The 71230-nt window shown below is 41.8% G+C and overlaps 3 protein-coding genes across 4 annotated transcripts; 2 read left to right on the top strand and 1 right to left on the bottom strand.

The window, feature by feature from the left end:
• The first annotated feature begins 27680 nt into the window (after positions 1–27680).
• On the top strand, positions 27681–29973 carry LOC113037627 (uncharacterized). The gene is made up of 3 exons (XM_026194897.2): positions 27681–28567; positions 29089–29187; positions 29286–29973. The coding sequence occupies exons 1-3, from the start codon at positions 27802–27804 to the stop codon at positions 29381–29383; spliced, it is 963 nt and encodes a 320-aa protein (XP_026050682.1). The 5' UTR covers positions 27681–27801; the 3' UTR covers positions 29384–29973.
• A 990-nt stretch (positions 29974–30963) lies between these two features.
• psmd1 (proteasome 26S subunit, non-ATPase 1) lies at positions 30964–67758 on the top strand. Its single transcript, XM_026194258.2, has 25 exons — positions 30964–31150; positions 31719–31762; positions 32021–32094; positions 32399–32568; positions 32725–32933; positions 33080–33223; positions 34207–34433; positions 34749–34809; positions 35448–35576; positions 35720–35808; positions 35915–35993; positions 36148–36321; positions 36474–36585; positions 37273–37469; positions 37863–37958; positions 38406–38470; positions 51920–52034; positions 54907–55023; positions 55908–56010; positions 59562–59731; positions 60946–61038; positions 61421–61507; positions 63695–63850; positions 65376–65541; positions 67562–67758. The coding sequence occupies exons 1-24, from the start codon at positions 31135–31137 to the stop codon at positions 65520–65522; spliced, it is 2874 nt and encodes a 957-aa protein (XP_026050043.1). The 5' UTR covers positions 30964–31134; the 3' UTR covers positions 65523–65541; positions 67562–67758.
• Positions 41536–47770, bottom strand: htr2b (5-hydroxytryptamine (serotonin) receptor 2B, G protein-coupled). Of its 2 annotated transcripts, XM_026194257.2 has the most exons (4): positions 47345–47770; positions 43074–43274; positions 42086–42546; positions 41695–41858 (listed from the first exon to the last, which is right to left on the bottom strand). In XM_026194257.2, the coding sequence occupies exons 1-4, from the start codon at positions 47619–47621 to the stop codon at positions 41844–41846; spliced, it is 954 nt and encodes a 317-aa protein (XP_026050042.1). In that variant the 5' UTR covers positions 47622–47770; the 3' UTR covers positions 41695–41843. The 2 variants fall into 2 exon arrangements, with proteins under 2 accessions (XP_026050041.1, XP_026050042.1); XM_026194256.2 differs by having other exon boundaries at positions 41536–42546.
• Positions 67759–71230: the final 3472 nt, after the last annotated feature.

The following is a 71230-nucleotide window of genomic DNA, read 5'->3' as shown; positions in this document are numbered from 1 at the left end:
TTTTGTGCCTCCAAAGATTTTTATGGCCAAATTTTCCTTTTTGAAAAGTTTTACTACACGATAACTACATGCATACTTATGGTACAATTTTTGTTGCTCCTCAGACTGCGACTTTCCCCTTTAGTATTCTCTCTCTTCATCCGCAGGTTTGTGGATCTAATTGGTTAAATTTAGCCCATAGTAGACGAATGATTTATTCATTCACCTGCCAAGTATATATATTTTTTTAAATGCTAGCCTTTTTCCAAAGAGTACAAGGACAACTGCACAGATGGTTCTATGTAACAAACCATCTGATGTATCAGGTTCAGGTTGTTGGCAAAATGTACAGCTCGTGCAAAAAAAAAGAAAAAAAAGAGCAAATTTATGTTCCCTGACGTTTTTTTGTTTTTTGTCTCTCTCTCGCTCCAGATTTTCTCCATTTTATTTCACCTTGTGGCTATAAAATGCCCCCAAAACGATCCCTTATTTTCAGTGAGCGAGATCTCCGAGTTGGATGAGTGTAGGGACGTAAGTAGTGGTGAATGAGTCAAATAATGCGTTCATGGGATTGGGAAACAGGCAACCACTCACCCAGGCAGCCAGCAAAGGCCAAGAAGGATCAGTGCGGTCCTCCATGTGTAGCGGATGTTTTCCACAAGCCGAGCAGCCAGCTTGGCCGCAGCTGTCCAAACCGCAGGCCCTGGGAGAAGACAGGCAGGAGGAGGAGGAGGGAGGACTGGGGAAAGAGGAAGGAGGCACAGGGGGGCAGTGGGGAGGGTGGCGGGCTTGGCAAAGGTCAGACAGGCTGAGGCAGCCGAGAGTGTGGGAACTGTCCGGGAAGGCATGTGCGAAATGCTCAGAGACGAAGTATCATCTTACAGCCAGACCGCCTGAGGGAGTGGAGTGCAGCGTGCCTGCATGTGTATGTGTGTGTGCGCGCGTGTGTGTGTGTGTGGGTGCATTATGTCCTCTGCATGCCTCCCAGTATCTGAATGTGTGCAAGTGTACATTTGGGAGGCTACCATGAGTCTTGGGAAAAGAGGGTAAGCATTTTGATATGAAAAGATAGTGAGAAAAGAGGGGGAGAATTGCACTGAAGCATGGAGAGAGAAGGAAATAACCCCTATTGCAAACACACACACACACACACACACAGCTGTGAACATTCCTGATGCTGAATAGGGTTGTCTTTGAGTGCGAGTCATGTCAGCACTAAAGACCGTGTGCAGGAGTATGTAGCACATCTGTGTAACATGATTTCATGTCAAAGGAGCACTGACTTTCCTAACCGCCCCGTCATAGAGGAATTAGCCTGCTGCACCATTAATATTGTTGTGGTTTGAAGTAATGCATGGCGTGTGCTCCTTAAATGTGTGTACATTATAAATTGCTGCGGAGAATCTCAACGAGCTGCTCAAAGCTGCAGCAGTCAGATTCCCTCACGTTTTCGGGGAAACTGGCTTCATAATTGTCCATGTTTGTCTGCAGCTGATGGTTTTAATGGAACACAGACATCCTTTGTTGAACTTTGGTTGCACTCAAAGATGGGATAATAAGTTTCCACACACAAATGCACATGTACAAACACCCTGGCAGTGGTAGTCTGGCAAGCCTGGCTTGGCTCTGCTTAACGAAAGACTCACACACCAAGCAGGTGAAGTGAAGCTTGATCCTGCTGTAGATGCCTCAACATGCATTCCTCCCTCTGCCCCCATCATACCCTCCAGTACCTTGTTTTTTTCTTACACACACCCAGCCATCTTCTTCTTCTTAATGTCCCTGATCCACCATCTTAGAAAAACTCTAAAACAGTCAAACAAACCCTCACCTCTGTTGGATTTGTTTTCAGACGCAATCTCAAATTTCTGCGTGTGTGTGTGTGCCTTACTGTCATAACAGTAAGTGTGTGTGTATTTATACCACTAACTCCCACCTTTGTCTGCTCCTCCTACTCCCATTTTTCACAGGGCCAGGGCTTTGAAGAAGCCTAATCCTGGTTATTTGCTTTCCCATGCTTGTGTCAGGTCCCACTCTGAATTGACTGTGGAGAATCCACTCTAGTCTGCTGGCCGCTCCTTCTGTCCCTGATTTATCCGAATAGGATGTGGTCGATGGGCGTATATAAAGCAGGTTGAATGGTGGGTAAATATGATCTCACCGCTGCTCTTTTTATCCACAAGGCAACACTCTCACTGTTGCTCAAAAACTTTTATGTAGCCTGACATCCATTCAAGGCTTGTTGCATTCAGCACGGCTCAATGAGAGGTCCCCAAAGAGCGCCACGCTCACAATGGGGCCCGGTTCATTACAGTAAATAACAGTGGCAGCCGTCGTATTGTTTCCACAATGCAAGTTGATTTAGCCCACTTAAATGAGTAATTGTTTTAAGCCCAGTGGAGCTTCCTCACTGGGTAGGAAACCGAACACGGGCCCTGGTGAGCATTGGGGAGTCTTTTTTTGGGGGGGGGGGACAACATGTCATGTCAACATGATCCTTTGGAATAAAATTCTAAGAAGTAAATGTGTAAAATTACAGAAATCTGTTACATAATTACTTTGATGTCGAATGAGGGAGGTCTTTATAGGAAAGGAAAGCTTTAAACAGTATAAAAGTGCAATTAAAAGTCCAAAATTTCTGTTCTCCTTAACATTTTTCAAAGTCATCCAGAGGGCCTGATTGGAGTTTTTGCCGGGTCAATTTTCAGCCCCCAGGCTTATGTTTTGACACCCCTGTTTTACGCTGTTTATTGAGGAGAAAGTTAAGGCCTGATGTGGGTTAATAGGACAGAAAGTGAGTTGTGTCGGCTAACAGGAGGTTAAGTGGTTTGATAAGAAAGTCTGTGGGGCTAGATGTTTCCTAAATATGGAAATTTATCCAGAATGCATGTACAACATGCCTAGATTATTTGTGTCATCATGCTGTAGTCACATACCTGCTCATTTCTATTTACATCCTGCATTATTGCACAAGACATCGAAATTGTTTGTGTATCCCAGACAGCCAATCTCTCACAGCATAGCTCTGCTGTGTTACGCACAAGTCATCCCTCTCCCACAGTCACGCAATGGCCGTGCCTGCCAAGGCCTCTGCGGCCTCCACAGAGCCGTTCCCAGGGGCCCTCTGAGCTCCAGCCTGTCCTGCTCCAGGCCGGCCGCAGCGCACCACGTTTATATCCTGTGTAATTGCAGATGTCAGTCTTAAAAGGAGGCCAGCGTCTGTCAAAATAGTTGTGTGTTCTCTTGAAGCGAGGCCTAAATCACATCAGCTCCTGCAGTTAGACCGTGTTTCCCATAACCCCCTGCATGTCTAGGCTGGAGGGAGGGCACCCTCCAGCCTAGACATTTGAAAATGACATGGATGTTCCACTATGAAACACTCAGCCACTACTTACCCAAAAACTGCAGCTAAAGTATAGAAACCAAGTGATGCAGGATTTGGGGGGGCAGAAATATATATTTACTGATATTTATAAATATATTTGTGCTCATATTTCAAATGAGCAAGAGAGCAGTACTTGAAAAAGAAAGATTAATTGTTAGAATTGTTAGGGAACTTTGATAGCAGTGTACTACACAAACTGGTTAGCAGTCTACTGTAAAAACACCACTTGACCGTGCACCACCCTGTGCTGCAGACAGTGAGTAATGCAACAAATAGAATCGTTCTGTTTCTAAAATCTCCCGTGCATCATTTTTCCTCATTAATACCTTTTAAAAAAGTATTAATACTGGCACATAGTTCTGTGCTAATAGTTCTGTGATAGGCTAATGTCAGCCAGCAATGACCCATATATCCATCAAGATCTTCTGGTGAGCACACATTATTCCTCTTGCATACCCCCAACCAAGCACGGGGCCTCCACTTGGTCCCACACCTTGTTCAGGCAGCCGTGAAATGGGGCCCTGTCTGGAAACTGTTGGCAGGCCTGGTGGAAATAGCAAAAGTGTGGTGCTTGTTAGCCCTGATGACGCTAGCTAGCTCTGCTGTCTCCGGGGAGCATGCTTGGCTGCTGCTGCTACTGCCAGGAGGCTGGGAAAGTAACAGTGAAATATAAACAGGTCTGAGGCCAAGGACTGAAACAAACACGGTATGCTTAACCTATTACATCACCATGACCTCATTATTTAAGAACAAGCTGATAAGTTGATCTGATTCCATATTGTTACAGTATCAGCAAGTATGACAACGTGGCCTAACTACAAGGTTACCCAACCCACTGACCTGCTCTGACCAGCGAAGCATAAATCACTTGACCTCCAGCGGGTCCCTCTGCTCCTACCCTTTTTCTCATCCCCTGTTGGGAAGCAGAGGCAGATCAAGGGGTGGGTGGGGTGATGGGTGGGATGGTGACAGGGGAGCATAAGGAAAGGGGAAAATTCCTGAGTGCTTAAATCCCTTCACATCCACCCTGAATTCAGAGAATCCAACTCATATTCTGCCCACACAAACTCACCCCTTGTGACACTCCCGGAATGCTAGAGCCTTTTTTTTCCACCAATTTAGATAATTACCGCAGCGGTCACGGTGCTCAGAACAGAGACCGTGACCCTGGGCGGTGCAAAGTGACAGGCTGTGTAGCCGAGGCGGCGCTCCGCTTTGTGCTGCCGAAACCAGACCTGCCGACAAATTCATCACTGACTTCTCTGCGGCAGCCCCTATCTTGTGGGTATAATGCCTGCTGACTGGTGTATTATGTCGCATTGGGAATACCTAACATTCCCATGGAATGCTGGGTGGATGTGCATTGTGTTAAATGTGAAATATTTTGGCCAGCTTTTTATTCACTGTCTTCTGCTTGGTGTATATTTCGATGACGGGAAGTTTGGAACATTTAATCCTTGATTTGCTCTTTTTGGTTGCTGGGTGGTTCTGATGTTTGTCACACGGTGTCTGACACAGTGAAACGTGTTGTGCGTGATTCACAAAGCTGTGAGGACAGCAGCAATGACGTCAAACTTGGAAAACCACATATTTATAAAAATATAGGCCAATATATCATTATTTTCTTTGTGAAAACCAAAAAATATGAGGTAATTTCAAAATAAAAGCACTGTGCATTGCAATACCACATTTTTCTTTCCACAACTTTCTGTCAAAATCTCTGAAAATGACTTAATACTCACATGCTAGCAAATACTGTCTTGTGAGTCCCTCAGAAACAGTTTGTCTATTCAGTCAGTTGTGTGCGGCCCTTGTATTATTCCTACACTGTACTGTATGTGGTTGAACAGTTCTGTTTGGTTTTTCCTCCAGCTATAAACCCCCATAGTAGTTAGATGTATCTCTCACATCTTTGCTGGCTCATCAAGTTCTAAATAAGACAAGTCTGTTATTTGTTTGTACTTTTTGCAGACAGCTGATGTCTTGCTTTTTTGCCCACTGAAACCAGTTTTAATAAAGGTTATATAAAATGGAGCAGACTTCATTGACTCCAAGGTGAATGTAGTCTGAATTTGGAGCTTGGACACTACAACAGAAAGAGAAAATTGATTAATATTGTGTGTTTTATAGAACCCTCCATGGATTACCACGGTGCTCACTCTCACAGACACTTTGATCAGACTCTAGACAGAGAGGCAGATAAAATGCAGGATAGATCTAAACCCAGATCAAGGCTGCGGTACACAGGAGGGCCGTGCGCTGTGTCAGTGATATCACCCCTACATACAGTGGCACTGACGTTAACCTTATATTAGTCTTGACAACAGCCACCTGTAATAATCTTCAAAGCCAGTGGTGCTGGTATGTCTGGCGTCCAACCGACAGTCTTGCCTCCGACTCCGCGGCGGGACCATCTGTGTGAGGTTCAGGTTGCAGTCTGTCCAGTAAAGATCCCATTTCACTGCAGGTGTTCCTTCAAAGTGCTGGCTGGTGCACTTCTGGACTCAGACCCTGGCTCCTTCAAATGCCTGACTGGCTGCAAAGAGCCAGCCAGTGATTAAACTGCACGCGTGTGCCAGGGCATGATGGCGGGGCCTTTTCTGAAGCACATCTGAGCCTCGTGGCCAGAGGTGTCATCTAGGGGATTCACCGAAACTTCCCCGAGGGGCCTCCTCCTTCCTCTCCTCCTCCTACTCTTCCTTTTTTTTGTTCCCCACTGCTTGTAATTGAAAATGTATTTATTGCAGGGCCAGAGGCTGGACTGGGGAGAGGGAGGCGCTGCAGCTTATGAAGATGTGGCTGAGGTGAGGGCCGCAGGGTTTGGCTCCTCTTCAGCACCACCAACTCACTCACACAGTCAATTTTTTCTTTTCCCTTTCTCTTTTTCGGGCCGCTCTCTTTGTTTACTGCTCTCTCACGTACTTCTCCCCTCTCTGTTTGCTCGTCTTTTCTTTCAGCATTATGCCTTTCATTTTTGCCCTCCTGCCTCTTTTATCTTTTGTCTCTTTTTATCCTGTCCTTGATTGGGCATGTATGAGGTCCATTTCAAATGCAAATGGTGCCGCTTGGATTGATACAAGTTTTGTGCTGCCAGTAGCAATTTGTTCAAAGGAACGTTGGGTTTTTTTTCCGTTTTAAATCGCATTCTGTCTTGCTGCTGAATGTCTGTGAAGTTTTTCCTTACTGAAATACACAAACTCCAATAAAAATGAGAGTTAGGTGATTAGGAAGAAACTGAAACCTATTTCATATTATGCACTGCTTTATAGTTGATATGAGGATTTCTAGGTTTAATTTCTGTTTATTTGTACTTCTGATTTTGCCTGATTAACCTTATTTTTGTATAAACATGAAATAAACCAGAGGCAGGACTTTGGATGCTACCTAGTTTTTATCTTGATTCCAAGAAACCTGCTTATTAAGAGCTCAACAACCCAACACAGAAGCCAGGAGAAATGATTTGGGGGGTTTTAAGTGTAGGAATTAATGTCATCTGTAAAAACTTTACTCAACATCTATCAGTATTTTCTGGGGAAAACAATATAAAAGCTGCAAATTCAAATCTCTTAATTTGCCGTCTTGTCACTTGGCTCGTGCCTTTGCGTCTCGTATGATATGATATGATACAAAATACTTTATTTATCCATAATCCTTTTATCACAGCGTTATGTGGATTGGGATTGTTTAAAACACCTTATGGACTGCTGCACGGCTGAAATAAATAAATATCCAAGATGTTTATATGAAAGACTTTGTCCCTGGTGGCTTGTGTGCAGCAATACTGTGATCTTTGGTAGCCTGAGCACTCCAGTCTCCTGCTCCAAATTACACCAGAGAATAGCTGCAAGACAGAAATGACCTTTCCCTAAGCAGACCACTTGAGGGGCCCTCATAAAGCGTGATTATGTTTTACGAGTTCCTCTCTCATTCCCAGGTCTGGTTCAGTGGGGAGAAAGCAGTGCAGCCACTGGGCCTCCCTGCTTTATCAGAGCTGTGGACGGGGAAGAAGGAGGGGAGTGAGAAGTAAATGAGGTGCTGGGAACTTTCTCTCCCAAATCCTTTTGGTATTTGGGCTCTAGGTAAAAAAAACATAATCTGAAGCATATGTCATATGGGCTCTGGTTTAGTGTGTGTCTTATAGATTATGCCCACAGCAGTGTTTCCTTCCTGAATTTGATATTTGCCAAGCTGGAAAACAGCATTTTACATTTGCAGCTCCTTCACTGTGTTTCCACCTCCTCCTGTTCAATAGCACAGTAAACTCTGACTCATAGATATCCGCTTTTTTATATTAAACTGATTTTGAGTGCTGTGTTTCTGTGAGTGTTATCATATTGTGTGTAAAGAGTGAAACAAGCAGCGGGTGGGCAGGCTGCTGCGGCATCATCGGTAATGTAAGCTGACGTGGTCAAGACGGAGCTGAGCTGGAAGGTGAAGTGTCTGATTTGCCAGTCGATCTACGTTCTAACCCACACCTGTGGTCATGAGAGCTGGGTAATGGCTGAGAGGGTGAGGTGGCGAATATATGTGGCATATATAATATATGTTTCCTCCAGTGGGTGAAGAGTCAGTTGAGGTGGTACAGACTTTTGCTTCTGGAGGCACATCCACCAAGGGGGAGTCCAAGTATTCACTGGTGAGATTATATATCTCATCTTGCCTAAGAGCTCCTTGGGATCTTCAAGCAGGAACTGGAAAGCGTTGCTGAAGAGAAGGATATTTGTAGCGATTGTTGAGTATGCTGCCACTGTGATGCCATAAGCTTCAGATGGATGGATGGGTGAAAAGTCATTTTGTTCTTACTCTACAGATTCCAGATATAGATTTTAAAATGTACCCTCCTCTGGCTGAAGATATCCTCAAGGTTTTTTACTTGTGTGGTTGCTACTGGGCCTCATTTTCTCTCCTTCCCTACATCTTTCTATTCTTCCACGCTATCAACAAAACACTGACCAGTTTTTTTCTAAACAAAATTATAGCAAGGTTTTGGGGAGAGGGACTTGGAGGGCTAATGTTGCGTGATGGCCAGAGCGTAACTTGAAATCACCCACACAGCGTTTCAGTAGCCCTTGGCTGTGAACAGCTATCACTGCCTCCAAGATACAAAGGCTTAAGAAAGAGCACTGCTGAAATGAGCAGTCTGGCCCTTGATACGCTGATGAAATTACATTTTAGTGCAGCACCTTGAAAGCACAATGGCCACCTAAAAAAAAATAAAAATAAAAAAAATCCCCCCTGCAGGCACGTGATTGGTAGCTCGCCGCAGCATGACCGTGGCGTTTCTAAAATAAGATAGAGAGCCAGCACCACGATGAAATGATGGCCACTAACATTGTCTGCATAGCAATTCTTTGACTTCCCTATGACGAATCCCAGTAACACAGACACTTGGCAGACCAAAGTGGGACGCTTTGCGCTATAGAGGGCTCCTGCACATGAGAAGCCAAAGGGAACCTTTAAAACGAAGCAAGATGTAATGCAGCTTTTTTATGCTCATTCTGGGCCTGTGATAGCTGCAGCGGCATGGATTTGTATCCCAGCTACACTGAAAGGACCGCTGAACTGGATGGAGCTTTAAAGTGAAGCAAGAAAGCTCTGGAAAATCGGCCCTCAAAGGCACATTTCAACTGGAAAGCATTTCTTTTAAGCTGTCACTCCTTGGTAGTTGACAATCCTATTATGGCACCAACTTATTGTAATTAAGAAGGAGAGGAGATATATGGGCACAAACACATTCATCGCACCATCTAAGATACAAAGAACCTTGTTGTTGCGCCGTGTTTGGGGGGCAAACGAAGTGCTAAGCGGCCAGATCACCTTATTTGCATTGACATTTGAGTGATGTAAACAGTATCCAGAAGCCAAATTTCTTTTCTCTCTCTCATGCGCCGTCCTCCATCCCTTCACTCACGGGCACCACTTTAAAGAGACGTAATGGAAAATAGGTTTTATGGCTTTTCTTCTCTCCATTTTCAAAGGTCAGAGAAATGGGAGCTTCAAAAGAAAAATCCTGAGGTGGTAACTATCCCTCACCTCATCAACCCCTCTGCTGAAGTCTAAACACATTTTGCAATGAATTGATGGCCAAAGCTCAATATAAAGCTGCTAGGAAAGGATTGTGAGTGGCAAGTCCTTATGCTGCTATTTATTTGTGTGATAATAAGAGGATTGTGTTCCTTTCTTCTCTGCTCGCTCCACAAAGAGCAGCTTTTGAAGCAGGGACAGATGATAGCCGGAGCCATCTAGGGAGTGCCGTTGGCTGCCCTTGTGGTAACTGAGAGATACCCAAAAATTTATGACTGATGACAGAAATACAAAGTCCCATGTGCCCTGTGGGTAAAAACAAAAACCAAACGTGCACATGTGGTTATTGTGCAAATGTTCTCTGTGGGTGCAATGAAGCCTGATCTTTGAACTCGCCACTTCTGTGCTTCTTTAAAACAATAAGAATATTTTTTGAATGAGAATGAAATAAACCAACTTTCAAAACGGGTGTTACAGAGTTTATCTTTTTATTTAATGTGTAAAAATAAGGGCTCGAGTCACGATCTTCTAACATGCGTATCTTTGAGCATGATCTCTGTAACTTCTCTGATCTCCATCAGCAGCCCCTCCTGTCTTGTGTTACAAATGGAGGTGCTGAGAGGGTCATCGTATCAAGGGCCAGACCGCTGACATACAAATACATATAGTCCTTCAGTGATTCTCCACAGGTCCATCCGCTGTGCGTCAGGGTTTTCAATCATCATCCGAGAGCCTCTCTGCACAGCTGTGTCGCAAAACCTCCCTAACATCATCATTTGTCAGCGATGGACTGTCTGTGCTATCTTTATTCATTCATACAAATATAAATCACTTTTCTGTGATTTTGTTTCTTTCTTTTTTGGCAATTACACCCAAAGGCTTGTTGGACCTGGTTGTTGTTGTTTTTTTACCTCATTCATTGTCCTGTTGACATCATTATATGATGTGTGTTGATGTGTATTTTTATTTGGCCAGTCTCACATTTCACAGCGAAAAGTGATCTCGGACAAGATTTGAGAGGCAGCACAGTTTAAACTTTAAATATTTACAATAATTTATCAGTTTTTCTTATAGGAACCCCAAATTTTTGTTAATCATCAAAAGCTTGACACGTTTATTTCATTAGACTAGCTTTGCATGACTTAGTGTTCAAAATAATCCATATTTGTCTAATACAGTGTCTTGTGCCGGATTTGGTTTAGTGTTTAGCTGCGCGGAGTGAAGGATTCTGGGTGAGTAACATACACAGACCTGCTTGCGTGCAGTCCTCTGAAAAACCATTAGCTCGTGGATGATGGTGGATGATTCGGTCTCGGAAGTCGGATGTTGTAAAAACTAAATTTTGGAAGAAAATTATTACTTGTGTCATTAGAAATACAGAATAATAATCTTGTTTTTCACACCACTCCAGCATTTGTATCAATAGAGCCTGAATACACAAATACACAACAGTAGCAACACAGATAAAAAGTTTTACAGTTTTACTCCTGTTTACGTCCTGATGCATGGGCAATCAACAAGGTAAGTAAATCCCAAAGGTTGATTCTGTTCATCTGGACATTTTCAGTGGGAGAAAGTTTGATCAGTGTTTTGATCAATGGTCATGACAATTTGCATATAAATGACCAAGGATCTGACCTCACAGTCCATTGTTCAATCAATTCAATCTCCTGTTTATGCTCACTGCAGCCATCTTGAATTGTTAACTCAAGATTAGTGGGGCTGCTCCGACTTTCGAAGTGGGAAATCTGAGTTGATGGGGTGTTCCAGATGAAAATTTCAACAAGGAACTCGGAAATTCCAGCTTGCGACTTTCTGTGGAATGCACCATAAGCAAAGGTCGAATGCTGAACAGAAATGGGGGCCACAGTATAGGTCACCACAAAGTGTGAATTACTAAAAAACAACAGAAAAACAACCAACACTTTTGTTTTCAATATTCAGTTTCACTTCAGCTCTTTTTATGTTACACCTTTGCATATTCTCACTGCTAAACGGTGGGCTCAAGATGACCATGATAGCATCCGAGACCCAAGCTCCCGGGAGGGATTCTTCATTTTGTTTTGCTACTTGATTAGATGGACCCGATAAGCATAAAAAGCATCACTTTTGAACAGAAAGGAATATAAGGACAGTGTGTTTATTTTACAGCATCATAGAATAAAGTCAAAGAAGCTGAATGAAGTATACAGTGCAGAAAAGCCAAAATGCAATGTCCCCATATGAGGAGCCAGGGGCTGAGGAGGTCAAAGATACCCTTCCTCTATAATGGCACACAGATCAAGAGTAGAAAAAAGCTGTTTCAAACCAGTCTGAATCCCGAGCTTCAGGTCCCCCAGGGTCTCCTGTACATGCGCTGACCTCGTTATTTGAAACTTTAGTCATTATTCTGAGCATGAATATGAACGTGTACACCTTTGTAAGGGTAAATATGGCTTTAAAAAAAGAGTAAGTATAATAGGTAAAGCTTAAGCTTGGAACCTCTCCAGAAGCGGAGTACACCCTGCACGGATCAGCGGTCTATCACAGGACTAACACAGAGAGACAGACAAGCACACATTCTCACATCCACACCTACAGCCAATTCTTCTGGTTTGTTGAGCCAATGATAGCTCTTTAGTCAATAAGCCTCAAGTGTCCTAAGGGTCCTGCTGTCAGGAGGCTGGGATTTGTAGCAGTGCCTCTACACATGTGCATGAACACGCACTCAAAAAAACACAAACACACAGGTAGTATTTCTCACCAGGAGGCTACGTATCTGGCCCAGCTCCCCCTCTGTCTTGGAGACTTTGGTCTCAGTGATTTACACCGTGTGTGAAAGAGGGGCGGCTGGCTGTGCCTTATTGCAGAGCACCACGAGGGAAGTAGAAGTGGCCCGTAATGAATTGGTGTTAATGAGCTGTTAACTCAGCTCCAGCCCAAAGCGCGGCAGTAACCCCTGCCTCCTGGCTTCCAACACTACACAAATATATATACAGTCTCACACCTTCACACAAAGTGGAATTCATATGTTTGCCGAGAAAGAAAGTAGTCGCATCATCCCCCCCCCCCGCCACCACTCGCCGTCACAGAAAAACTCACATGCACAAATGCTCACGTTCACACAATTCCAGCACGTACTCAGTCAATCAGCATCTCGCTCTTTAGCTAAACGGGCCCCTGGCTCAGAGGCAGTAAATCTTCCTCACGCTGACATGTTCTTGCGGATGGCGTACACCCAGCTGGGTTGCTGAGCAGATCAGAGTCAAATAACATTTGCAAATAATTCTCACTGTTTGTTTTTCCCTAATGGAGTGCCAGGTGCGGGGCTTTACCACATTTCACATAAGGTCAAGTGTCAGACACAAGCAGTAAAGTATTTAAACTTATTTTTTGAAGTCGTATCCTGTGTTCTCTGGAAATCTCTAGTTCGCTTTGGTTCTGTGCAAGTCCAGCACGTATCTCCTGTTATAATGATCATCTTCATTTTGTGACATTTACTTGAGAATATTATGTTTTATCATACGTTTACTTAAGAATCACCACTTCAGCTTTTTTGCATTTTTGTCATCACGCATGTATATTTACTCCGTCTGTGGCCAGCACTGATATATATTCGTACAAATACCTGATGGCATGCCATCTCATGAAGGCTTAGGTACTTTGGTGGCATTGTTAAAACATTTTGCCTCCCACATTTTCCAGTAAGAGGATAGCAGTGCATCTACTCTGTGTTCATAAGACTTTACGAATGATGTAACCAGGCCTGAAAAGAACAGTGTGCGCCATTCGTCGTCTGTTTATGTCTGCACTAACACAATCGCGATGGATTCCTTTAAATTTTACATGGTAATTAAATGATTTTGACTCTGGGAGCTGGTGGCTGTTGAGACAGGATCCCAGCCTGCCCTCTGCCAGGAGGACAAAGGCTCTCTCTCTGCACCAGCACAACGCTGACTGTGTGCAAATCATCCCAGTGCTGATGCTGAGCCAGATAAGCCTGCTCTACACTTCCTCACACTGTGTCTGCACACACATGCACGCTCATCGTTCTGCCACCCGCTGCCTGCTTCTGCTGTGAGAAGTATGAGGGGGGGAAAAAGGAGATTTCACTCACCTGAGGGTGTTTGTATGTTTGCAGCTTAATATGTGAGTGTGAGAGCATTCTGCAGCTCTGAGTGTGCATGTGTACGTTAAATGCGTGCCCCTGCTTTCAGCCTGTTGGAGGCCTATTAATGGAGGATGCTGTTAAGTGATTTTGGAGGCTTCACTGGAGATTAAGGGGAAGGAAGAAAGATGGCTGCCCGCAAGGTGCTTTAATAGTCCCTAACAGCGTTAGTGCTTTATAGCTAGCAGCTGGTCCAGGTGTTATCCTCTGCCTGAGCGCACATGCATACATGTGCACATACACACCTCCTGCCTCATTAAGGTCTGTCCTAACAGGAGGGCTCTGCGGTTTAGGACCGAGTCTGACGCAGTGTGTATTTCCAGCCCATGTGAACATGCTTTAAACCGCTAGCTGCTTGCCTGGAAGGGAAGAAAGAGAGGAAAGGAAGCGCTGATTGGGTTGGTTGTCATGTTCAGGCATTTAAATTGCCATTTGTTGTGGCATATAAAATAGCTCCAGAAACAACTGCTACGTTTGTAGTTTCTCTTCCCAGCATTAGGCAGAGCTTTACAGCCCAGTGTTTACAGTCATCACAAACAACAAATTTGTGCTCCTTGTGAAAGTGACCTTTAACTGTTTTGGCTCCAATTTTTCCCCTACCTTTGTTCTAAAATTGGATGTAATGCATTAGCAGGAGTATTTGATCAAACAGTACTGGGAACAGTTTCGGGGTAAGTACCCACAAAGAGGCTCTATAAAACCTGGACTTCAGGGGTTATGCTGTGTTGTTTACACTTTTTGTGATTTGAGTAAATAAATATGCGCTTACATCTGGACCAATCACAGCACACCTACAAGACTGCAATAACCTCACTTAACCAAAGTTCCCTTTATCCTGAGAAGGACCTTACTCCATAATAAGAGCTTATAAACTGAGTTTGAAGAACAGCGCTTGACTCCAGTTATTGCAGTGTGTGCAAAGAAAAAAGGGATGCTGCTCCCACAGTTACTAGAACTGTGAAAAAATTCCTGTTCTATGAATTTATGATTTTTACACCATTTACACGTCACAACTGGAATTACACTCAATAAAAGTTGGACTCGACTGTTGCTGTGCCAAACAAAACAAAAAAATTCTCTTTAAATAATCTCCTACGAAGTGAAAAAAATCCTGGTGAGTCAGTGTAATCGGTGCAGTTCAAAGAAGCACTGAGTAGATGTGTATTACAGGCAAGCTTTTTACTGACTGGACCCTAAGATGGTAGGAACACTGGGGGGAGAGCTCCACATGCAATAATTGTAATTTGGCTATAAGTAGCTTAACCAACGAGGGTAAGGAAAGGGGGCGGCGTGCTGGAAATAAGGAGCACCGAGGGGGAAGAAATACAAGAGATTATTGGTCTGCAGGGCACATTCTGTCCTACTCTCTTCACCCCCCACTATGACGTCCGCCTCCACTCACCAAAGCCAACATTCACCTCAGGTCAGCCATATGTAATGTTACCGGACCTTTACTGGCACAGATTTACAGAACAAAGCTGCACTTCCCATTCATGTCTCACGCTCTCTCCCCAGGTGTACTAATGAACATTACAGACTGGTTCACTGAGAAGCTAAAGACGCTACACCCCCTGCGGTCTCCATACAGGGTGGCAAACCTCAGAGAAAGTGTTTTCTTTCTGAAATCCTTTCACTTTTTGGAGTGTCCATCCTGTTGTTGCCCAGGCCACAGGAAATGGGATGCCTCATTCAAGCGCGCATTCCCTTTTTTCATCCCATATGCCACTGATCTGGTGTTTTTTCAATGTGAATGGGGAAATAATGAAACAGCATTTTTTCAATTTTGACTTCAATTATGTGTTGGCAAGCCAGACAGCAATGCATGTTGTATCTGCTTGGAAACCATGTCATGGTCTCTCATTCACGGCAGCTGGTCTTCTGTTATCCACTCAAGTGTCTTTCAGTAGGAAGGTGACAGAATAGGATGGCAACGGGAATAATTACACACATGGAATAAAAAGTGCATGCACATATATGTAGACCTTTGCATTCAGTAAACTAATAGATCTTAATAGAAATAATTATAATAATCTTTATTTATGGAACTCACTTCTTCTTATGATGCAAAATTCTTTACACAAGGAATAGAACAAGAAGCTCATCCAGTTTAAAGTCAATGAAAGAATAACACAATAATATAACACCATCTCAAGAGCAAGGCGATGTGAAATGAAGACATTTGGAGTTGTGTGCTCCCAACAACTTTGAGCATCTTAACTGATTATTTTTTTTATGTATAATTTATTCCCTGAGTGAAAAAAAAATGCTGAGTGTGAACCATGAGCGCTCTGTCTGCTCAGACAGTTTCAGGACTTTGGCTTTGATCTCGGCATGACTGCGTCTGTTTGTGTCACTTCTAAAACTTATGACAGGAAGTCTAACCAGGGTTATACATATGAGTGAGTTTTCAGGATGTGGGTTTTCTGGGGGATTTAGATCTCAGATGATAGTTAGCCACAGTCTGTCTTTGTTTGTCGGTAGCCCCGTCTCCTTTGATGGTTTGCAAATGTGTCTTCGCATTCAGACGTGAAACTATACGCTCATCCTGCTGAAGTTGAAAGCCGTTGATGAAATCACAATATTAGTGTAAGATGACCAAAACCATGTGTCGGTGAAGAAACAGAAGTCTGGCAGGTCTGTATGCAGTGGCGGTGTAATATAAGCACTTGAGAGCTATTTATGGGTTACTGTACATTGTGATTTGACGAAGAGTCTGTATAAAGGAGACGCATGGTTTGGCGAAGCCCTTGCAGACGTGCAGGAACATGACATAGTTGCTCTCTCATATTCTCACAGACCACAAAGAGGCAGCATTAATGATAAGCACCTGGATTACCACAAGCTCCTAGTTAGGTCCAATTGGCAGTAACAGATAAATTGAGATGAGCGGGAGTTAGACGCAGTGGCCTCGGTGAATAAACCCTTTTTACATCGGGATGCAAAAGAGAGCCCAAAAAGAAAGATGAAGAGATCCTTTATGCTGGCAGTGTGTTCACATGAGAGGAGACCACACGCTTCGGAGAGAATGAGACAGAAAAAGAGAGAGAAGGACAGTGTCTTTCCCAGACAACCCACGAGGATCCAATACACTCCCACGCGTCTGGGCTTGTGTGTGGCCTCCGCAAACACACACACACACACACGCTACATGGGTCCATGTTCATCCCCTCCTTGTAACATCAACCCTTCGCTTTTTCAATCCGGGCCACACTCTCCGCCGACTTTGATGCATTTTTTTGCTTGATGTGTACGACAATAATCTTTTTCACCCCTCCAAAGGAGCGGGTCATGTGAAGAAAGGCCCTTCTCTCGAAGCTTTGCTTCATCTTTTGCCCCGGCTCTCCAGCGAGACAAAATCGTTTCACCGGGACCACAGTGTGGTTCAACTGCAGCTGAAAAGAGACGGGGACCAAATCCCTCTCATGCACAACAAAACAACACTGTAGCCTTTTCAGTGTGACTGCCCACAAGGAAAGGACCCTTTCTGTCTGTGGCCGACACTGTGTCTGTCTATCCGTTGCCTCCTCACAGATGTTGACACTGTTTGTTGCGGGTTAAGATACTCTCTAAAGACTATTGTGTCTCTTGTATCTTCTCTGTTATTGAGTTTTTCCACTCTTTCCAGGCGAAGGCCGGACACAGATGGGGGGTAAAGCCGTGAAAAACCTCCGGATGGCAGTCAGCGCTCCAGGGGGCCTTTCTGCCCAGAGAGACCCCACCAAAGGGCTTCTTTGTGGGTAGCAGCAGGCAGCCACCGCGGGCTGTATGCTGGAAGTATTGTGTTGCTCGATAGACCCAAGTCCCTCTCCAGATCAGGGTCAAAGGTTAGCCCCCCTGTGGGCTGCTCCATACCTGCCCTGTCCCCCCCAACCCCTCCACTCTCACAGGCCTCTAGAGACACAGCCACATACAATGGAAACTAGTCAGCACGCTACTAAGGAGACTCTTAAGATTGAGAGGTAACAGAGCGGAGAGACTAATTCAGTCCACTCTCCACTTTTCGATGAATAGGTAATTCGATTAACGGGCTCATGAGAGGGAATAACGAGCAAAGCGGGTCGGAGGCTCCGCTCTGTGATTTACAAGGCCACATCTCAGCACCTCGGCAGGATAAAAATCTTATCGCGGGCTCACAACAAAAGCCCTTTGATGACATCTCAGCTTTCAGCATTGTTGATGGGGGTGTGAGTCATAAGAAGGTGCGTGCATATGCGCGGATATGTAAGTAAGCATGCCTTTGGAGGCAAACATTTGGATCTGTGCTGAGCCAGATATCACCCCTATCACCTTATTTTGACACCCCTGTGCATCCAGGGAACGTTTGCTTTCAGGCCTCTGCTCTGTCAGCACCTCAAACTAATCATGAGATGTGAAATTCGAGTTTCTGACAAGCTCATCTTGTTTTTGACATTGATTCATGGGTCTGACTCACGTGTTCAGCCTTATTGAATAAAATTATTAATTACTTGAGTATATTTCTACTAATTTACTCAAACTTAGCCAGTTATGTGCAAAACACAGAGTGAGAATTCAAATCAATACAAACAGAAGACATTCAGATAATTATCATTAATAAACCTAATCACAGCAGATCAAAGGCATCTGAAATGCCTTTTATTTGATCACTTTCTTCTCAGCTGTTATCACTTAAGACACTTGAGTCATTCAGGGAAGCCGCTGAATAGAGATTGGGTTTTTTGTTTGTTTACGGAGGTTTTTCTTCTGAACAGAGACGGTAATTCAGCTGTATAGCACCAATGTATGACTTGGTGCTGTCAGTAGTGATATAAGACTGTGAAGGGGCATATCTGACCCCATATTAACAGTACATTAACCCTCTCCCTAGGTGAGGCCAGTACATCTCTTAAAAATCTGACCCCGGTCCCTTCAAACTACTGCAGGGGTCCCACAGTCACCACTCTCCCCTCTAAACTCTGAAAGATGCCACGTATTGTGCATTCTAAGCACAAACACATTGGCTCTCACTAGACGCCCGAGGCTGCAGGATCGGTGCTTTAGTGTCCCATTTAAGTGTCATCCCAGAGTGGAGGTTGACCAGCAGCTGCAGGTAGCTTTCATGGTCCCCCGGGCAGGCAGGCTGTTTCTCCTGGTGCCCTGCTGCTAGAAATTTGTCGTCCCCCTCTGAGCGTCTCTTTGGGAGTGTCAACCACGAGCCCCTGATGGGAGATTTGTTGATATGATAACTCGATTAGGCTCCAGGATTGATGACATTTTGGCAGAGAGCCAGTCAGCAGCACCCAGGGAGGCACTGCGTCATCTCTTTAACCTCTATTCACAAGGCAGCAATTAGGAGGTAGTAATTGGAGAATTAGCTATGTTGCTACATGTAGTCCTCACTTTCTAGAAGTCAAGCAGCTGAATACTTGTGCAACTGGCACTTTTACATGGAATATTTTTGCGTCACTCTTTTTAATTCATTGTGCTGTGCGTCATTTCTCCCAACCGTGGGCCTTCTGAAAATACAAAGTGATATTTAGTTACTGAAGGGGAAGGTTGGCCATGGTCACTGCCTTTTCTTATTCCTCTCTGACGCCTTTCTTTATGTGACTCTGTGCCGCCAGCTCAGTAGAGATAATTCAATTAACGCGGCCAAGGCCTGCATTTCAAAACCTTTTCATCGGAGAGATTTGCATCATAAAACTCTGTGGCACAGCTGAAGGTCCTGTGACATTTTTTATGCTTTTAAATCTGCAAAATAAAATATATATGTTCTTTTCAGACAAGGCCTTTACCTCAAAAATGACATGTCCTCTTTGTTTTATTATGTAAATTCTTCATAACTGTACAATGTCAGAGTCTGATGGGATTGAAAAGGTGTGCATGTGTGTCACCTTTACGTTAAGCTTGCTGAAATCACAGCCGACAGGTAAGAAAGTGAGAAAAATAAAGAATGTTTCACATTTAAACAGCTGATAAAAATTCATGTTCAGCGCTGAAATTAAAGCCAATCTGAACCTGGTTCTTGCACTGTTACACTGAGTCTAACTGAATACAAAAATAAGCCTATCTAATCGGTCACTGCAAAGGTGATTGTGTGCAGTTACGTAGTGAAACGTGTGTTTTTATTTCCTGTTCTCGTCCAGCAGCTTCTGTAAGGTTTTTCCAGTGTTTTACAGTTACAGGAGCAGCATCTCAGAGGTTGGGCTCAGGAAGGTCATGCAGACCCTTTCTCTTCTCATCCAATCAGGTTTGTGTGGCAAGTCAACTTTGCTGACCCCCTGACCTGTCACGCACCGTGGGTTTAGTCTGACGTATTCAAGGTGTAGCCATCTGTGCTCCCACCCCCAACCTCTGGTTTCTGTGTGGACAAGTCCTCTGTGTCCAGGCCCACTGGACTGGAAAAGTTGCTTACAGTGGACTGTTTGTTTGGCTAAGCCCAGGAGAAAGGTTGGACGGAGGAGTAGCAGGGCTCCTGGAGGACACTTGCGTTTTCTCTTTTTTTCTTTTCCTTGGTTAACCGAGCTCCAGAGGGCACCTATGATTTAACTTGTAACACAATGACCGTTGACCTCTTTGTGTGTTTCTGATTGTTTGATTGCTTTTGTGCAGCGCTAACTCTTTATTTTATTTTATTTTTTACTGCAACATATATTCAGATCTCAAGTGTCAACATATAGTTCACAGGTCAAAACAGACCCAACAAAGGGTCCAACCAGCAAATGGGCTCCAACCCGCTTGCGGGCATTTCCAAATCTTAAAATTGTGTATTTCTATTTATTTACTTTTTTACTGACTTTTTGTGGCCATATTGCCACAGTTACAGTTAAGAACTGACTGCATTATCAGTTCTCATGGTCCAAACTGTGTAATTTAATCCAAACTAGAGATCTCAGTTGTTGTTACCAACATGCTGCCATACCAGCCTTCATAACACTCCAAGCAAGGTGGCCAAGACGAGGGGCAATACCAACGGCAGCAGACAGGCTTAATATGGAAATGCTGAGACAGATTTTTGAAAGTGCAGTCATCATTTTGCTGGTTTCAAAATTTCCTTAACTCACTTTTGTGATTTGATTGACATTTAAATGTATTTTCATGGTGGCGTATAGGAGTCATTTAAAGAACACAATGTGATGGCAACATCTTGTAACCAAGACATTTCAAGAGGTTACAACACATTCACAATGATAATGACACGTGTCTGTGCAATAAACCATCCAAAATACACCAGGCAGCCACAACATTAAAACCACTTGCCCAATGTTGAGAAAATCCTCCTCATCTCACTAAAGAGCTCTGATTTATTGGTCCTCTTGGGATCAAACTTGCTCTGGTTCATCTTGTGGACGCTAGATAAGATTGCGGATACTCTGGGGGCCAGTTTTTGCCATGCAGCGTGGTACAATGTCCTGCTGGCAGCTGCCGTTGGGGAGCACTGTTACCTAGGTGTGTACAAATGAAAGTAATATCCACATAAATGCTAGTACCCAAAGTTTTGGAGCAGAGCAACGCAAGGTAATGAAATGATAAATATTCACTTCATCTGTCAGTGCTCAGCTTTGTGTTGTAGTAGAATAAGTATTCAGGGCCTTTTAGCAAAGTAAAAGTTACCGTAATAGCATAATTTACACGCAAGTTATCAAAACGGAAAACGCACTTTTTAAGCACACCACCCGCAATAACATGTCATTATGATGACCAGTGCATTAATGTGTTAGCTAAATATTTCTGTTGTATTTGGCTGAGGAGTAACTACTTACTTCTTCATGTCTTTAGGTTTAATCACTAAAATATTGTGATATAAGAGACACAGATCAAAAGTTTGCTACGTACAATCTTAATCTGCAAATTAGCCGGTACAGCTGTGAGAATAATACCAAATAGCACAAATACTTCATGCAGTACTAAAATATTGCACTTTACCCCTGCACCAAGCACCGGGGTGTTTGGTGTCGGAGTGCAGCCTCTAGTTGTTTACGTGTTTTTGTTTTTTCCAAAGGACCAAACCAGCTATATGAGCGCAGAGGTGACGTATGATTACCTTCGACAATGCAACTTCTGAGCACAACTCGCAGAAAACGCGCAAGTGCACATCCGCCTGTCTTTCATTTTTTCAGTCATACGCATGCCTGAAGTTCCCCCCAAACAGCCGCAGCGTTTACTGTCAGCCCGCTGACATGTGAATGACACTTGAGGTAGACCATGAAATTGACAAACGACGTTTGCAGGGAAATCAGTGACGTCTGCGTGGTTTGAATCATATCTGACGATCAGTGTACAAATCAACAGCTTAACCAGCTAAACCGAGTACCAAAGCCCTAACAGATGGTGCGCCAGTGTCCACACACACACACACACAGCCAGGGTGTTCTCAAAGAGTGATGTGTCATCCTGTAGTAATGACACCGCAAATAAGACGAGATGGCTCAGACGCTGAATGTGCATCCCATTTACTCATTCGTTGTATTCATTATTCCTCTACTCCACGCAGCTTGTTTTGAGTGACTGAATATTTTGTTCCGCTCTGACATTCATTGAGCAAAACAGTGCGCAATGGTGCTGGGTGATATATTTAATGAAATGCAGTACATGATGCTTCTTGGGTGGTAGTTGACTACCAGAGACTTGGCCAGGCTGTGTATAAAATATCACCCTTAGTTGTAAAATACTGCCATCTAGTGGACATAAGTCTGCACAAATGTTTAATGCTGACGAAAATTCCATCCAAAGGCTTTTATTTTTTTATTTTATTGCCTTCTGCAATTCATCACTGTAACGCTAAAACTGAAACTTACTCACTGCTGCAGTAAAAATATGCAAATGTTTCCGCCTTAATTCTGGATAGAAATGCATAAAAGTCATGCTTGTTTTTAAGGTCTGAATTTAGGAATACACATTTTGCCTACAGAGCTGCCCATTACTTTTCATGGCACAGATTCAACAAGGTGCTGGAAACATTTCTCAGAAATTCTTGTCCATAACGTCATGATAGCATCACACAGTTGTTGCCAATTTGTCAGCTGCACATCCATGATGTAAATTGTCCATTCTATGGTGGCTATGAAGGCCACAGAAGATCACAGCGTTTATGTTCAAGAAACCAGTTGAGAATAAATGATGCTCACTTGGTAATAATGGGCCCAAAGTGTGCCAAGAAAATATCCCCCACATATTACACCACTATACCAACAGGCAGGATTATTCCATGCATTTATGTTGTTCACATTAAATTCTGATGTCCTGCTGAAATCAAGACTTGTCAGACAGGGCAGCATTTTCCACACTTCTAGTGTCCAATTCTGGTGTGATAAATTCTTTAATTAAAAATTATCAGCTATGGATATAAAATTATAAAATTATACCAGTTGGAGGGAGAGGGGTTGAGTTGGACATCAGTGAGCACCTTACCAAAGCTGAAAGGAGATGATTTATGCAGCAAAAAAGTATATAGTGGCGCTATAATGGCTATATTCAGTTTGGATTCTTGCCCTATGGTTATGTGATGTGCTGGGGGTGAAGGAAGCCTGAAAATTTTGAGAACCACTGTATTATATGGGACACACATAACAAGTGACAGATTTTCTTTCTGGCTTTTGATTTTGTCTTTGTAAATGTGAGCATATCCACATAAGAGTAGGACTTTTCTTCTTCGTCTTCTTTACTTTTTATGATTTCAGGCTTTGACAGTGATACTCCTGCCTCCTCAAGAGTGTTCTTGATTTGTTAAATGTTCTAAGGTTTTTTATCTTAATCATGGAAATAATTCTGTCATCATCCATCTGTGGTCTTTCGGGATTTTTGCTGTTACTGAGCTAGTGCACAATTTTTCTTCACACACCAGACTTTTTGCCATGTTTCTGATAGGTTTTTTTCTTTTCTTTTGTTTTTTTAGCCTAATTATGGTCTCCTTCGCTTGCATTAACTTCTGTTTGCACCTCATATTGAAAGTTTTGATGAAAAGATACCAAATAACTCACCTGCCCATTGCGCTGCTTATCAGTAACCTTGTACCCTGAAAAACAGCCTCTAAACATGGGGAACTATCTAAAACGAATGGCGGTTAATCCTAAACAGTCGATCCAATAATTTTGCTAAACTCTTTGAATTAAAGTTGAAGTCTTCACTTCAATCCCATATTGACTGTTTAAAATCCACCGTGGTGGTGCACAGAGAGATGTAAACCTACCACAAACCTACCTTTGGTCTCGTCTGTCTAAAGGACATTGTTCCTGAAGTCTTGTGGTTTGTTCAGGTGTAATTTTCCTAACCTAAGCTGTGCTGCCATGTTCTTTTCAGAGAGGAGAGGCTTTCTTCTGACAACCCCTCCGAACAGATCATACGTGATTAGTCTTTTTCTAACTGTCGTGCACTTTAACATTAAACATGTTAACTGAAACTTGAGGAATATTAGATGTAGCTCTTGGGTATTTTGCACTTTCTCTGAGGTTTGCATGTTCTGACCTTGAGATGAATTTGCTGATGATCAGTTAATCAGGTACATTTAATTAGCAGCACCTAGCTTCACTCTTTGCCTTATTTCCTATGGAAACAGTAAGGGTGTACTTAGTTTTTACATGACTGTATTTCTAGCTGAAGGGTCAAACAAGGTGAGCTGTTTGATAATCGATGTATCCTAAACCACAAAATAAACTGTAAGTACCTTACTTAAAATGAGAAAAGCTGGAAAAAAGGAAGGAAATGATGCAGTTTTATAGAATTTAAATTTCTGCAATTATTCAGTAACTGTCTCCTAAAACAAAATGGGTCATTGTCATGCTATTCTTCTTTTCTTTGTTTTTTTTCTCCCATTATAATCTGGAATGTTAAAATCCATACTGTGTTAATTATAATATACCTAGTTTGTGGCTAACATTAAACATTTGTGGAGTAACAGGATCAGAGAAGTTTCTAAGTGATATTCTGCTGATTTAAAGTGCATTTAAACAAATTGTGTCATGTGTGGAAATCAGGGCCACGGAGAGGAATTGCCTCCACATCACTGGGTGACTCACCACTCCTGCAGAATTCTTCTTCAACAGGTCTGTCCTTACTTACCTCAAGGAAAACATAGGTCCATATTAGTTAGTATTAGCAAAGCTTTACAGTATAGAGTAAGAGTTTGTTTTCTAAAAGTGTTAAAACTGCAATGAAATGTTTTGTCTTCTCTGAAATGTGTCCAGAGTATTGCTGGCACCATTGCAGAGTCAATATGAAACCAATGTGACAGAGAAGGACGTCCACAGAGCAAGACGAAGCTCTACACCTGCTGATGACTCAGTTTTGCCTCCAAACATCCTGAACGGCTCTCATCTGTCTTCTCTCAAAGCGCTTGCTCGTCCATGATAGTTCCTCTTCCTGTTCAGCTGCCTGAGGCTTTCTTGAGCAGCTCATCTTGGGCAGGCGTCTTGATGTATTCACAGGCGCTTTTTGTTACATCCTGGATTGTGGCTCCCTCTTTCCATTGCTTATAGATCCTAATACCTGGCTGTGACTCGCCTTTGTGCGTCTTTATCACGGTTCCCACTGGCTTCTGGGATACTCAGTTACTTGTAGTTGCCCTGTATATTCTGGCTCCTATCAACCGCTTCAGCCCGGATCACCTCCCCTCTCTTTGTAACCATTGAGCCACACCTAACTTATGTGAACGACATCACATTATCCTCACTTCAAATCTTTGTAAGGTGGATCAGTAAGTTCTCATTCATGCCATACTTGAGAAACTTACAATGAATTTCTTCAGTTCAATGAATAGTTTAAAATCATTTTTAGCAAATTCACCTGTGACATTTCTCTCTGCTTACTTTGACATTGTTTTTTTAAGAAAGAAAATTTGAGAAAAAATATACACTGATTATGTTTGTTCTCAAATTCCTGTTAGTATTATTTTAAGATAAAATTCATACAGCCAAAAAAAAACCTCATGAGCACAAAATTTGCACCCAGGTAAAACATTTATCCACAAGATGGCGGCAAAACAAAGACTATCTCGACTGACCTGAGCAGCGTGTCCCCTTTACTGCAAGTCATTGGCCTGCTCACATTCAACTCATGTCCTCTGTCTCTATTGAATAAATCCACTCCAACCCCCATAAAAACTCAATTTTTATATTGTGTTTGGAAGAAGAGAAATAAGAAAAACTCCAAAGTTTCTTATTACATGATTAAAAAAAACGAAAATAAAATCACAAGAAGAAATGTTGCAGGATAACTGTGTACTTTCAGAGGAAAAATACTTTTAAAGACCAGCTGCGTTCAGAGTGCAGAAAGAGTGAAGTCTCATTGTTTATCACTGGGTTTATTATTACTAGAAAAAGCATCATGTTCTCGTGAAATGAGTGACCTGACTTGAGTCAGTAAGCTGGAATGAAAAGCTGTTGATTTCTTTCATTTTTAAGAAAATGTGTTGAAGAGTTACAGTGAGGCATGTAAAAAGAAGAGTAAATAAACAGGCTTATTTTCAATATCTAATAACCAGATGCACACATTTGTCTATCCAGGTATGCTTTTACTGCATTTGCAGCGTGTTTGGCATCCGTTTCCTGCTGAAACATGAAGCTGTTGCCAATCAGATGTTTTCTAAATTGTATTGAATGGTGGATCAAAATCTGATGGTACTTTCCTTTTTTCATAATTCCATTATTTTGACAAGACCCCCATGACAGAGCCTCCACTGTATTTTACTGGTGCCCTTGGTCCTCTGACCTCCTCCATGCATACTGATGATGATTTGACAAAAAAAACAAAAACAAAAAAACCTCTCAAATATGGCTTCATCATCCGTAAAGCATGTTGCACTGATTTTCAGTGCAGTTCTTGTGCAATTTGGCATTTGTTTTTTTCTTATCTCTCATTGGCATGACTTTCAACTGCTTTTAATCTGTTGTAGATATTTTTAGATGTTCAGCGTCTTCTTCGGTCCTTCGCCTTTCCAGTTTCCTCAGACTAATCAAACTGTGTTATCACTGCCATTTTAGAAATTTAGAAAGGCTGATGACGGATGGCTCAAGACTTCTGCACAGAACTTTATCTGGAAATGAGGTTTCTTTCAACAATATGTAAAAAGTTTTTCAAGGGTGATAACAGTGCCATTTCTTGTTTTGAATTTTGCTTTGGACTTCATGTTATTGCAGTTCGCCTGTGTCTCTGTGTCTCTCTCTCTGGTCAAAGTGGGCTTCCTGACCCCGAGTCTCTCCTTTTATGGTTTGAAAAGGTCAGTAGACTGACTCCAGCATACACAACAAACGTAGTGTGGGAACTGTCCAAAGTGTTGAAATGTACGCCTTGAATTTGCTGGAAGAGAAATGTTGGTGGTTGTGCTATAAGCATAAAAAGTAACAGTATTGTGTGTATTTTGTACATAACAGGTTTTAACTAAAAAACACTTAAAGCTGTACTGTTCAGTTACACTGCAAAGACATGACGAAGCAAGTGCACCACCCACCTAATCAGTGTTCAGCTAGTCTAAAGGTCAAAGGCTGAAACCTCTGCATTGATTTTGGTCCAACTTTATAGTTTATTATCCATCAGTAAACAATCTCACACAAACTCAGCAGATGAAGTTATTCCATTTGGATTTCAGTTAATGAACTCAATGGCATTTTAGGATGACGGCACCTTTTAATTTGAGGAACAAACGTGGGTGGATTAAAGGATTAGTCTGAAGTACTCATGAGCTTGTTGAAGTAGAGAGGAGTTTGAGTGTGAAAGTCATTTTTTGATCTCATAATGAAGTCAAATATTTCCAGAAATGGGCTGTTTTATCAAATGTGGGTCAGACAAATAAACTTTTGTGCTCTCTGTCATTTCTTTTTTTCCACTTAGATAAGAATTTATGACTCTGGAGAGAAGTCGAGACTGTTTTCCATGTGAATAGTGGGAATAAAGAAAGTGAAGTCTACACCCTGAGGTTTAAATATCCACCATTTACCCCACAATACTTCTAAGAAATTCTTAGAAAATAAAAAAAAACTGTACTATTTTTCCCCTTTCATCCCCTCTGACTGCTGTTAAATGATATTCTAGGATAATTGGTAGTAATGTATTTCCAATATGTATTTCTGTCTAGTTATCCATTAAAGATTAACTTCATTATCAAGCCACTGTCGTTTGGTTAATGACGGTTAGCCACGCCCACTAAAAGGATCAGCCAATACAAATGCGAGTAGATCCCCCCCACCCTCCTCCTCACACACACACACCCCCTTCCCGCTGATGACCGTGAACAAGTTTCACCGGTTCACCCTCCGGCAATGGATTGACGATTCATGTAAATAAAACAGATCGACGCAGCTTAAATTGCGCAAGGATGGCGGACGAGGAGTCACTGAAGGACACGCTACCGGACGAGGAGAGGGAGTTTCAGAAGGCTATAGCGAAAATTGGAGGTAGCGAGAGGATTTATTTGGTGAGTGATGTCTGCAGAAGTAAAGATTTGGACGGAGATGACGCCAAAATATTGCAGGAGTTCGTACGCGACATGTTTCACGACGGCAGTCTGGTGGCAAACGGTCATGGTGGCCCCCAGTCAAGTCCGACGAGCGATCATGGCGGTAAAGCAAGTACAAACCACGTTTCCAGCGAGGCGGAGACTGGAAAGGGCAATGAAAATTATCTAACAGCGAGGCCCAAGGACTTGGAATTGGGAGAGGACAGAGAGAAAAAGAGACGACCAGCGGGTAGTAGCAATGCTCAGAGGACAGCAACGAGGAGGGCGAACAGTCACAGCCTGAAGCGAGCGATAGACTCCCCTGTCATCATATTCATCTTCAGACAGACTTTCATCGGCCGAGCTCCAAACGAGGTGTGCTTAAAAGAGATCCTCAAGGATGTAAAGGCACGCACGAAACGCGCTACAATCGCTCGGCCAGCTCTGATTGGATTAATCCACACAACCGACGAGAGCGCCGAGACGCGCCGGTGCGCCCAGCTTCTGGAGCGTCTGATCCGCTCGGTGTTCCACAACCATGCATCAGAGGCGATATGGGTCGGCTGCTTCATCCCGAAGACAGACACCCTAATGCTCAGCATCAAGAAAAACGTCTGCAGAGTTATACATTCATCTCAAGCAGCAGGTGTACACACATTCCACTTGTAGCAAAACCTCAGAAAAGCTTATTTATTTCATGCAGTGTGTAGGAAAAAAAATGTTTTAGTGTGACCATCTGCAACAACCGCACACACCCATGTCAGCAGGACACATGCTTGTAAACATGGAGTTTGAACCCTGGCACATTTAACCAGGCCAGCATGGGAATATTGTACAATGTACAGCATATTAGATCAGCAAGAGGCAAACAGCATAATTTGTCCAAGATATAATATGTTAACTATTATACCGAAGCCTCCACTACTCATAATATGCTCACCAATGAGCACTACTTCAATTCAAGTCCATACAGGACATACTTTAATGTACTTTAATGAGAGAGCTCACTCTTGTGTAGGCCACTTCATGACACTCACAAGACCACACTGCACACATTTTTCTTCCCAGGCAGGGCTGCAAAGGCCAGGAAACAATGGGAGCATTCACAAAACGGTCGCCCCCTTAGAAAAGCTGCCACATTGTTAAACGCTTCTTATCGCCTTTCAGATAATACTAGGGATGAAGGGAACCCAGTTTTCTGGCCATTGCAACGTTGGTTCAGCCACAGGAGAAGAGAAGACCGAGGTTCAAGCAGCGAGCAAAGAGGTAGCTGCAAAGTAACTTCAGCAGAGAAATGCCTGAACTGCACCACAGTCCTGCAGTCACTTATTTTCACTGCAAGCTCACAAGTTGTCTTTTTTCAGGTGACGCTGAAAGTGCAGAAGAGGGCATCCCTCTGAAAGCCTGTGCCTTGTCTACTGGACCAACTCTGAATGGAGATCCATCTGGAGGAGACGGCTAATGTAACCTGTGTGCTTTTTAGACTGTGAAAAGAGAAGCTGACCTCAGTGCTTTGCTACAGTGTTACAATTTTTCTTTGTGATGCTCAGGGACCCACTTCTTATGAGCCAGCATACTTCTTGTCACGTCAAAGCCACCTAAACACTGTCAGGTTTGAAACATGCATTAGTTTGTTACGTGTTGAGAAAGCGTTAGACGGCTTACAGCATAAGTACTCTTATAAAATGATACAGGACTTGATTCCTGGCTCACTGTTTGTCAGGGAACTTGTGTATATCAAATACAGGGAATTAAAGAACAAAATCAACTGACATGATAAAAGCCTTAAAATGTGAAATCTCGCACAGTTTACCTGAATCCAGGTCACGTTCTCGCCTAGAAGCACTGCACTAATTTTCCGGAAAACCGTATTAATTGGATAACAGGGACCCTGGGTGCTTTACTTAAGATTTTATTTTTCATTTTCATTAGGATTTTGTGTCTTAGAGACAACTTTTAGGACCACCAATATTTGTAACGAGATTTATGTCACTTGTATTTATGTAGCCTACTGACTTATTCATCCCTTTAAATAAACATCATTGGACTTGCCTGAGTGTTCAGCTTTGTTTTAAAACACATACTCCTTGCCTATTCTTTCAATAAAGTAAAAACTGCCTGGGTGACAACTAGTAGTCATCGAAAGCTGTATTGTCATACAACTTTGCATGAAAAACACGCCGCCCCTTGGCTTCCACGATCTTCATTTAATGGCCAGATGTGCTAATTTACTGTTTGTAAGCGACCTGCCTTGTCTTGACAGAAACGTAGAAGATAGTGATGTGTCGGTCGCGAATGAAACGGCTCTTAGAGCCGCCTCTTTGAAGTGAACGACATGAGCCAACTCCTTATTGGGAACCGTGGGGTTTGTTTTTTTTTCTTTCTCTCACCCTCTCTCTCGCACTTTTTCTCCACTCCACTCCGCACACGAGCCTTGTGCAGTTGCAGATGATAAAGGATTCAGAAAGTTTATTCATGCAGGCCCATAAGACAGAGAATGTGTATCTTCTTTTTGTTTTCATATTTTAATTTATATTTAATTGTGTTGTGGTTTGCAGTGTTTTGTGTTGTTTCACTTTAAAATTGTTTAAAAGGAAAAAGCTGAAAATTTAAATAGTTAAAAGTTGAAATCCTTTACAATAGTAATTCCTTTTGTGCATAATTTTATATTATGGTTAATAATAAATTAATTAAAGCAACAAAACAACCTGAAGAGTCGGTTGGGAGCCGAAAGCACCGGATCTTTTTAGTGAGTAGAGCCGAAAGAGCCGGTTCTCTAAAAAGAGTCGGAAATCCCAACACTAGTAGAAGAGCTGCTGGGCTGGCAGGTCGCCATTTGAGGTGCCAGTGTAAAAATCGGATACATTCAACTACATTTACAAATTCCCCACATTTTTTCAAATAATATTTACGTTATCTTTATGTTAATTAGTTATAAAACTGGAATATGTTGGTCCAACTGATGAATCCAGCGTGAATTGTATAGATTTTTTTACGTTTTTAATCAGGCATAGTTACAGCTGGCCAACCCGAGGGTCCTTCAGACAGGGACTTGCGGTGTTGAACAAAAAGAAGTTAGCAGCGGCTGCGTTCAGTTCGGTGGTTAAACATATCCAAATATTGCAAATCTTTTCTTTAACTTCTCACAAATCACACGAAATTTCGCCGTCACACTAGGATACGCGGGACCGAGGAGGGACCGAAGAGCCAATCATGATAACATCTGCCGGTAAGTAGTTAAAGGTAGCTTTATTTTGTTAGCCGTTGCCATTGATTTAGCTGAGTCACACGGCTAGTACTTGGCAGCCCACCATAGACCGTTGATCACATATAAAATTACTAAAGTAGTTATAGTAAGGAGAAACACATTTCATTGTGGATTTCCCGTGCTTCAGAAATGGTTTTAATCACTACAAGGCTGTTTAAATGGAGGAAGCGGAAATAAATTACAGTAATGGCAACAGCATGGATCTTTATAGATAAACATGTTCATTTTTGCTTTCATCTGAGACGTAATTTCCGATGACGTTATGTGTTTGAATACATCCTAAATGCTGCTGTCATCTTAGTATTGCTATAAACAATCTTCAAATTGCCAGATTTTGGGCTAACATTATATTTGATCCTCAATAAGCTTCTGTATCTCCTCAGACCGTATTGTAATGTAATGTATTCTTAGAATGTATTGTCTTTGATTTGCAAATGTATTTAGTATTTGAAATGACCGTTGGATCAAAAGAAAAGTATTTGGATTTTATGAAGTAAACATCCATTTAATAATTTCTTTTGTTTTCTAGCTGGAATTATTTCTCTCCTTGATGAGGATGAGCCCCAGCTTAAGGTAAGAGTTGGCTGTAGGGTAGTCAATTGAATATTCGGGTAACGGGAGATTTTCATGTCTTGTTATCTCACCACAAGAGATACAGTTGCAGAGATAAAGTCTCTTGACTTTTATGAATTGTCAGTGTGGCCCATCAAGTTTTGGTCAATGTTTTAATTTTCTACGTGACATAAATGTAAACTCATTTGGTGTATGCAGTATTACATAAAAGTGAATACAAAGATGAATATTTAAACAACACGTCTGTTTTTCTTGCAGGAGTTTGCTCTGCACAAGCTAGATGCCATTGTGAATGACTTTTGGGCTGAGATTTCAGGATCCGTGGATAAGATGTAAGTAGCGAAGAGCTTATATTATAGTTATTACAGTACTGTAACATAAGTCAGCAGGAACTTAAGCTCATTGTTTATTTCTATGTCTGTTGTAGGGTTAAAGATTTAACTGACTTTCCCTGTAAATGCTGAGACACTGGCATCAGTATTTACTCTCCCTCAAAGCTCCCTCATAGTTCAGTAATAAATGCAGAACTGAATGATTTTGATCATCTCTGATCTGATCTACAATTTACTCAATGGTGATTAGAAAAATGGCTCCTGACAGTTTTGTTTTATGTAACTTGTTGTTGTCTCCTCACAGTGAAGTCCTATATGAGGATGAGTCTTTCCGGAGTAGAGAATTTGCAGCCTTGGTGGCCTCCAAGGTTTTCTACCATCTTGGAGCCTTTGAAGAGTCTCTAAATTATGCTCTTGGTGCAGGAGATCTTTTCAGTGTCACAGATGACTCAGAATATGTGGAGACCATCATTGGTGAGTGGGGGGGGGGACTTCTTCTCTTCTTACCAGTGCAAAGTAAAATAAAGATGTAATGTTGGACGTAAGGTTTATCCTCCGTTGCTTTCTAATGAAAAGTATGTATGAAATAAATATATTTACCTACATAACTTGTTATTTTTGTGGATGCAGCCAAATGCATCGACCATTACACCAAGCTGCGGGTGGAGAATACCGAGCTGCCAGAGGGCGAAGAGAAGAAAACCATAGACCCCCGTCTCGAGGGCATTGTCAACAAGATGTTCCTGCGTTGCCTTGACGATCACAAGTATAAACAGGCCATTGGCATCGCCCTGGAAACAAGACGTCTGGACATGTTTGAGAAAACCATCTTAGAATCAGTCAGTGCAGTTTTCTGCTAACTTGAGATTATTTTGGATCTTTATAACAAGTTTTAATAAGATTTACGCTTTGGTTACTGCTGTTGATTGTTCAAGGTTATTAACGTTTCATCTTAAGAATTTCTTTCTTTTCACTTCCCTTCCAGAATGATGTGAGTGGCCTCCTTGCCTACAGCTTGAAGGTGTGCATGTCCCTGATGCAGAACAAGAAGTTCCGTAACGACGTGCTGAGGGTGCTGGTCAAACTCTACATGAACCTGGAAAAACCCGATTTCATCAATGTCTGTCAGGTAACAAATGAATTGTTCAAACACCTGAGCCAAGGAAACTGGCGCGGGTGATCGTGCTTTCACTTCTTTTTTTCCCCCTCCAATGTTTTATCCATTGATTTGTTGTTTGTGACAGCATACACAAACACAGAAAAGAAATAAAAGGCTTTCAGGCACGAAAACATACGGAGGGAATTTAAGACAGTGCGACTCTCGAAGTTCTCAAACATGAAGAAAACCTGTCAAGAATATAACAAAAATATATTAAAAACATTTTTGCATCTTATGGGGCCGAGAAAAAAGTAAAGATCACAGCTTGTAAGAGATAATATGGTATTATTGAAGAAAAGGCCCTCATCTCCTATTAAATCTCCCCTGAATATCTGGTTTACACATGCATAATTCTTCCAGTTGTAGAAAAGATAACATCCTTAATCTAGTTTCGTAGAAGAGGTAGACTTCCAATTTATATGTTTCTTGGCAAGCATAATTCCTTCATACAGATGAATCTGGATGCCAGGTGAAAACCCAAGGGTTTCTACGGAGCATCCAAAGATTGCCAAGTTATGGTTAGGTTTAATGTCTCTGGAGAAGGCTGCTGAAAGCCACTAAAATGACGTTATGAAAAATGAAAACTCCAAATGATAAGATCAAAATTTATATGTAATCACAATCTTCATGATTCCAGAGAGTTTTTTTGCTATAAAGTTCACTTTATAGCAAAAAAACAACAGTAAATGATGAGCGTTCTCTCTAGCTGGTATAATAAGAGGAAAAAGGTGCCCATTATAGCAGGTATTTTTTGTTAGATAAGAATCTCTAACGATCAGTCAACCAAGCCAACATCTGCCCTGAGTCATGCTCAGAGTTATTTGTGTGATTTTTAAAATAGTTGATAGTACTGCTGTATGTTGATCACATGTACAGCTTTAATTTAATAGATTTTCCCAAACTATTTCAAACTAACATCCCTCTCCACTTATCTCTCTCTCTCCCCACTCCAGTGCCTGATATTCCTGGATGATCCGCAGGCTGTGAGTGATATCCTGGAGAAGCTGGTGAAGGAGGACAACCTGCTAATGGCCTACCAGATCTGTTTTGACCTCTATGAGAGTGCCAGCCAGCAGTTTCTGTCCTCTGTCATTCAGAACCTGCGTACCGTTGGGACACCTATTCCTGCAGTCCCTGGTTCCACAAATACAGGCACTGTGCCCACGCCAGACAAAGAGAGGTAGGCAGGGACAAAGAGTGACTAATTCTGAAGCACTTTGTCTTGGTTCATGTTTATAGGTCTTGGGCTTTTTCAGAGATAGTGGCTCTGATTTAAGGCATTTCTCTGCAGAAGAGTTATTTTAAAATGCTGTATTGTGGGAAAACCTTTTGACCCTTTGTCAGTGAGAATAAAGCCCACTAAGTTTCTGGTGGGCATCTTAAACCTTCTGAAATGAACCAAACTAAAGTAAAGAAATACAAAAGATTGAGTTTGAATTGAGTCTAATACACACACATCTTACAGACTGAAACTTGTCTCTTGTATGTTTTATAGTGATGCAATGGAGACCGATGACAAAGCTGGCAGCTCACCTGCTGGAAAGCCTGCAGAAACGGTTAGCAGTTTGGATTTTTGGGGGTTTTAACTGCAGTATATCTTTGATAACTGGAGCCTGCACAACAAAGCATGTTCACCATAATCAGTACAGCTTTGTCATGTGATCAAGGCTAACAATCACAGTCACGCTAAGCAGTTTGTATACATGCACATAAAACTGGTTGCGTTGGCATCATCTGGAAAAGTCTAGAGCCACACGGTTCTCACAGGAATAACAAAAAGTAATCCTGAAACTTGATGAGGAATTCTAAAATATACTGCGAGTTAAAAGGAGTTTATTAGAGTCAGAATCAGAATCGTGTTTGCCAAGTGTATATATAGCAGTGTAGTCTAGTTAAGCATTCAAAGTCGAGAAGAAAAGTTCAAAGAAAAAATGCAGATTGCACATCATTAGTACTACCTTACTAAATATCAATACTAACTCAGTGTGGCCTTTAGCTGCAGTCTTGATAGTGTTATTGAATGCTGGGAGGGAGGAATGAATATAAAACTTCAAGTTAAAGTTGAAAGTAGAAAGAAGAAAATCAATTGAACAGTAGTTTTGGGGGGGTTTTTGGGGGAGGGGGGTTAAATAAATACACTCTGATTTGCTGCCTTTAATATATCCTGTCACATTGTCCTTCTGTCTTTTTACAGAAAGATGAGTCCAAAGACCAGAATGCAAAGATGATCAAGATCCTGAGTGGGGAGATGGCCATTGAGCTTCACCTACAATTCTTAATTCGAAATAACAATACAGATCTAATGATTCTGAAAAACACAAAGGTAACGTTCGCTGCCAGTGTAATGTGCAGTTTTGAAGAAGATTGTTTACAACCAGATGAACTGCATTTTGCTTGAGGTCACTTAATGTGCCGTAGCGACCACTTCCTGAAACTCCCTGATTTTTGTGCCTCCTTTTACTCCAGGACGCGGTTCGAAATTCAGTGTGCCACACAGCTACGGTTATAGCCAACTCCTTCATGCACACAGGAACCACAAGTGACCAGTTCCTCAGGTAACTGTGCTGGGAGGATGATAAAACACTGAAAAGATTACAGAGGGATATTGATAAACGTGTTGTTTTCGAGTGACTATAACCCCAGTGTTTTTTGTTCTTGTAGAGAAAACTTAGAATGGCTGGCAAGAGCAACAAACTGGGCAAAATTCACAGCGACAGCAAGTCTGGGTGTCATCCACAAGGTAGAGTTCTGGCACAATGATGGTAATACTAAGAAAACCAGAAAGGATTTTGTTCTAATGTTATGCTTTTCTAATCTTACTGCCTGCTCAGAATGTTTTAGACAAAGATTAAAATGTTTCTAATGTTCAAAATGTTGAAAATGCTTTCTTTCAGGGTCATGAAAAAGAGGCGCTCCAGTTAATGGCCACCTACTTGCCCAAAGATACCTCCCCTGGGTCTGCCTACCAGGAAGGAGGCGGGCTGTATGCCCTGGGCCTCATTCATGCCAACCATGGCGGGGACATCATTGACTACCTGCTCAGTCAACTCAAGAACGCCAGCAATGATGTGAGTTTTTAGGTTTGGTTTCATGCTTGGTTGTCAGATAAATGTTACACTTGTGCCCCAGCTAAAGCTTTTTAGAGAGCAGGAGCTAGTTTAAGTCTCTGTGTCAGTTTTATGCTCTCACTGATGGTGTGCTTTCTGTTCCACGGTCACAGATTGTCCGTCATGGCGGTGCTCTTGGCCTGGGCTTGGCTGCATTGGGCACGGCTAGGCAGGATGTCTACGATCTGCTCAAGTCGAACCTCTACCAGGATGATGCTGTCACTGGTACGTAGGCCCTGTCAGTGAAGGGGCTTTTTGAATTTTAAAGCCCCAGTTTGCTTTTTACTGTTCTGCTTACTAATAATAATGTTTCTACAAATATGACAAAGAAGGATTTGGTTTTTTATTTTTGTTTGTTTTGAGCATCTTTGCTACGTCCCTTATTAGAGTAGAACTTTCAGACGTTTTAAATATGTGTTTTGTTATGTTTTTTAATTGTATGTGGACCAAAAAAAAGCAGGGTTTTTTGTTTGTTTTTAATCCTGTGTGATGTGTTATGGAATTTTAATTAACAAAGCCTACAGACACAGTGAGCAGTAGGCCAACAACTTTTAATAATAAACACAAGCATGCTTGGAGAGAGCTGCCATCATGGGGCACTGACAGCAGTCTCTCTACCAATGAACAGCACAGCCCTGGTTTAAATACAGTCAGACAAAAGTACTTTCACAGCTGTTAACCCTCTCCAGAATGTGGGAGATTTTTTATAACCTTATCTCTTCTTACCGTGATTGCCCCTTGTCTCTTCCCCCATCCTCAAAAACACAGAACAAAAGGCTTCACACCTGTGGAATTTCCCCCGCTTTGTCACCCCCTTTCTCAGAGGCCTAGCTGTGTGTGTGCAATAAAGTTAGAGCTGAATGCTCTTCCACATGTTTATTGTTTATTTTTTCTGCTTCTGCGACCTCCCAGGTGAAGCTGCAGGGTTGGCTCTTGGTCTCGTCATGCTGGGCTCCAAGTCGGCTCAGGCGATCGAGGACATGGTGGGCTACGCTCAGGAGACGCAGCACGAGAAGATCTTGCGTGGCCTGGCAGTAGGAATTGCCATGGTCATGTATGGACGTATGGAGGAGGCTGATGCCCTCATTGAAAGCCTCTGTAGAGACAAGGTATGACTAAAAAACACTCAAAAATCAAATTATGTACACCATCAGGTTGAAACTTCTGTCAAAAAAGTGACAATTGTCTTTGCCATAGGGTCAACTTACCAATATCTAGAAAATAATAGAAGTTTGATTCTTTAATGGAAAGAATCTCAGTCTGCTTCATAAAGGTCACTACTCTCCGTAAAGCTCACAATTCACTGTGCCGATATTTGATGTATCAAATCCCGTCTGCACTTACTGAACCTCAGGTTGTGTGTATTTCCCATCACATGTGAGACTCTTCCTCTGTACTTTGTGCCAAGATCTAGATGTGGGAAATTACTCAAATTATGTTGATCTTAGTTGTGTATCCAGACACAGTCTTAAAGCTCTGCTTTCTTTCACTGTCTACGGTAGGACCCCATCCTGCGGCGCTCTGGTATGTACACTGTGGCAATGGCATACTGTGGCTCTGGGAACAACAAGGCCATCCGACGCCTGCTACATGTCGCTGTGAGTGCTTCCTTTTTTCCTTCTTTACAACACTGTCACTGAAGGGAGTGCAGGTTTATAATGATGGCACTGAAGCGGATGGAAGATCCACTAATGGCCGGCCTCATAATAGCTGCTAGTCATAATATTGTCAAAAGTATGATTGTTTATTTTCTCCCTTAATCTGTCTTTTTTTTCAAAGCTTTAGTAGCTGCTGTTATTAAACTAGTGCCAGTTATTTAAAGCACTGTATTCTTTCAGGGATGATCTTGCAAAACTCTTTGCTAACAGAAATCACTGCAGAGGTGTGAACCACTTTTGTCCTGCAGGTGGCACTTGGTGCTAACTGAATTTATTAGACAGCTTAATAGTAGAGCATATTTCTTTTACTCTGAGTAGTAGGGGATGTGCATTTTTAAGATTAAATCAAGTCCCGTTTAATTGACTGCCTTTCTTTTGTCTATTAAGGTGAGTGATGTGAATGATGATGTCAGACGGGCTGCTGTCGAGTCCATTGGCTTCATCTTGTTCAGGTAAGCCAGACCCCATTCTTTAAACTATGAACGCTCTGTTTTGGTTTTTTCCGCATGCACCAAAGGCCTTTCTCTTTAAAACCTCAATACTTGTGCCAAAATTCCAGCTTTATGCAAAACACAACCTTTGAACAAAGACATACTTATTTGAGCAGATCAAATCATGCATCTGGTAAAAGGAAGGTATTCTGAAGGGTTTTCTAAATATCATTGTTATTACAAATGATGCTTCTTTATGTTAATCTTTTGAAGAGTTTTAAAAAAAGTTATATAATGACAACCAACCAGTGCTCAGTTTGCTGTCCGTCCGTTTATTTTAAACAGTTGCACAGTTATCTTTGTTTGCTGAGGGGAGGTAGAATTAAAGCTAGATGGTTTATGGTTGTTGATTTCAGTGTGTGTCACATCTGCCGCTAACTGGCTGTCTATCTTAAACGCAGCTGGCACACGAACAACAACCTCCACAAAGAGGCACGTGCATTATAGTAGAAACTCAGTGTGATTTTAGATGCTTGTTATATGTAAATTAATAAATAAAAATCATTACCTTAAAAAAAGACTTGCAGAATGCTTACGGCAAAAGAAAATGGCACAACTATAGCCATCCGTATTAAGGTTAATAGCATTAGCTGCCACAGTAACTTTATAAAGCCGATACCTGTGGATACTCTGGTGTCCCCCACAAACTAGAAGGAGAACAGGGAGTTTACCAGTTTTTCCATCATTACAAGCAGCTGATCTCTTGGTTACTTGTGGGAGTTTTATTTAGCTTTACTACAGTTAGCTTGTTTGGGATTTTAACTTGTGAAGTGAAGTGTTGTTGGTTGATTGGCTAACACAAAAGTGTTAATGTAGCAGCTGGCAAATGAATGAAACCAGTGAATGTCATTTCCATGCAGATGTCCTGGAGCTTAGTTGGCTTTAACCAGTCAGGTTCTTGTTATTCACTACGTCACTACTGACACAGAAACAGTTTGGTTTTCTTTCTTTTTTGCTTCAGTTTTCCTGGCTGACCTTGTGTTTTTTATATTTTGTGTAATGAGTTGTCAAAATTTAGTTTAGTAGTAGTTACTGGTCTTCATGAATGATGTTCCTCTGTCAGACAATGACACCACTGAGGTCCTTATCACTTTAACTGTCTTCTCCAGTTATTTACAGGCATTTATCCCACTAACATCAGTGTTTACCCACCATAGAGCAGGGCTCGTGCTAAACAGACTGCCTGGCCACTTCACAAACATCAGGGTGTGCATTTTTAAGCCCAAAAAGGCCATGTGATATCCTGTGATCAATCGGCCGCTACATAAACCTTGTGTAAATTTTCTCTGTGTTTAGAAAGACTTGTGAACCAGAGCTATTTAGTTTGCCTGCTCTTCTCTGATTTCTCACCCTAATGCCTTAAGAATAACTGCATGCACTCCGCCTCACAAGAAGAGCCAGGTTTGAATGCCTTACGTTTCAGCTTTTTCATACTAAATCAGCAGAGTTCCAGTTTGTTTGTTTGTTTGTTTGTCTTTTGTTTAACAGTGACACAGTCTATACAGGAATATAACTAATTAGGATTTTAGTTTAGTTGAATGTTTTCCTGGATATTTTTAAACAGAGAAATCAGGAATTGCTCCTTAAATATGCTGTCGTTACAGTATTCGTATTTTTCTTTTTCAGTGTAAATAGCAGTGGTTTTTATTGCCAAACTCTGTTATCTGCTTTGGTGTTTATGATTTGGGGAAAAGTGAATAGCCTTTTTTGTTTTGTTTTGTTTTGTTTGTCTTACTGTGGCTGTTATGCTGTGTTTTGTTTTGCCCAGCCCTTATTTATGATAGAGGCCATTTTTTCCGATCACATTACAGTAACATATGAATGTGGAGATCAACAGCATAACACACAGATAGTTAGAATTTGGCCTTTTTATCAGGAACACAAGAAATATTTTATTAAACACATGTAGATTTCCATTTAAAGTGAACATTTTCTATGTACAATCTTTTTAAGTGGACATCTTTTTAACATGTCAAAACAGCAGGCTGCGATACACGTACAAGAGTGCTTTTCAAAGGTCCAGCAAATACATTAAGTATCGTTTCAAGAGTGCAAGGCGTTTATGTCTGTCTGTGTTGTCTTGACAAAATATAAGCATGTAGATGGTTTACAGCATATTTAGACAGCAAAAGTTGAAAGCATCAGAATAGGAAATGTACTGTATGCTGCATTCAGGGAGTTTCCAGGTCATCATGATGTCCTGAACTTTGTGGATGTAGTGTTCATAGTTGAAAATAGATCCTTGTGTAACTGATGTAAACAAACATTAGCGATCACTTACTAGTTTCTAAGTGAGGTCACCACCTTGAACCCTGGAGGGCAAAACAAGCCTTCCTTAGACTTCATGTGCTTTACTTTCACCAGAGTTATTAAACCAAAATGCCAGCTAATGTTCACAAGCCGCTCAGTTGTTTACAGCTGCTGGGCAAGTAAAGATAATGGCACTAAATGCTAACACACCTCTCCTGAGGCTGCCGTACAAAAACAGCAGCCAAATCCCACCAAAGGCTAAATTATATTACATTATTATAAGCTTAACAGATGAGTTTCACCTTCCAAACGTGGCATTAGTGACCCATCTCAATCAAAAATAGATACACCTGCACCTACTGTTGTTTTTGTTTTGGGGTTTTTTGTGTATGTGCTGGTGGCAGTGTAAGTGCACTGGGGGGATATTGTTACATATTGCAAATATTGCCAAATGGACTGCAGCTTGTGCAATGTACACTTTACAAGTATGGAAAAACATGCAGTATTTTAAATATCAGTGTTTTTGAAAGTTGATCTGGACATTTGCAGCTTGTAACATATTAAAAACGAGTTCTCTGGTGCTCTGATGCTCTGAGTTAGCCAGCATTTTGGTGTTTTGCCCTCTAGGTGTGCGCTACAAAAGACTATGAACAGTTTGGGGTTTGTTGTCTTGCCATTAAATGTATCCAATTGACAGAAACATCTGTTCGTGACAAGCCTTTGTCTTGAAAGAACTCAAATTTGCAACATAAATTTTATCCACTTTAAGTACCCCCCCACCCCCACCCCACCCCCGATTTATATTCATTTGCTTTGCGTGTCCATAGTCTATACACAGCTAACATGTTCCTCCTGCTTATCATCTTCATTTTCAGTCAGAAGTATTGTGTCTAGCACAACACCACTAGATGACTGTACAGGTGGTTGCCGACACCTCAGCGGACTTTGGTAGGCCACAGCTCCAATGCCGTTCTTCATTCCCCGTTTCATGAATAGCTTAGAGTTCTCTGCCATGGAAGATTTGATTGAAATCCTTGTTAGAGTCCACTCTGCAGTTGATGGCCTCAGATGTCCTCCTGACAGGTTACTGGCACAGCTCCTGTAATTACAGGTGATGTAACGTGTGAACGCCTGCCTGAAAGTTTTGTTGAATAGGGTGTAGACCAGCGGGTTAATACCTGATGACACGTAACCCACCCAAACAAAGATCTCCATGAGCTGGGCAATGACGTTGGGATCACACCCTTTGCATAGCACTGAGGTGATATTTGTAATAAAGAAAGGGCACCACATGACTACAAACAGGAGGAAGACTATGCCCAGTACCTTGGATGCACGCTGCTCGTTGCTCAGAGTCTGCATGGACTTCTTGCCCATAGTTGACATCCTGCGAAAGGACTGTTCGTATGGCGTGTGAGCGATCGTGGTGCCTGCATTTGGCTTTTCCTGCATCCGGGGAAGTCTGCTTTCCAGCACATTCATTTGCTCGGCTTCAGTTGAAGCCATAGACTGCTCCCTTTGAAAAACTGTGGACACCGCCGGAGAGCTAAAACGCTGAGTGACCTTTGACCTGAGCAAATAAACCTTTTTGCGCAACACATGGACAGTGAGTAGATAGATGACCATCATGATAGTCAAAGGGATGAAGAATGCTGATAAAGAGCCAAATATGATAAAATCCCAGAAGGTGGTTGGTTTCAGCAGGCACGTGTGGTTGCTGTTGAAGGTGATGTTGTTGGGAAGGTGGTAGTTCTTAAGGCCCCTAATAGGAATTGGAATTGCAATACCTAGAAAAACGACAACAACATTAAATACTGGGAAACACTGGTTATTACCACACTGCTCCCCGGGCGCCTGCTTAGTGGGCTGCCCACTGCTTCACTGAGTGAATGGGTCAAATGCAGAGAAAAACAAGTAATTTCCCCATGGGGATCAATAAAGTATCCATTATTATTATTATTATTATTATTATTATTATTATTATTACTCATTGGATGAACAGCTTACTGGCTTGCATTTGTTTTGTTTTTTCTGCAAATGCAGTAATTTTTCATTTGAGAGAAAGAGCTGCTTTTACTGAAACGTGTCTCCAATAACAAGGCATGACTGATTGCAGCATCTTTGTGTTTACAGCTTACTGTAAAAAAGTCACAGTGGACTTTAAATCACATCAGTGCTGTTTATATATATGTTGCTGTTTTATGTCATCTGGCATGCATTTCTGAGTGTAAACCAGGTCTTGTTGGGGCTTTTATGTTTTGAGTTTTGACTTTAAAGACTGCTGTAGAGCTGAAGGCTGAACTGACAAACTTACAAATGGATATGAGCCACACCAGTGCGATCTTGACCAGCGCTTTTGCTCTGGATTTGTACTGGCTGTGTTGAATCGGCTTCTTGATGGCAATGTAGCGATCCAGTGAAATGGCACAAAGGTGCATGATGGATGCAGTAGAAAAAAGCACATCAAGGAAGAGCCAGATGGGGCAGAGAAACTCAGGAAGAGGCCATCCAGAGTCTAAAGAGAAGATGAGATGGAAATTAGAGTTGGCAGATAGTTTAATATACTTGTGGTGTAACTCGTTTTCTTGCCAAAAAGAATGCGGTCATACTCTCTGCCCGTTAGGGTAGATATCAGACAATGGCAACGGGTTTGAAGTAGCACTCGTGCAAATGATTGCTGTTTGTTTATCTGTGAGGAATCACTTTACTGGAAAAAGGAGGGTTCGCCGAGTGTTTATGGAGCTCGGAGCTCTTTATGTAGATGTGGCAGAGACTGCGCTCAACAGTAGTGTTTATTTTGAGTTCTGGGTATAAAACTGGCAAGTAGTTGTTCTGGCTTTTGTCTCGTCATCCATTAACATAGTAAAAGACAGTTGTTGGAATTTTCCTGTGTTATGCCCGTCTCCTCCGCCTCCTTACTGCGCTGCTTTCTCGTACTCTGTTTTGATTAAGTTTGACATGGAAGCTTTTCTCCCCCCAAATGACAAATGATTGACACTTTTGGAAAGTGTTTATTTGTTATATTAGTTTTACAATGTTACTAAAGCAATCCTGCCCTTGTAAGCTTATTTTTTTTTTATAGTTTTTTGTTTTATGGTTGCCTTTGAAAACATCCTAGTTCCACCACGTGGCAGCCCATTAAAAACTTGGAGCATAAAGCAGAGCTCTCCTGTAGTTCCTAGTTATACAAGGCTCGTGTCAGCACCTCAAAGTCATTTGCAATGTTTTTTCTTTTCTTTTTTTTGGTTTATAAGGATTACAAAACTGCTATTTGAACAGATGTGGGTGTCTAAGAGTCAACAGTGCAGGACTTTTATTAAAAAAATATGGGGATGAAGTGTTATTACTTAAAAAAGAATAAGAATAATTTGCATTTCTGGCAAGTATAAGAAAGAATGTGTTTATAGCACATTGCACAGTAGAAACAGCTACAATATCCACATCTCTTTAAATAAAAAAAAAAAATAGAATAGAGGAGTTCAGAAAATCTAATGTATTAAATTACCACATTATTGGTTAGTAGAGAGCTGGCTTCTCACTTAGGCTTTTCTTTTTTCTTTTTTGGCTACAAGTTGGTTTATTTTAAGTTTACAAGAGTTTCTGTTCACATAGCTCATATTTTAAACAAGAGGACCTCTTACATTTTCCAGGTGTCTGTATACTTCTGCTCAGCAGATGTGGAAGAGTGGCTGAATACTAGAAACATTTTCTGGATTGGGTGTGTTGCATCATCTTTTCTTTGAAACCTATATATTTTAATTCAAAGTAAAGTGGGTTTCTCTGCCAGCTGCAGCCAGCTCTACCTGCCCTACTACTTTACTCCACGAGCAAGTCTGAACGGATGATCAAAGATAAAAGGAGGTTATAGCTGTTCAACTGGAGACACTTTGGTTAATAGAGAAATCAATTTTGTTTTATATGTGATTGGATCGCTAAAGGTAAAGGCCTAATAATTATAGTGACATTGTATAGAGCTGAAAAGAAAAAGAAATGTAACTAACTAACGAACTTCAAAGGACTAGCTGTTAGCCTCTCTGCACCTTCCTCACCTGTTATTAGATTATAAGAAGGGGGATAAAGGTTAAAAAGATAAATTGGACTTCAACCACCTTCATCATTTGCACACGGCTACAAAGCAAACACCTCTGGACACCGGACCAGCACATCTCTAGCCTTAATTAACAATGATAACAGTCTTAATTTACACAACACACGCACAGCTTTATTAGTCTGTCAGCTTACATGTGTTTTTATTGTTTCTGATTATTTCAAGCCCAGCACAGCTCATCGACCCCACCTTACAGTTGTATCACTGATTTCACTGAAATATTTAGTTTAGTTGTGTTGACATTTGTGGTATTAGTGTACCAATGTACTATAACCTTGTCTATGTGACTTTGTTTATTTCGCTAAAGGTTGTTGGCACAGCATGACTGTCTGCACCGTCGTTAGCTATCCTTCACACTAACACACTGTTTCTGTCTGTGTCCTCATGACCTCTTCCAGTTCACCTCAGCGCTTCATCTCTCTCTAAATAGGAGAGGATGACAGCTGCCTGGGTCTTAAAATATATTTCACAAAAGCAGAGAATATTTTAGGAGTCTGTTTTTTGTTTTTGTAGACCTTTGTAACCTTTTAGCAGATAGAAATACTGCTGGAAAAATTAAAGAAATACATTTTAATCACAGTTGGTGTTTTCTCTCAGTTACGTGACTGGACTAGTTCTTAGGACTAAATATTTTCGGCCTAGATAAATTGCTTTAGAGGTTGCCGTATTGAAGTGATGGTTTGAACAAAGAAAAAAGAAATCAATACCTTTTCAGTTTCTTTTATGTTTCAAAGCCAGCTGCTTTTAGCTCAATACCCAGGTTTTTCATGGATCAGAATGGGCCTTTCGGTGTCTACTTAAGCGCGCATACAAAAATGAATGATATGAAAGGACAAAATCTGCACAGGCTTGTTGAACAGAAATCTGTGAGTTTTGTTGTTATATGTGGCTGTTTGATAAATTAAACTGTTTATTATGCTTGATGATGAACCCAAAATAAGTGTGGTTTAAAATACTAATTTTACTGATGATTTCTCCTTTGGCTGTGACTAAAACTTCTTTGGAGGGTTTACTGGGTGAATTTTGGGCTCAGTGTGCTCAATTATAGCAATGTGAAAGGGGATTAAGCTTCCTGGTAGACTGATGAACAGGCTTTATATGTTTCTAATGTGGAGAGTGATGTAAAACCCTTATAGCTGGTATCCTTTTCAATCCAGCGATCCAGTCAGAATTTAAATAGCATGTTTCCAGACACAGATTTGTTACAGAAATAGATGCAATGGCAGATTAATTGTAAAGCCCTTCTTTAATTAGATTCTGCATTAAGGTAAGCGCTTAAGCAGCATCTCTGAGCAATCTTACTTGTGCAGCTTTCAGTGTGACACATCCACATCTGCGCTCTTGTGTGTTAGGCATAATTATAATCCAGCTCATTATCTTTCAATTGAACTAATGGAGAATAATGCGGAGCTTTGCCATAGCTCTGTATTTTGTTGTGGTATGAAGAGGAAAAAAAGATGATACAAGTCTAAATCAGTTCCTGTGCAGCTGTATTTGCACAACACTATTAATGGAATTAATGGAAAAATGGCTTTCCATTGGTAATAGTCCCAGAGGCAAGTCGTTCAGTCCAAGCTGTGGACCTGGCACCAAACCTTTGCCAGAGAAAGTAGACTGTTCACCGTCCACTATCTCTCGTTCTATTTCATCTAGAATAATTTGTTTAGAGATAGTCTTGATTGGATCTAATACTGCCTCTCAAATTGTTTTTCTCCTCTTCTGTTATCCCCAAGTCTTCTGGTCGTTATGCAGATATTAACGCCTAATGAAGGTTTAATACAAGTTTGCTGTGAATTAGGGGACATTCTTCATTAAATCACTTCGGTCACGCTTGAACTCACTTTAAAAAATTGTTTTCAAAATTTGTTGGTGGTTTGGACATCAATTTTCAGTGTTCTTCTGGATATTATGACAGATTATGATCTGTCGGGGCGATCGTGGCTCAAGAGTTGGGCGTTCGCCTTGTAATCGGTTCGAGCCCCGGCTTGGACAGTCTCGGTCGTTGTGTCCTTGGGCAAGACACTTCACCCGTTGCCTACTGGTGGTGGTCAGAGGGCCCGGTGGCGCCAGTGTCTGTGTGTGTGAATGGGTGACTGGATGTGTAAAGCGCTATACAAATACAGGCCATTTACTATATTAAAGAAAGAAATATAATCATTCCAATGGTGCTTTGTTCAGAGTCACACCTTAGACATGGGTGAGGTAATGTTGGCAGTTGTTTGCTGGGGGAGCGTCTGGAGTTTAAATACTGTTTATTTTGTAAGCATAATAAAAAATATTGTGATTTTTTTTTTTTTTTTTTTTTTTTTTTAAATAAATGTAAACGACCTTTTAAAAGGGAAAAAATAAGAAATGTTATGCTTGGGTTTCTAGGATTTTTACCTGTGCAGCTTTAATACTACCCATATAATGTAAAAAAGCATATGCAGTATATGTGCAATGAAGCTGTCAAAGCCAAAGCTCCGTGCTAAACTTACTGTAGAGAACAGTGACCAATGCAATGGGCATCACTAGGAGTCCCACCAGCAGATCGGCTACAGCAAGTGACATTAGAAAGTAGTTGGTAGCATTCTGCAGCTTTTTCTCCAGCGACACAGCGAGAATGACCAGGATGTTTCCTCCGATCGTGGGGATGATGACCATGACAATGAGCAAGGCAGCCCATTTCAGCTGAAGCTCAGACACTTTGCCTGCGTGTGAGCTGTTAGCCTCGAGCTGTGCCATGGCTGGCTGAGACAGGGTGCTGCTGAGCATACAGCGGGCTTGAGTGTAGGTCGGGGCTCTAATCTTTCTGGTCTGGGAGACTCGGTCAGCATGGTCACTGGGTCCCACAGGCAAGGGCACAGGGTAGGGTGAGACAGTTCAGGGGCGGCACACAAGATCCTGCATCCCGTAAAAGCCAAACGAAGATGGTCTTTGTTCTTATAAAATCCAAAGCTGGCAATAATCCCAACACGATTAGTAGCTCCACAGTGCGATGTTCCGCAAGTGAGCAGGGGTCCTCACTTTCCCAGGCAGCTGACACTCTTGACATCCACTTCAAAGAAGAAATAGGTCTGTTAAAGGGGTAGTGATTAGTCATTTTCTTTACCCGAATAATGACAAAATGCAGCAATGGTAAGTAATAAATAGAGCAAAGACAGTCAGTTCATGAGTTATGTGAATGCCAAGCTGGGAAAACAGAGTGATGGCTTAAAAGCTTTTCAGATTTCTTCTGTTATACAGTTAAAGGTTAATAAAAGATGCAAGTTGTTTGTACGCAGTGTTTCAGCTGATATTTGTTGATTAAAATTAGTAGATGAATGTGTAGGATTTTGAATTTATATACCTTCCAAAGCAGTGGTTTAAATGATGTCGAAACCCATTTTCAAATAAAAAAAATAAACTAGTATTGTGATAGTTTTGCAAAAGTTTCTTACCTGTTTCCCAAGGTAATGTTAGCTGTCCTTCTCCTTTTGTGTTTTCAGCTCTTTAAGTCTTTTCCCAAACCTTTACGTCTTAACGCTGTTGAACACTAAAACAGTATTCTGAGCTGGGAAAAGAGAGCCGCTTGACACCCCGTGCATTTCACTCTTTGCACACCTTGTAAGGTGGGACAGCTTGGTCTCTTTTAATGTCTCCTATCTCATCTTTAAATTTCTTCCCTTCCCATAGAAGAATGTGACAGAGAACGCCCTCCCTCAGCAGCGAATCCTAAATCTGTCTTAGTCTGAAGCGGTCCGTGATGTGGAATTTATTCGCTTCCACATGTTGGAGGAACTTCCAGTCTCGCTGCGCGTCACCTACCGCGATCACAGGTTTAAAACTTTCAGATGTTGTTGCTCCTCTGGTGCTCTCCCGTTCTCACTCGTTGCCTCTCGTCTGCAGCCTGCGATCAGCTCACGCTCGCTCTCTCTCGTCCCCTCCCTCCCCCTTCTGCTTGCAAGTGACTCAGACTCTATACAAAACAGATGAATGTCTTCATGATGGCAACATGCCAGTTGTTCTGGGAGGTAATTTCCTTCAACACCGCCGTCCTACTGTTTATATTTGTCACTTTCTGTTCACTCCTCTGCTCGAAGAAGAGGGGAGGTAGGAGCACTGTATGGGGGGAACCTTTTGTGTAGAGGTACATGCTTGAAAATGTACTTATACTACATAGCTGTTAAAGCCTTTTGTCCTCAGTGAGCTCACATTGAGAAAATCTCAGGAAACCTTTTTTTAATAGATGATATAGATTTTAAGAAATTATCCCCTATTTATGTATATTTTTGTTTTCTCTATAGATTTTTTTTGCTTGTAGTCATGATGTTGCTTTGATTTTTTGCTTTTAAAAGCAGATTTATTTATTTATTTATTTATTTATTTTTTAAGTGAGAAGTTCAGAGTGTACCCTTGGATATTTTAGATGATACATGCCCCTTGTTTCTGTCAAGGTGGCAGTACATGCATAAGATAATCTGCTCTCTTTTACTTTGCTTATCCTTTAATGAAGTTTAATCTCTTCAGTCCCAGAAGTTGAAATTTTTTAAATGCTTAAATCATCACATCAGGTGTAGCACTGTGATTAGAGGCAGCATCTATCTCTCCAACAGCTGCTTTTACCCGAACATGTTTTCAGTATGATAACTAATCTTATTTCTTGGGATCTGCATGTTTGCCAACTTTTAAACTGCTGCAACATTAAAGGAAATAAAAACATTATGTACCATTAGACGTGACACTTTTTTTTTTTTTTCTCCCAGTTTAAGCAGTTTAACAAGTTAACAGTCTGCCCTTTGGCAGCTGCTTATCACTTATTATTATAGCAGTATACTCACACGTGTTTGTTTTGTTTACTCTTTGGATGAATTTTGATTACCTTTTAGCGTAAACTATAAAAGCCACATGACCTCTTGTCTAAAATTAACATTGTCCAGGTGTTTTTCATGATGTATTTTACAACTGCTTCCTGTAACAGACAGGAAGCAACCGAATGTGATCTGCAGTCATACAGCAAGACCACATCAATGACTGCCAGTCACATTTCATGCAGAAAAATTACATGTTTTAAGATTTTTTTTCTTTGCTCTACACCTGCAACTTTGACTTTGAGTGGAGTCATAAACTTGGTGCTCGGTTTTTTGTCTCTTTCCTTTGAGTTAATTCTGAGGTTTTTAAGTCCATCACGCATTACCAGGATATTGAACTTGAAGTCGAATTCCAGGCGTCACAGCTTCACAGGCTTTCATGTGAAACAAATGCTGAATATTGATTTCTTCTCTCCATCTCACTTCTTCTATTTTGATGGTGGTTAAAGGTAATCTTTTACTGAAAAAAGCTGAAAAGGCTTCAGATTGAGCTATTCAGATAACCAATCGCCAAAGTTTTCTCAAGGTGTGCTTCAAGCTATTGTGCAGTCAGTTTCAAAAAAGCATCATAAATATTTTTATTTAACCTAAATGCTTATTCTGTGTGAGCCCTTTACAGTTTGGCTCTCACCCAAATGTAGATTGAAGGACACCGTCCGTCGGTCTACAGGAATAGAAAAAAACCCTCTGGAGGTGACGCTGAAATCTGATCCAAATCTCTCAGTGATTGCCACTTGTGATCTCGCTAAATCCTAATATAATGGTCGAGCTTAGCTTTTAATTCCAGACAGACCAGTGCAGATTACTCACTGCGGACATGCCTCCATATTGATGGACAGTTTAAGAGTTTGTGGCTTTTTGTGTGTGTGTGTGTTAATCTTATTATGACATATTTTTCTGAAGGGGCAACTTATTAATTCCAAGATGGAGTTTTTCCAGTCTATAGTGTTTTCTACTTCTGTTGAATAGGTTATATATTCTGTCCATTAACGCGACTGTTTTTAATGATGAGTAAAAAGACTGATTCAAACATTTCTTTCTATGCTTTATAGTTGTAAGGCTCATAACGAGGTGATTATAGCTTCAGTTATTGGACCCAGTGTAGTTCATCCAGTCAGTAGTGAAGTAAGTCATCTTTGTGAAGCTTTAAAGCTTCCAAGACTGTTTTTACTGAACTTATACCATAATTTTCATATAATTTGTGAACACATTTGTAGAATAATTCGGCATATACACAAACACAGTTTAAAGCCTTTTTTTTTTTTTTTTTAACGAACTAGCACCACTGTTTCATTCTCCTGCTTTTCTATTTGTTCTGTGGATCATTGAGCTTTTAGTGTTATGTGAGAAACAGGGACAGCCTCTTTATTTCCACTATAGCATTGCTGGGTCAGTTAGTTAAACGTGGCCGTTCTCTGTGATCCTTGAGTCACTGATTGGCATCTGTTTGCAGTTTAAAGCAGACCAACTCTTCATGCAAAACTCTGCGTGATCTCACCAATCAGCCTACCAATTCAAGCCCGGGCAGAGCCGTTGTTATCACAAGGGAATTATCAGATAATGTTCAACATCATGTTTTTGTTTTTTCCCTCCTCTTTTGTGCGTTTGCGTGTGCCCGTGCATAATTTGCTTCAAAGTGATTTTTGTTTAGTTTTGTTTTTTTTTAACTAAGAGAATTTTTACTCAGAAAACAATAACGACTGTCACCCGCTGAGCTAAATTTTGATATGATCTTGCAGGTTGTGCCTATATGACTAAAGCGGTGCTGGTAAATATGTGTTTATTTAGCACATTCCTTCACATTTGTAGGAATTTGTAATGTTTTTACCATGTGGTTAATATTGTACAATTTACCCAAACCATTTGGTTAGGATGTCCTCACTAAGGGGTGTGTGTGTGTGTGTGTGTGTGTGTGTGTGTGTGTGTGTGTGTGTGTGTGTGTGTGTGTGTGTGTGTGTGTGTGTGTGTGTGTGTGTGTGTGTGTGTGTGTGTGTGTGTGTGTGTGTGTGTGTGTGTGTGTACATCAATTTTTTTTAATCAAAGTGAGAACCAAATGTAAAGATTTGGGGAAGTTTGTGAGAGTTTTTGATTGTTTAATTTTTCTTTGATAAATCACAGCATCCAGAAAGCTGTGATTAGTCCAGCAGCAATCTGAACTGATTAATGACATTTGTCTGTGATTAACTTCAAGTGCCTCTTCTTTCTACCCCTTTGTGTCTCCAGGACCCCAGAGCAGTGTCCCAGTGTGGTTTCTCTCTTGTCAGAAAGTTACAACCCTCATGTACGCTGTGGGGCTGCCATGGCTCTGGGCATCTGCTGTGCAGGGACAGGCAACAAGGTCAGTGTCTTTTCCTTCTTCTGCTCCAAAAATCTTTTCTGTCTTGTTTCTGAGCAGCTGCTATCAACACATACTGCAATACTTCAAAATAAAAAACTGGCAGGAAACATTGGATTTTGCTAGCCGGACTTGCACTAGAATATAGACTAATATGTTATCAACAACATGTTTTTTATAAAAAAAGAGGAAAATATCTTACAATGGTGTCGCTGGTTTTCTCTTTACTTGAGGTTAATAGAGGGCTTCAGCCTTTTAAAAATTGTCCAGTCTTCCAGCTGTGTCTTATGAACTATATTGATTTAAGCATAGAACTAGACCTGAACTTTTTCTCTCTTTTAAATATGTCTTTACAAAGCACTTACCCCTCCTGGAGTTGGTAATCACAGCTAGAATTAATATTTTTTTTAAACTATGTGTCAAAGAAAAGCTTACATAGTATTTCCTTTACCACAAACGCAGCATTACACCTGCTGACTTCATTTGTCCCATGCGGCTTCTTTCTCCTCTTGGCGTAATGTGCATCAGCGATGCAAAGATTGTCTATGCTGAATGAACAGTTTCTCTTTAAATTGATAGCTTCCCTGTGGGGCTGGGGTGAGCGAGTACAGACTGACGTCTGTAACCTCTGCAGGAGCATCTACAAGAGCTTGTCTGCTTTCTTATGTCACACAGAATGATGGCAGAAGACGAAATGCTAAAATTTATGGCATTGTCAAAAAACTAATTACACCAAGATCATGGGAGAAGACTGCATTTGAACTTCATTTGTTTCAAGAGTGCAGTAATGTCCTGCCACAATTTCCTTACACTGCTTTGTAGATACTCCTATTCAGCACAGAGGGAAAAGGGTTAATTGCAGATGAGTTAGCATGCATTTTGTTTGGCTTCTCCAAAAAGAGGGAGGGAAGAGGACAGAAGACAGGAGTGCTGTCGCTCCCTGAGATGTTGGCTGCTCAGTCTTGGGTGACGCAGCCACAGCAGAATGATAGCATCCTCTTTGCACCCTCTTCCTCACTGAGACTCGAGCGTTAAGGAGAATATTTTGGACCAAGTCAGCGCAGAGGCGTGCTGCAGGCGTGATCGGCTCCGAAGCTCCACCGCTTGGTTTTTCCCTCGAATAAGAACTCGAGTACGTTAGAGGAGTGATGATGTTGTGACCAAAGAACTGGGTCACCTATTTAGAGGATGCACATTTGTTTGCTGTCATTTACAGCTTGGAGTTTGATGATATTTACTGGGCTGCTGCTCCTGATCTGTTTATATACTTGAAGGAGGAGATATGAACTGGAAAGTTGAGGAATGTTTTAACCGAGGCTGTTTGTGAGTTTCTTTAAAAAAAAGAAAAAGTTCACTTTGTTTGGTGGACCTGATGGAAACACCGTTCACCAAAAAAATGTGTGGAAATGTAATCTTAACACCAAGCAGACTAACGAGACCTGTCATGTGATACTGTTTTATAAGTGTGTAATAAACTGGAAGTTACGTGGCGTTAGACCGTGCTCTGCGTTGCTCTATTTATTTGCACAAGCCTGCAGACAGTTATTAGCAGAGCTCAAATGAATCTAATTTAAAGACTGAGCCACACTGGAGCTCAAACATGAAGAAAACCCTGGATATGGATTAACGTGATCTTAAGTAACCAGTCCGCTGCACTTGATTGGATCTGACAGTAAATACTTTTAATTACCCCGCCTCCACCCCACCACTATGTCCTTCCAAGAACATATCACGGGCAGGATGTGGTGGACTAGTGTTGGCTTTCCACTCTTAACATATCATCCTGGTGCACGAGTGTCTCACCCAGCTGAGCTGAAGACATTCATGAAACATGGTTTATTTTACCTCCACTGTCATCATCCTAGTTTGTTTCTCTTTCCTCGGTGGAGCTGACGCCTCCTTCTGAGCCTGCTGGTGTAGGTTACAGTCATTTCTGTTCAGGAGAAACAAAAGTAACAATGATAGACTGTCTGAAAAACACAGGGGAGAGCAGAAAGGAGGAGGCAGCGAGGTAGTCCTGCCTCACTCATTCATTCACAGTAATCATGGGAGGAGACTGATTGTTGGACAGTTGTCAAGGACAACCAGATATGAATGACACTAATGTCATTAATTTGTGAGGTCTGGTTGCCTCTGTTGATAATTGCCTCTCCCGTATTTAACCAAACAGAAATATCCCTGTTGCACTGATCTTTCCTGTTGGGATTTTTTCCCTTTTTCATAATAAAATACATTTAAAGTTTAAAATAAAAAGTTGCATGCATTTTTTCCAAAAGAAATCAGAGAGGTGATTTTATTGTTGTTGGGTTTTTCTCTGGAAAAGAAAGAAATACTGCATAAATAAGGTCACAGAAGTTCTCTAAATTGTTTTAGGAAACATGGCTCATTTTTTCCTTGTAAATATTTGATGTCATCTACTAGCGTGTTAACAAAAATCACTGTATTTACTCCTCTTTGTGAAAAATGATGTACTTCAAGTTTACGGCATAAAAATATGCTGATTGTTTGGGCTTTAACAGATAAATGAGGCATTTTCAGCCTGATGACCTAAAACTTACAGTGAGGTTCTACAGATCATTCTGTGCAAGAGACTGAATTATAAAAGACCTTCAAGATTATGAAGGCTCGGTCCATTGATTTTTGAAAATTGTCTTATTATTTTATAGAAGCAAAACCGTCACATCTGTCTTAACAGTCTAATCTTCAGTACCAATCTTCGAGAAATGCTTAAAGCTCCTCTAAGAACATTTTATCATTTAAATCGTGAATTTGAGTTAAATATGAAGGAATAATTTCCAGGCCTGCAGTTTGAAAAAAGTGAAAATGTTGTATATTTAAACCAATGTTTCCTACTCTTCTGTGTTTCTTGTCACAGGAGGCCATCAATCTCTTGGAGCCCATGACCAACGACCCCGTAAATTACGTGAGACAAGGCGCCCTCATCGCCTCTGCCCTCATCATGGTCCAACAGACTGAAGTCACCTGTCCCAAGGTAAGTGAGCAGGCGTAATTGGCAGGACCAGCATTCAGTGAGACTGTCTGCACTCTTCAGTATAACTATAAAACAGAGGAACTTCCTTTTGGATGTAAAATGTACACGAGTAGAAAAACAAAACTGCTCTGTTATTGCACGCCGGTCTTGGCTGATTCATAATACGATACCAATGAGACAGAGGTTTTGTTGAATAAACCGTGAGAAGGAAAAAAGGTGGGAAGACTTGACTGAAAGCAGAAAGTATTAGTATTGTGAATGAAGAAGGAATAAGGTCTGTGCCATGGAAGACTGAAGAGTGACTAGTCCCAGCATAACTGCACGCACTCACCCTTGAATCACCGCATACTTTGTCATAGACGGTTAAGAAATACCAGATGCATTTTCAAAGAGTCTTCATCTGCACAGCAAAGGTCTATAAGCCTCGAGGCAGTATGCAGAATTTTGCAAGAGGTAGTTGTTTATTTCTTTTTTAGCAGCTGAATATCTATGACCCCACCCCCCCACCCCCCCCAACACAACCTCCTACCATTGTAATTTCCAGTTCTGCTGTGGAGTTGTAGACAGGCCAATAGTTTGCGGGTGGTGAAATTAGGCCAAATATGTTGAAAGCAACCTAGCAGAGCATTGACTTAGCTTATTTGCAAAAACAAAACTTTATGTTCTTGATGTTGGAACTCTGACAGGTACATCATCATCACCACAGGTGTCACAAAGCTGATGTGCTGTTAATATTCTGCAGATACTGAGTGAACCTGATAAATGCGTTAAAGCCTGCGACGACTGCGTTTAAAATCTTTGCTCTTTCCTTTATATGTTGAGCACCTCCTGCTTTATTGCAGTGTATTTTTAAATTAATTTTCCTAATTTCATCTTGACTCTAGGTGAACCAGTTCAGGCAACTTTACGCAAAGGTGATCAACGACAAGCACGATGACGTCATGGCCAAGTTCGGCGCCATCCTGGCCCAGGGAATCCTCGATGCAGGTCGGTCTCCAAACAGAGTTGCTGTGGGTTTATCCATGTCAGTCACTGAGTGAGAGAATGAATGGGTATGCGGTCCCGCCTGCCTCACATGCCTTCACCACTTAGTGGAGTACAAAAAGATGTGTAATTCTTAATTACACGGTAAAACAAGTGAACGGCTCTACATGTTAGGCGGGTTTGTGGTTTTGTGTGCGCCTTAATTGGAGTTCCTTTGCACTCGAGCAAACAGTAACCCCCTCCTTTGGCTGACCACCCGTGCATTGCGTTTCTGGAACAGATCATGCTAAAGGTGCATTAGCGCCTGCCAGCCCGTACCTCAGCTCCGCTCTGCTCGCAGCCATATGGCCCGTCGGTCTCCCTGCGGTAATTATTGTTTGTCTGATAGTCTCTGTGTTTGTGTGTCTGTGCGGCTGTTTGTAGACACAAGCAAGCAGCTTGTGTGTGTGCGTGTGTGTGTGTGTGTGTGAGGTCCTACAGAGCTGCATATCATCACATGGAGAACTCGTATGTATGCAAAAAGAAAACCCCAGTGTAAGGGTTTCATCTAAATACAAGTATGTGTGTTAATAGCAGGGAAACACACTGAAATACACTCTCAGGTGTTGCATTCTTCACAAAGTGAACCCGAGCACCTTTACATGACACTTTTTTCTTTTCTTCATTAAGCACAGCATTGGCTCGCTGTTAACTCGGCCCCTCTTGCTCTCTGATTAACGGTCATTTTGTTCTGGGTAGATTATCCATGTTGATGACCGACAGGATTTCCATCATGCTTCAGATCAGGCGCAATAAATTCAGGCCAGGATGTCCCTGCTTGAGACCAAAACCCCTGATTCTTCCCACCCTCAGCTCTCTTTCCTGCACAAGCTGCTTAGCCCTGTTTTCAGTGCAGAATATACACTACTCCCGTTTGAATGTCAGACATGCTCAGGCTCATGCGGTACGAATGTTTAAGTATTCTCGTCCTTCCAGGGCCTTGGGAGTGTTTGAGGTGCAGGGGTAATTGTATTTAATTTGACTGGCGGAAGCGATTAGAGCTCAGTTTCATGATAACTGGTGCTCATTACCCTGAAAGCCGTCAGTCTCCTGCTTTCCTTCTCTCACTTTGCGTCCACGTCTTTTCCTCCCGCCTGTATTTTCAGGCTTTCTCCCAGTATTTGATGCAGTCTGAATCAAGTGTAATTAGCTTTCGCATTCTTATGTAAAAAAAAAAAAAAAAAAAGAAAAAACAAGAAGAAAAACCAAATCATGCCACGTCTTGTTGTTTTTATTCGATGGAGCTGTTTCTTCACACCCAAACATGCAGGCCGGCTGTTGATGTAGTCACGTTACACCTTTTTAAGGGATCGCAGTGGATCTGCGCACCTCTCTCACCTACTCCTTGGAATGAAAATTGGCCCACCAAAGTGAGAGTTGGCGAAAACAGCGGGTGGGGGAGAACCTGTTACTGAAGTGCACTCGAGCTCTTCTAAGTATTTAAGAGACTCTCAAGCACACGCTCGTGGTGCGTTGAGCTAGCCTCGTTACTCATTCTGGCCAACATTGAGCCCATGGGACTGGAATGTCTCGTACACCGGCTCAGATTTGAAGATAAGGCCCCGTAATTAAATCATCCGAGTGACCTCAGGTTAGAGTCGCTGTAGGAGAAGAGGGCAGCAGATGATTTAAGTGCTATTGTTTAGGCTGATATTACTTTTAGTTGGAAGGGCTACTCCCTAGTAACCTTGTCATTAAAAAAAAGAAGTGGTTTTCTCTTTATCTCTATAGAAATGATGAATTCATCCTGGTTGCGCTTCCTCTTCCTCCTCTTTCTGTCTTCTGCCATCCCTCCCTTCTGTTTATCCAAGAATTGCTTGGGTGGGCTGTTATTCTTTTGCTCTTTCAAGTTACACCCTTGACCCCTGTTAATCACCCTTCTAGCCATTTTCATAGATAAAAATAAAATACGATATAAATAGATGTCTTTTTGTTGAAGTCAGCAGAACATCTTGATGTTTTTGAACCTTCAAGCTGAGATACACTGCCTGCACAAAGAAAATTTTTTTAAAAAATTATATAATATTTCCTTTCAGTGTTTCTTTATTTTTTGTTGCCAAGTTCTTGTGTTATTGATGGGAGAGTAGCACCTCTGAAATGTCCTCCAGAACAATGCAAAAGATTCTCAGTGGGGTTAAGTTGTGGGCTCTGTGGAAACCGGTCCATGAAACCTGGCGTGAGGAAAATCTGGTCATTCACCATATTCGGACAGTCAGGTGACCTTGTTTTTCGCCACACAATGCTGCTGTTTAGTCTTTGCATTTTACGTGACCCTGCTAGAACAAATTGCATCTTTCCCACCTCCTTGGGCGATGTCTTCCAACATGGCTGTTTAATAAATGAGAAGCTACTTGCTGCATGAGATAATAATCATTGTAGTAATTACTCAGGGGAAGGCTCTTAACTCTTTGCTTTTATTATTTGGTGAACATTAAACTGAGCTGTGTATAAACTGTAACTGCTCAGATGTAGATGGAAAAGGCATTTGGGATCTTTTCAGGATGGCAGACACCTCTTTGGATGTAGATCACTTATTAATGCCATGTCCAGCTCAAATCGGATGATAATGAATGAGGCCTGTCATGCAGGATGCTTTAGACAATGCATTCCTGGATGTAATTGTCTTGCCATGCACATCCTCATATTTTATATTCTGCCCTGAGATCAACGGATCACACAGAATGAAGCCAGAAGGACAAAGCTCCTTTGGGTGGTGAACATCCTGGTCTGTACCCCTGTTAACCTCTTACTCCCTGATTACTCTGCCAAGTCTCAAATAATGTGTTTCACTATCAACTGTAACTGTGTCACATGAAAGAAAAAAGCTGTTTTCGCCATCAGCATTCTGGTTATTGTTCAAAGCACAGTTTCCTTTTCTTTTCCGTTTTCCCCTCGACTTAGCCCGTGACCTGGGTTTCAGTCTGTTTATGTTAGGTGTTGACGGCCAGCGGCGCTCAGCATTTCATTTGTATCATTGCGGCTTGCTTGAGGTTTGCTGCTTTTCAGTGCTCTCCTTGTTTTCAGACCTTCAGATATTATGCAAGAGCCTGTAATTTAGACAAGAGCTCCCTCTCATCAGTGGTTAGCACATAAAGCAGAAGTAGGTTCAATAATAAATGAGTGTGTCTTTTATGTTGTGGGCACCGATAAATGGGGTCTTTTTGGAAATGTACGACTGATAATTTTGGAATTAGCACTAGGCTATGATGGTAGCAAATTATATCCAGTGCTGCGGACCATGTTATGTTTGGCCCATAAGAAACATTAGAGATGATTGTAAACACGTGGGTCCGTCTGAAGATCAAAAAAGAACCAGCAGCTTAAAAACGTATTAACTCCAACATAGAGAAACATCGGAGTCCAGACCAGCTAAATCAGTGTTAACATAATCAGGGGTTCTTCCTTAGGGGGTCAAAGGTGACAGAAAATTTGAGAACCTGCCATCATGGTCTTTAAGCCTTTCTTGTCTCATTTTACTGAAATGCTCTCTAACCTTTGTGCTTTCTGTCGTCCAGGTGGACGTAACGTGTCCATCTTCCTGCAGTCCAGGACGGGTCACACTCACATGCCGTCAGTGGTCGGCCTGCTGGTCTTCACTCAGTTCTGGTTCTGGTTCCCTCTTTCCCACTTCCTGTCCTTGGCCTTCACACCAACCGCTATAATCGGCCTCAACAAAGACCTCAAGGTACCGAAGCATTTTATTATTTACAAGCCTCAACCTCAACATGTTTAAAGTGGGCTATGGTGTCTGGTAGATTAGTCCCACCTATGTGTTTATTATGTGTTTATAGGTGAGCCTTGTTTTGTATGTAGGAAACAGCAACATGAGGTCTAAGATATGGCTGCTGAGCTTGTAGTTATTGCTGCATGTCGTGCAGGAAATATTTAGCCTCTTGTCTTGGGAACAACTGTAACCAGCAGCCGACTCCTAACAAGGCTCTCCTGACTTTTTGCCTGTTCTGGCCGCCTGCCACTCGCACTATGGTGCCAAAGGATCAGCGTGACATATTGTGGTGTTAAACTGGTATTAGATGAGCTTAAGCTCTTCTGTCCTACCCGAATCAGCAGCACCGGACACCTGGGACACTGACACCCTTTTGAGGTTTTGTGAATTCCCAACGTTACAAAGCACTAGAGAATATACTCTGTGTAAATCCCTGAATAACCAGGGCCGGGGACAGCGGGGTTTAACAGACTCGCCGCACCCCGGAAAGGTTTGTCAGGTCGAGTTCTGCTGCACAGCACAAGCCTTCACAGACGTTGAGCCTTACCATAGGTGAAAACAACATCCTTGTCACTTGCCCTGTGTTTTTTAAAGGCTGCAGGGGTGCTCTGTTGGACCATCGAGACAGTTTAAATCATTTAGTTTCAGTGAGCTTTTATAATGTGAAGGCTTACACTGAACAGAAGGGACCTGGTGCTGCTGTCGCTGGAGATCCTCTTTAATGTTTGTCTAGCCAAATCCGACAGAGCAGTTCTTCATTTTCACTTAAGTTTCAGTCTGCAGCTATTAGGAGGAAAGCACTGTCACAAGCAACCCCCTCTTGTGTAACTGGTCAAGTATTCAAATGGGTTCAGACCGAGCTAATGTAAGCCAGGCTTTCTCCAGCTTCAACCTCTCTGCAAGCATTTTTTTTCAGGTAACAGAGGATTCCCTTGCTTAAAGGTGTCTGTTTTGAAGTAACTGAAGGAATAGGAAGTGCCAAGTCCTTGAACATCATTCAGGAAGGATTATAAAATACAGCCTGTAATAGATGACGCTAAGTGGCTGTCTCTTAGAGGGTGCTTCAAACAGGTGCTCTGTACTGTAGCGAGAACGTCAGTCAGCTCATTTTCAGTTACACTGTGAACATATGAAACATGTTTACAAAGTTTTTTTTATTCTCCTCTCTTTTTCAGATGCCTAAGGTGCAGTACCGCTCCAACTGTAAGCCCTCCACCTTCGCCTACCCACCAGCTCTGGAGGTTCCCAAAGAGAAGGAGAAGGAGAAGGTGAGCACTGAGGCGCCGCAGCACATCAGCTTGTTTTGCTTTCCCTTTTTCTGAAATTATTAGTTCAGGAAAGCTGATCCCGCTCCGTATTGATTTGCAAATAATTTCGAACCCTCCCTGTAAAGACTCATCATCTTCCTGCCCGTCGTGTTTATTATTGTAGAATCTCTGGCCTTTTTTTTTTTTTTTCTCAGTTGCTCATTTCACAATCCAATCCTGCCCTTGGAGAATGTAATGAAAGACATTTATTTTGTGGTTCACTAGTTTTGTACATTTTAAGCCATGTTTGTAGAAGGTCTTAATGTCTGTGGTAACGTCTGACGTCGTGGAAATGTCTGTGCTCGCTCTCTCGCTCTCTCGCTCTCTCTCTCTCTCATGCCAGGTATCCACCGCTGTTCTCTCCATCACAGCCAAAGCCAAGAAGAAGGAGAAGGAAAAGAAAGAGAAGGAGGAGGAGAAGATGGAAGTGGTGAGTGGGGAAAACAACCCAACTTTCCTGATTCATTGCTAATAATCGTATTGTGTTTTTTTTTTTCCCTGTTTAATATTAATTTTTAAAGATATTACTATTTTTTGTAGTTGTTTTGATTATTATTGGAGAAAGCAGCTTTACCTCCAGGAACAGAAAAATCCAACAAAATCGAACCGTAACCACGCTGAGGTTGCTTTTCTTAAATGAAAACAGAAGGATGGTTGTTGGTACTCAGGTCCTTCATTTCTGCAGTTGAAGTTAAAGCATTTATTATATTTTATAATCGTGAAACTCTTCAGCTGTAGCGAGATGTGCTGCAGCCGCTGTCCACCTGTTTAGCTGCTTGTTAAAAAGCTAATCAGCCAATCAGATGGCTTGTAGACATGGTTAAGATTAAAATGCTGAAGTTCAAACCAACCATCAGAATATCGAAGAAAATGATTTAAGTGACTTTGAATGTGGCGTAGTTGTTGTGCCAGGCAGGCTGGTCTGAAGCTTATTTACAGAATCTATTTGGATTTTTCTACTCAACCATCTTTAGGTTTTATAGATGATTCTGGAAAAAGTGAAAATGCCTTGTTTATGTTGGAGGAGAAAGGCCAAAGTGGAGCTGATAGGAAGGCAATAAACTCATTACAGCTGAGGCATGCAGAAGAGCATCTCTCAACACACCACACGTTGACCCTTGAAGCAGATAGGCTGCAGCAGCAGAAGACCGCACCAGGTCCTACTGTCAGCCAGGAGCAACAAACTGAGGCCACTGGGGCTGGTCAAGTTTAAAGTTTAAACTTAAAAATATGGCCTAGACTGAGTCTCAATTTCTGCTGCCTCATTCAAATGGTAGGATCAGAATTAGTTGTAAACAACATGAAAGCTTAGCCAAGATACTGAACTCCAGGTTGCTCTCCAATATTTTCATCAGAGTGCGACTGTTAGAAAGCATTTAGGTGCAGGAAAAAGTGCTTGTAACGACGGGGGGATTGAGGCATGGTGTGTGAAGCACTGTTCTACTTGAGCACTCAGTTATGCCAACAGTTCAGGTTGGTGCTGGTGGTGTAAGGGTGTGGGGGATATTTTCTTGTCACACTTCAGGCCCCTTACTACCAACTGAGCATCATTTAAACACCATACCTGAATGTTGTTGCTAACCGTGTCTATTGTTTTATGACCACAGTTTGTCCATCTGGTTCCAGCAGGATAATGCTCAGAAAGATCCAGTCATCTCAAACTGGTTTCTTAGACATAACGCTGATCCCACTGTACACAACTGGACTGCAGCATCTATGCGGTGCTTGTTGAATCTTTGCCACCAAGAATTAGGCAGCTGTGAAGGAACGAGTCCAGCCTGGTCCTTGTAAGGTGTACCTACTAAAGTGGCCAGTGAGCGTATAATATAGTGTCTGTCTTTGCTTTTCGCCTTTGGCTTCAGTCACCACGCAGCAGTCCATCTTTTCTACTAGTGTGTTTTTTGCACTTAGAGTATTTGTGCTTTTTTTTCTCCTGTAGCTTTTGTTGTCATCAAACAAATGAAAACTTTCCTGTTAGTCAAATCAAATGACAGCTGTATGAAAAATGAATGGAGTAGCGCAGCATACACCCAGTTGTTTCTTTTCTTAAAGTCTCTTGAGCTTTTCACTCATCCACAGCCAGCGTTCAGACACCCCTGTCAGTAAAGAGCCAGTATGACTTTCATTGGGATTTTCTCTGAGTGTAGGCCGTGTGTTTGATCCTCTCTGCCACGCTACATCTCAGCTCTGGTGCTGAGAGACGAGCCTGGAAACGTCCTACGCGCTCACATCTCAGGCTTTTGATTTTATTTGGCTTAACTCGAAGATGGTGGTTGAAGGAAAGGTACCCACTAAAACTGGGGTCAGACGGTTCACTTGCTTATTCATAATCCATCAGTACTCGTTGTGCCTCATTCGTAGTTTTCCAGCATTTGCTGAGCAGCCCGACAATTCATTTGCCATCAGCGGTGCCAGAGCAGGAAGAGCAGGCTGATTCACAGAAATGGAAAGATGGAGGGGGGAGGGTAGAATTTATTACCCATGACACCTCAATAATGTCCAATTCACAGTAGAAAGAAATTATTCCGAGTCAGGGACTAGATCTGTTCAGACAAAGCAGTAAATGAATATACTGTAAGTACTTCTAGTGGCCCTGATCCTCATTCTTCCTTCGCAGGAGGTCCAAGAAGGTGAGAAAGAGAAGAAGGATGAAGAGAAGAAAAAGGAGGTGGAGCCAAATTTCCAGCTCCTGGAGAACCCAGCCAGAGTGATGCCAGCTCAGCTCAAAGTCCTCACGATGCCAGAGACCTGCCGCTACCAGCCCTTCAAACCGGTAACTCAAAATCCACCAGATGTGGACCGAGATCCACATTTTCTGTTTTTTATGAACTTGATTGTTCAGATTTTACATGACATGCTTCAGAAAACAAACAAAACAAATCGAGTTAAGGTCAAAGCCCCTTCGGTCCGTCACTCCTGTTAATATCTGAGTCATTTGGTTTTAGGCCCCTCTCAGAAAATATGAACATAGCTTCTTTTACTGATAAAGTCAGCAAAGTCATTATTTTCATGTACAGATTACACCAAAATTTATTTCCAGTATAACAACATGAGGTCTCCACCACAACACAGCACCCAAATAGATTGTTGAATGTAATCATTCTGCTCATTTTTTATTGTTTACAGCATCGGTGCTTCTGTGACGTCTCAGATGTCCCCTGAGTCACAGCATTTACACGTGATATTTCTAAATGAGTGCTAAGCATCAGAGAGCAGAATTTAACAGTGTAACAGTATCTCTGATTATTTTCCTCTAATATAAATCGTTCAAATTAAGATCCAGGCCGCGGGTTGATTTTGGCCTCGTTCGATTAAAAAGTGCAGAATCTCCCCCGTCCAGGCCCATAAACCCGAGCGCTGCGGTTCTCCTGTAAACGCTGACAGTTTTCCACAGTAAACGGCAGGACAGCGTGCACTCACCCCAGTCCTGTAAAGAGGAAGTACTGTTTGATTTTTCTGTCCAGCGAGCGAAGCTCGGTGTACTACACTGTACATGTGTCCCTGCTTGTCTAAGGTTTTGGTAATGCTGCTTTCCTCTTAAGGGTTTGTTTTAGGTTCCAAAAGCAGGTTTAGGAAGTGAAGGGAGGTTTACAGGACTTATCTTGAAATCTGCTCAGTGTTAAGAGGCTTATTATATGGAGATTAATACAAGACTTCCTGTCTTTGGGTCTCTGTTTGGCTTGTGTGTAATCTTTTACTTTTTTGGGCGCATATGTAAACCTTTAATTTGAATTATGCAAATCCTCAAAAGTATTGCTTATTTAGAAATACTTCTGATATACCTACACTTCTGTTATAGATGTACTGTTACACTGAATGTAAATATTTCATTAAATGTGTCTTGAAGAGAATTTAAAATACATTTCTGTGTCTGACCCTCTGTTTGAAACTGGATGCACATCTGTAATATGGACTTGCGTACATAACTGTGGGACTCTGTCATGTACTGGGCTCCTGCGTTTAAAGACAAAAAATATGTAAAAGTGTATTAAGTACATATAATGCACCACATGGACAAAAGTACTGGGTCACATGTATGGTCATGGAAGCCGATGCCATGAAGCTCCAAGCACACAGTTTTTGAGCGGCCGGGAATCAAACCACCAACCTTACCCCAAATGCTAGCTGAGATTTGGAGCTCTGCATGTATTCGGTGGCTCTGCTCGTTGCCATGGTAGCCTCCTATTTGAGTTTTTAGTTTCACTGAGCTTGACCCATTTTTTAATCTTTACTAAGTGTATACAAACCTTAAACCTGTTACTCCAGACTTGTGCTAATTTCCCTCCGTATGTCACCAGCTCCATACAGGCGGGATCATCATCATGAAGGACACCAGCGAGGAGGAGGAGGAGCTGGTGGAGCCCGTCTCAGCTCACGGCCCAAAAATTGAAGAGGAAGAGCAGGAGCCTGAGCCGCCCGAGCCTTTCGAGTACATTGACGAGTAGAAACGCTCCCGAAGTGACGGTATGCTGATCATTTCTGAACTTTGGAACTTTTCGAGCGTTAAAGAATGACTGACAAAGGTGGCTTTAAATGATTTTAAGAGGCAACGCCTGTCCATGCAGTGAGCTAACAGCTGACATAGACCAGCCCCAAACCCTCCAGTGGGTTTTTAAGTCATGTTTCTTTTTGGCATAAGCAGACGCAGAGATCACAACAGCATTAGTTTAACAGCTAGCAAATCAAACCGCTGGACTGAAATGCAGCTGCTCAGAGTAAAAAAAAAAGTTAAAACTACAGTTAATTTTGTCACTGCTCTCTAGACAACTTTCTGGCTTTGGCACACTCCCACATAGCTGTCTGAGTGTTTTCGTAGGAAGTAACGTTGTGTGATAATAACACACAACGTAGGTCTGCGTTTCTGTCAAAGTATCACAGAGTTTCACCCATCGCTGCCCGAGGAATGTAAACATCACCGCCTCCTTCCTCAGAGGGCAAACCCCCTCGCTGCACTACCCAGTGAACCTGGACGCCTAATGATCACTTGCTGCTTGTTGTGTTAGTGTTGGATTGGCTGCAGGAGTGTGCGCGATTTAGTGCGATGAGACCGATGAGGTGTCACTGACCAAATTAGGGCCTCTGTGCGTATTATGTCATGTCCCGTATGAGGTCTGAGAGCTGTGAAAGATTAAACGCTGCAGAGGTCCTTGTCAGGCCGTCCTTGTTGATACGTGCAAAGTCAATGTCTACTTTAACTGGAAGTAGGTGTTGTGATGTTGCTGGTGCTGCACTGGGGCTTTTTCCCCCTGCTGCCTGCAGTGAGCTTTGGTCACCATTTCTCCCACAACTGTGTTATAGATATTCGACTGGCTCACCAGCGTGGTCCGTCACTAGCATACTTCTCCAGAAGTATGTGGAGATTGGTCTTGGCCTAATCTGTGTAGCATTCCTTTCTTCCCAATGCCGATGACATGTCCCACCTATCAAAGCTAAGGCAAAGTTGCTGGTTGACTCAGTGATGTGGTCCTGACGTTGGAGTTCTGGTATGGAGCGAAGGGCTACATCCATGGACACAAGCATGTGAGGGCGAGGCAAACACAGGTGCCTGTTTGGTGACTTAAAGTCCAGTTTCCTCCTATTAAAAGGGAGTTTTTCCTTCCCTCAGTCGCCTAGTGCTTGCTCATAGGGGGGCATCTGATTGTAGGGTTTTTATTTTACAACATAAAGCATCTTGGGGCAGCTGTTGTCGTGATTTGGCGTTATATAAATAAATTGAAAGCCTACTAGGAGTAAGCCTTGAAGCTCTCTTCTAAACTGAGTGGTTTCTGTCATATTTCAGACCTGCTTAAAGAACAAAATGACTGAGTTTGAATCAGAGGTTTGCAGGAAAACCCAGAAACTGTTCTAATGGTGGTCAAACCACATCTTGGATAAAAGCTGAGGTGTCGAAACGCGTCTTTAAGGGTACAGGGAGGTCATCGAATGTCGTACACCTAAAGGCCATCTCAAGTGTAGCTTTCTCCCTCAGGAACGTTTGCTTCCACGTGTTTGTCGTCATTCTGAAATTCCTCATTTGAATAGGCACGCTCCGATTGGGTCCGGTCCTACACACATCTGTCTCACAGATGTTTTATATCATATACTATTGTTGCTGACAGTGTGTTGAGCCCACCACATATTATTTATCATCAATCTCATCAACTCTCCACACTGAATACAGTTGTTCTGAACCCAAATGTAAAGGATACGCTGCTTATTGTGCATTTATCCCTCACGACAAGCACGGAGCTGTTCAGTGATGTGAACATTCACATGTTGTAAACACGAGAATCTTTTCAGTCTGCGTGTGATATGATTGCAGCTCCACGGGGAGAGCGCTGGGCAGTGGTGTCATTTCTTACTGCTTCTATGGATTAAATGACTTCAGCTCAATTAATAAAGCCCTGAATTGTCTTTGATTGTCTAACGTTGTTTTATTAATCAAAGGACGGGGGCGGGGCATTATTGTGACGTACTGGTAATGGCTTTTTTCCTTCCTCCTCAGGCATCAGAAGAGAGATCCCAGCATGTTGGTTCAGCGTCTCCCCTCCACATCCATGTATCCATCCACCTCTCCGCTCGACTGCTTCTTCGACACGTTCCTTTCCTGTTCTAGCTCCTCATTTGCCACCCGAGGAATGTTTTACATTCTCGTATTGTATAATTTTCAGTCCTTACAATAAAAATAACATATATATCAAATGCTGGAGCGCGTGTGTTTATTTGAGCCTGTATTTCACTCGGGGCTTGGGTCTAGGGACTTGCTAATCCCATACATTAAAACTGGTTTACATTTTGTGCACTCAGCAGCTGCTGCTACAGTCTGTCTGCTGTGCAAATGGTAAACGCGAGCTGGGGGTGAGGAAGTGTGCTTTCAGGAAAAAATTAGCTGCTGCCTTATTTTGTGTGATAGTGTTTAGCAGGGAAGGCAAAACTGTAAGTCAGACTATGTTTGTCACAGGATCAGTTACAAGCACAGAAAAGTTTGAGTGATCAGTGACCTCGTCAGACTCGCTCTACACTCAAACAAACACGGATTCATGCAGCTCTGATTTACACTGTGTTGAGCATTTACTGCCTCGGTGAAAATCGCTATGAGTAATTGATAAATCTGCAGGGCATGTGATGTGAGAGGAGGTAGTCGCTGCTTCTAAAAATGTCCATAATCAAGTGCATAAATTTATGAACCTCATTTGGTTCTTTTTAAAAGTGTGTGTGTGGAAAGTAGGACTGCTGTGCTGCTGTGAGTACAAAATATGCAGCAGTCCAGTTATGAGTCAGTGACATTCAGTCCACAAAGCTTTCAAAACCTGCAACAATCAGTTTTGCAGCAGCATTGAAAAGAGAATTTTAGCTCAATCTGTTGATGTATTAAACATATTTGGGTAAAACTTTATAATACGGCTGCGACTAAGGGTGTAATTCCCCTGTTATTATATTGAATTTCAGTTCATTTTATTTGAAATTGCGAGATAATTCTATTTAGATACAAATATTTAAAGGTTGTACACTAGAATAAGGAGGTAACAAGTCAGGTTCTTACAGGAAATTGTCATTAAATTTAAGTACTGTATAGTTTCCTGGCAATGTAGCAGAAAAACCAACAATACTTCATCTTATCTTTTTAGCATGCTGTACCTTTAAGGTGTGGGCTGTGTTATGGAGTGGCTGGACCCTGTCTAACCTCTGGGTATTTTCAGGGAAATATTTAAGTACAGTGTAAGTAAGAAAGGACAACTGAATAAAAGAAAACCCACCATGCACATCATCGACTATTAAATAACGATGTAAAAAATCATGGTCAAGTCACTTCATAATATAGCCCCGCCCCAAAACATACAGCATACTTACAATGTAGAATGGAGAAATATTGTTCTTCCACAAAATCACCAGGTAATTATGCACTACTTAAAATGTGTTACGCCATACATACTTACAGTAACTTACAATTACTTGCAGTATAATTTGTCACCTTTCCTGTAAAATACCTGGAAATTAGGCAAGATTAGGACACTCCATAATATGGCCCACACCCAAGAAGTACAGCGTACTTACAATGTAAGAAATTACCAGGATGTCACGCAGTACTTAGAATTACTTATAGTATTCTAATGTAATACTTTCACATGTACTTTCAAATAAAATACATTGAAGTCTTGGCTAGTAATGCCCTTAGTCATGCGCCGTATTATAAAGTGTTGCCCCACTGGTTTATGTCGCCTAATAACACTTTTTCGTTGGGTTTATTTTTTTGTTTGTTTTAAATTAAATCAGTGTAACTGCTTGATTGTTTGACAAACCTGAAATTTTGTGTGTCCCTAAACATCCGTAACAATCGCACTGATCCACGGATCAGCTGCTAACCTCAGGAATGCTCCGCTGACACAGGAACAGCAGGATATCAGAGTCGTGTGTTGAAAATCCGTTCCTTTCCACAGCCCAGAGACTTGGAGACAAGATGCACCATCAATCAAGTACAGAGTCCTTTAATTATATTCCCTCAGGAAATCTCATTCAGATGGCTGAAATAGAAATGTAGAACAAACATCTGTTAGACATTTTCAGCCTCACGTGTTTATTCTTGGACTCTGCTAAAGTAGCTTTACACGATTCACAGTTCAGAATAATCATTATTTATACTCTGCCTCAGTGCAGCCGCTGAAACAAGCTGTGTTAGCTCCTCTCCCTTTAAGCAAACATTTTTCTTATTGGCTGCCCCTCACAAACAGAAGGTTTGAGCAGCAGGTGGGTGGAGCTTTGTGTCTGAGGTTTTGTTTAGTTTTTTTTAAACTGTCAGAGTTTAGAGAGCCATTTTCTCTTAACTACAAGTTATTATTGTTTTTTGGGAACCCCGGAAACAACAGACAGCAGCGCTCACTCAATGACAAGTCATCGCATTTCATTCCTTTTTCATCAAACACTTATTTTTCACCCGTGTTGTTCTTCATATTGAATACATCAACCAAAAACCATTAAATAAAAAACTTCCAGTTTGTGCAGCTGTCTTCCTAGGCAGACTCGAGACTAGAGAAAACACTATTAGGTACAAATGTGCAGCTGATTGTTGATCCATATATCTAATCAGCCAATCATGTGGCAGTACTGCAGTTTAGGAATGTAGACATGGTCAAGATGACCTGCTGAAGCTCAAACTGAGCATCACAGTGGGGAAGAAATGAGATTTAAATGATTGTAAACATGGCTGGTCTGAATCTACTGGGATTTTCCCACGCAGCCATCTCTAGTGTTTACAGAGAACCATCTGAAAAAGAGAAAACATCCAGTGAGCGGCAGTTCTCTGCCTTGTTGATGCCAGAGGTCAGCTGGGAAGGCAAGAGTAACTCAAATAACCACTCATTACAACCAAAATATGCAGAAGGGCATCTCTGAGTCTACAGCAGCAGAAGACCATGCCACGTGCCACTGTCCTGTCAGCTAAGAACAGGAAACTGAGGCTACAGTTCACACAGGTTCACCAAAATGGGACAACAGAAGACTGGGAACTGATCTGAGGACTGCAAAATTCAGATGACACGTTTTGGCCCAGTGGTAGCAACTAAATGCCACAACCCACCTGAGACCTGTGGCTGCCCATCCCTTTATTGTCACAGTGTATCTTTTACACTAATGGCCTCCACAGTCACCAGATATCAATGCAATCGAGCACCTTTGGGATGTGCAGCCGACAAAGTTTCCAGCTCCACGTTGAGTCTGTGAGGCAGGTCTGAAGAGTGCTAACACTGTGTACTTAATAAAGAGGCCACTGAGTTTATATTTAATTTTAAGGTTCCTTTTGTTCTCTAACACAGATCAAGTTTGTGATCTTTAACTGTCCAGTTTCACCAGTGTGATTGTGTTTGGTAAATGAAGCTTTGTGTGGAAAGTGGTTTGGGAATCCTCTGGGAAATGATAGCGCAGGCAGTCGTTTTCTGCATGAAGTCTTGTTGGAAATCCACTCTTTTGACTCGGAGTGTGTAAGACTGGTGGAGGGGGAAAAGTGTATCCAGATATGATTTGCTGCTTGTCCACTCCCATCAGAGCCTATGTACATTCTGGCGAGACATTTAGTCTAATCAGTTCCTCCTCTCACATTCCCAGATACTTTGTCACAGGAGGCTGTTTAACAAGTTTCCACACGGTTTCTCAATCTTTCCTCGCACTGAGGTCTAACTTT

The sequence above is a fragment of the Astatotilapia calliptera genome, chromosome 15, assembly GCF_964374335.1.
Source record: "Astatotilapia calliptera chromosome 15, fAstCal68.1, whole genome shotgun sequence".
Taxonomy (NCBI): Eukaryota; Metazoa; Chordata; class Actinopteri; order Cichliformes; family Cichlidae; genus Astatotilapia; species Astatotilapia calliptera.
The sequence above is the reverse complement of the archived record's forward strand: the minus strand, read 5'-3'. Positions and strand labels throughout refer to the sequence as shown.

Coding starts and splice junctions, on each gene's coding strand:
- LOC113037627 (XM_026194897.2), top strand. CDS start 27,802: ATGGCGGACGAGGAGTCACTGAAGGACACGCTACCGGACGAGGAGAGG. Junction 28,568..29,088: donor ACATTCATCTCAAGCAGCAG/GTGTACACACAT, acceptor ATCGCCTTTCAG/ATAATACTAGGGATGAAGGG. Junction 29,188..29,285: donor TTCAAGCAGCGAGCAAAGAG/GTAGCTGCAAAG, acceptor GTCTTTTTTCAG/GTGACGCTGAAAGTGCAGAA.
- psmd1 (XM_026194258.2), top strand. Junction 31,763..32,020: donor AGGATGAGCCCCAGCTTAAG/GTAAGAGTTGGC, acceptor TTTTTCTTGCAG/GAGTTTGCTCTGCACAAGCT. Junction 59,732..60,945: donor GCCTCAACAAAGACCTCAAG/GTACCGAAGCAT, acceptor TCTCTTTTTCAG/ATGCCTAAGGTGCAGTACCG.
- htr2b (XM_026194256.2), bottom strand. CDS start 47,621: ATGCTCAGCAGCACCCTGTCTCAGCCAGCCATGGCACAGCTCGAGGCT. Junction 43,275..47,344: donor ATTGGTCACTGTTCTCTACA/GTAAGTTTAGCA, acceptor TCTTCTCTTTAG/ACTCTGGATGGCCTCTTCCT. Junction 42,547..43,073: donor GGTGTGGCTCATATCCATTT/GTAAGTTTGTCA, acceptor TCGTTTTTCTAG/GTATTGCAATTCCAATTCCT.